General features: G+C 43.8%; 2 protein-coding genes across 2 annotated transcripts in view; both read right to left on the bottom strand.

Annotated features, from left to right (window-relative positions):
* Positions 1 to 11,059: 11,059 nt before the first annotated feature.
* Positions 11,060 to 51,105, bottom strand: LOC308300163 (uncharacterized protein). Its single transcript, XM_080743967.1, has 9 exons — positions 50,683 to 51,105; positions 41,314 to 41,650; positions 37,609 to 37,688; positions 29,206 to 29,767; positions 27,674 to 27,711; positions 25,306 to 25,380; positions 23,407 to 24,805; positions 19,309 to 19,487; positions 11,060 to 14,364 (listed from the first exon to the last, which is right to left on the bottom strand). The coding sequence occupies exons 1-9, from the start codon at positions 50,885 to 50,887 to the stop codon at positions 13,445 to 13,447; spliced, it is 3,795 nt and encodes a 1,264-aa protein (XP_080600093.1). The 5' UTR covers positions 50,888 to 51,105; the 3' UTR covers positions 11,060 to 13,444.
* A 7,126-nt stretch (positions 51,106 to 58,231) lies between these two features.
* LOC308300449 (matrix metalloproteinase-15-like) overlaps positions 58,232 to 61,902 on the bottom strand; it is an 8,506-nt gene continuing 4,835 nt past the window's right edge. Inside the window, exons 5-8 of the mRNA XM_080744290.1 lie at positions 61,659 to 61,823; positions 60,521 to 60,663; positions 60,196 to 60,320; positions 58,232 to 59,852 (exon numbers count right to left, since the gene is read on the bottom strand). Of these exons, the coding sequence (XP_080600416.1) occupies positions 59,681 to 59,852; positions 60,196 to 60,320; positions 60,521 to 60,663; positions 61,659 to 61,823 (605 nt within the window). The 3' untranslated portion in view covers positions 58,232 to 59,680. The remainder of the gene's footprint in view (positions 59,853 to 60,195; positions 60,321 to 60,520; positions 60,664 to 61,658; positions 61,824 to 61,902) is intronic.

Raw genomic sequence — 61,902 nt, 5'->3', positions numbered from 1 at the left:
CCTGGATAGAAAGACTTGTCATTGATAGGTGCATATGTGCACTACTGCCCGATGCCCGGAAGTATGCGGCTCAAGTGAGTCCCTCTTCACTAGACGCCCTAGTGGCCCTCCTGGAGAACTACCAGGTCAGTGCAGAGATGTTGAAGACTCCCCGGGTTGAGCCGCCCAAGCCAGCCACCGAGGAGAGAGCCAACAGAGACCGCCGCCGCCGAGGGTCCCAGCCACCTTCCCCCCAGCAGACGAGGGCTACTCCCCCACCAGAGAGGGCCGGCCGAGCCATGCGAAGGTGCTACGTATGTGGACAGGAGGATTACATCTCCTGAGCCTGCCCCGACCGGGACCGAGATGTGTCGATGCCCTCTGCTGCCAGCTCCGAGGCCTCTCGCCCTGCTCTGCACACTGGAGGCCCCACGCACCGCCAGACGGCCCTTCCGGTGAGAGTTGACGGCACTGACACACACACCTTGCTTGACTCCGGCAGTGTAGTGACCTTGGTCCGGGCCGACCTAGCTGGGCCCCTCACCGAGACTACAATACCAGTCACCTGCGTCCACGGGGATGAACGACGCTACCCAGTCGCCCACATTAAGGTACAGACCCCTCGCGGCGAGGCGATGGTTGCGGCCGGAGTCGTCCCCGATCTCCCAGTGTGCCTCCTCATCGACCGGTACTGGAGTTCCGTCCTCCGTCTAATACTGCGTGGGAAGCGCCGCAGACGACCTCCCACCCAGGCTCTTCTGCCCGCCTGCCCAGCCTTCCGACCCACCACAGAGGGACCTCTGACCGACAGCTCCACCGGTGAGGAAGCCGCTGGCAATGAACCGACCCCTCCCCTAGATCTGGATCCCTTTGCCGAGTTCCCAGTCATCGACGCCGCAACAGCAACCCCAAGGGGGGAATTTGCCACTGCTCAGTGGGCCGACCCAAATCTAGAGGCTGCCCGCCGAGATGTCTCCGCCATAGATGGTCAGCTGTGCTCTGGGGTGAGTGAACTTCCCTCTCCACACTTTGTCGTAAGGAACGGGCTGCTGTATAGAGGTGCTAGAGCTAAGGGGGGATCTGATTTTGCAATTGCTGGTGCCAAAAACGTATGTTTCACAAGTCATGTACTTAGCCCACTCCCATCAGTTGGGAGCTCACCTCGGCGTGCAGAAAACCTATGACAGATTAACTGCTAGATTTTATTGGCCCGGGCTGAAGCGTGCCATAGAAGATTTCTGCCGGAGCTGCCCAGAGTGCCAGAAGACGGCGCCCCGGCCGTTCCTCCGCAACCCCTTGGTCCCGCTACCCATTATCGGGACCCCATTCTCTCGTGTGGCCATGGACATTGTGGGTCCACTTCCAAAGTCAGCCCGAGGTCATCGTTATATCCTGGTAATAATGGACTATGCTACTCGTTACCCTGAAGCTATTCCCTTGCGTACTGCTAATGCTAAGAACGTTGCACGTGAGCTGTTTTTGCTGTTTAGCCGAGTTGGCATAGCAGATGAAGTTTTGACGGACCAAGGAACTTGTTTCATGTCAAGGGTGATGACCGCATTGTACCGCTGGTTGAAAAAGAAGCAAATAAGAACTTCTGTTTATCACCCCCAGACTGACGGCCTTGTTGAGAGGTTCAACAAGACCCTAAAGCAAATGCTGAAGAAGCTGGTCGATGTGGACGGGAAGGACTGGGACCAGTTGCTTCCTTACGTTCTTTTCTCCATCCGGGAGGTGCCCCAGGCCTCCACAGGCTACTCCCCCTTCAAGCTCCTCAATGGTAGGAATAGAGCCCTGCACGGGCCTGAAATGTGGGGCCCGGCTCGGCCCGGGCCCGTGGAATTAAGGCCCGGCCCCAGGCCCGTTAGTGAGTTTCAGAAACGAGCCCGGCCCAGCCCGTAAGCCAGTCACCTTATTATTTAATTAATTATTTTCCTGCGTGGCTTTCACTGCTGCGCGCAGCAGCTACACTCTCAAGGGGAGTGCATACTGTCACAGACCACCGAAATTTGCGTCTGAAAGGTCCTGTTCAACTACAAAATGACATCTCTTGCAACTTCTGAAAAGGATTACTCCTAATTTGAGTTCGGAAAGCTGCACGCACGTTAGAAAGTTGGAACTTTCCCTCGAAAACGCTGTGGTCGGAGACAGTATGTACAGCCCTCTACTCTAGCTGTGCTCGTCTTACGCTCTGATTAAAAAAAAGAAGTCAACATCACAACACAAGTAAGAAATCTTCCTCCACCCACCGTTTGTTATGTCAGGGGTCCTCAACCTTTTCTGGCCGCGACCCCCAAAATAATCACATTTTGACTCGCGACCCCCGGTCCTTTGTGCATCTTTCAATTGTGGTCTTTTTTAAAACTTAAGAACACAAAACAATGTTGTCTTTGGAATGGTTTCTGACTGCATAGTAGTAGCCAGTAGCCTGCCCTATGCAGAAACCATTTCAAAGACAAACAAACATATAAAATGGACACATACATAGGCCTACAGATATACAAAATGAGTCATAGCACTGTTCACACAATGCTTTACCCCCTCCAACTGTATAGCATGTTTTTTCAATACTGTTTTTATAGTATTACTATTTTGACTTGCTTTGTCAATGTAAACGTATGTTTTCTTGAATTGGTAGGCCTATAACTATAATTTACTATAATTGACAAGAAAGTGTTGAGAAAACACATTAAACACAGGTCTATGTCAGCTATACAGGAGATGTTTAGGAATGTGAGGAATTTAACAGATATGTCGTCTGCCCATACTTATGAGTGGATGCAAATGCGAGTCTTTGTTCACCGTCGGCCGACAATTAGCGACAATTAGCACCCTTAATTCGGTTTCGGTGTGCGGGCTATTAGCACCCTCAGCCTTCGTTTCGATGTGTGGGGAGGGGAGGAGCGTTTCTATATGCAAGGAAAATAGACATTTTTATAAATCTTATCCAGCCAGGCCCTGTCTGGTCAGCACTCTGCCCCGTGAGAGCCATCTCACCTCTGTGTGGAAAAGCAACACACATCCATTCCACACTCACACTGTCGATTTTCCGCTATGAAAATGTTTCTATAAAAATGTTTTCCAGGCGTTTTTCTTTTTTTTTTTTTTTTTTTTTTACCGATTTTTTTTTTTTTTACCAAGAATTCTGGCGACCCCCCGAAAATTTTTGGCGACCCACAGGTTGAGAACCACTGTGTTATGTTACTGTATATCCTCACGGCAGAAAATTAGACATTGATTGATTGATATATTGTCGGCTTGCCGTGGTTACAAGCCATCTCGTAAAATACGGAGTATCATCCAGTTAGCCTACTAAATAGTAAAGACGCATTCCGTAATGAACGGATACGGGAGGTCGGGGAATCATTACAGGGCGGTTTATTTGAGAAATGACTGTAAAATGGGTGAATCTACAGTAGTGCGCCTAATCTTCTAGTCTCGCTACTCTCGCTGTGTGAGTCGCAGACACAGAGTTTGTGTGAGTGTGTGACAGAAGAAAAGCCGTAAAGCCCTCGGCTCGTCGCGGCCATTGGCTAATGTACTCATGTCACGACCAATCAGAGCCGTGTTGCTATAGATACGGATAGAACCCATAGCCTAGAAGACTATAGGCTATGCGAGGCAGCACCGCACTCAATCACACTCTCCATTCTAGCTATGCGCACAGCCGCACACAGAGACGTCATGTGTGAAATTCGGGTCCCGTCGGGCTTGCAGGGCTCTAGGTAGGAACCCCAGAGGCTTTTTGGACCTGGCCAAGGAGGCCTGGGAAAGTCAACCCTCCTCCCTTCGCAACGTGATCGAGTATGTCGACCAGCTGCAGGAGAGAGCCGTCTGGCCTATGGTGAGGGAGCACATGCAGCAGGCCCAAGCCACCCAGGCACGTACCTACAACAAGGGAGCCTGCATCCGGGAGTTCCAGGTTGGCGACAAGGTCCTGGTCCTCGTACCGAGCAACGAGTGTAAGTTTCTGGCCAAGTGGCAAGGCCCGTACGAGGTTGTGGAGAAGGTTGGGGCCGTCAACTATCGGGTGAGCCAGCCAGGCCGGCGGAAGGGCCTCCAGCTGTAATGTATCATGTTAATGTATTGAAGAAGTGGTTTCCTGCTGATGCACTTCCCAACCCAGCCCTACTGACTCAAGTCTCTCCTCAGACGCCGCCCGTAGTAACTGGCCCAGACCTTTCTCCCGCCCAGCTGCAGGATGTCAAGGAGCTCCTGGGACAGAGCCTGGATGTGTTCTCCAACCTCCCGGGGCGTACGCACGTCGTTGAACATGATATTGAAACCCAGCAGGGGAAGGTTGTGAGGCAGCGACCGTATCGGATACCAGAGGCTCGGAGAGAGGCGATTCGAGAAGAAGTGAAGAAGATGCTGGAACTTGGGGTAATTGAGGAGTCCCCACAGCCCCTGGTCTAGCCCCATCTTGATAGTCCCGCAGCCAGATGGGACCCTCCGCTTCTGCAAAGACTTCCGGAAACTGAATGAGGTATCAACGTTCGACGCCTACCCCATGCCCCGGGTCGACGAATTGATCGAGCGGCTGGGTCCTGCGAGGTTCGTCAGCACCCTTGATTTGACGAAGGGGTATTGGCAAGTCCCCCTGACCGAGAGGGCGAAGCCCAAGACTGCATTCACCACCCCAGACGGTCTCTTCCAGTACCGGGTCCTGCCTTTTGGGGTCCACGGCGCCCCAGCGACATTCCAGCGACTGATGGACTGAGTGCTCCGGCCCCACCGCTCCTTTGCGGCTGCATACCTTGACAACATCATCATTCACAGCAGCACCTGGGAGAAACACCTGGAATATCTGCAGGCTGTCCTGGAGGCGCTGCGACGAGGGCGGGGCTGACGGCGAATGCCAAGAAGTGCCGGATGGGGTGGACCGAGACAGATTACCTGGGGTACACCATAGGAAGAGGTTGTGTAAAACCCCAGGCTCAGAAAGTGGGGAAAATCCATAACTGGCCCCGACCCGTGACGAAGAAGCAAGTCAAGTCCTTCCTGGGCCTCATTTCATACTATCAAAAATTCATCAAGAACTTTGCGATGATAGCGGCCCCCCTCTACGATCTGACGTCCCAGAAGCTCCCCCACCATGTGCGCTGGACAGAAGACGCAGAGGCGGCCTTCCAGGCTTTGAAGCAGGCCCTGTGTGAAGAACCTGTCCTGGTGGCACCTGACTTCGCAAAACCATTCACCCTCCATACCGACGCCTCCGGCACCGGGATCGGGGCGGTCCTGGCCCAGGTGATAGACGGCGACAAGCATCCAGTGACCTTCATCAGTAGGAAACTGCTGAAGCACGAAAGAAATTACTCAACGGTTGAAAGGGAGTGCCTGGCTGTGAAATGGGCCATTCACTACCTCCAATATTATTTATGGGGCCGGCAATTTACTCTCATCACAGACCATGCACCACTGAAGTGGATGTCCACCAACAAAGATCGCAATGATAGGGTCACCCGTTGGTTCATTGAATTACAAGACTACAACTTCAAAGTAGAACACCGACCAGGGAAAGACATACGACATGCTGATGCCATGTCCCGCCTCTATGAGGACGAGAAACTAGAAGCCCCTGGCAAGGAGCTTAGGGGGGATATGTGGAGTCTCGCATAATTGCCCCCGAACAGGTAAGAGGTTTTACAGAGCCAGCCAGCATCATGACATCAGAGCCCTAAGGCAGCACCGCCCCCTTGGCCAGGTCCTTGATGGAAGGTACCTCCCTAATTACCTGCTCACTCAGATTGAAGTAAGGCACCTGTGAGCCACAGCTGCTCTGAGTTGAGTAATCAAAATGTTTGCTTAAATAGGCCTGGGCTCTATTAATCAGTGTGTGGCTGTCTCTCCTTGTTGAAGGACCTCTTCCACATCGGGCGGTAAGCTTTTCTCCACTGTTTCCCTGTCGGACCTTGTTATTTGTTTTAATGTGTTTTCTAATAGCTGTTTTTCTCTGTCTCCTTTAGGTTACCTGTGCGTGATTTACAATCTGTGAAAACTTTTGTTGTTTGGGAAGAAATTTAAGTTGTGTTTGGGGAAAGACCCTGAATAAATTCTGACTTTTGTTTGAACTGCAAACTGCTGTTTCTGTGTTGGCTTGGCTCAGACTTCACAATACATATGTATGTGTGTATATATATATATATATATATATATATATATATATATATATATATATATATATATATATATATATATATATATATATATATATTAGGGTGGATCTTAAATGACCTTTTTTAGATTTTCTTGAGTCTCACCCCCCAATTATGTTCCAATGTACAAAAAACTGCTTTGGTCAAAATTTGGTTGAATTTCAAGCATATTTAGAGGTAGCTCAATCAAGCCAAAGATTGTACATTTTATTGGTCAAAATCGAATTGCACTGCAGGCACATTTAAGTTATACATTACACATTATTCTTATACTAATCACAGAAATTATATTTTTTTAAGCTTACAAATCTAAACACAAATCTGATTACATGTTTGTCATATGTCGAACCAGAATTAATATATTGTAGGAAATAGCAAAGCAAAGAATGACAAATTGCTATTTTTCATTTAACGTGCACAATGACATGTCTTTATTGCTTCAATCATACTCACAACACACAACAAGCACACAGCCTCACTTCCTTGTTTACCCCCAAAACCCCTGAAAGTCACTGCAGTATTTAATAGTAATTCAGTAGTTACTGATCAATTAAAGTTTGTTTACGGCTATCGGGATACTTGTGCCGATGGTTCTGCACAATTTGCAGCAAGTATTGGAGTTGGGACTCATCTTTAGTAATGAGACCACAATATTCTTGTATTAGGGCAACCCCACGCTCTGCATGATCATTGACAACATTCATCGCCTTCACTACAGCCAGAGCTTCTTGGTAGTCCACCCTGGGCTCCCACTCATCGGGATCAACGTCAAGGAAGTCATCTGGGAGATCCATCATTTTGAAAAGCACCTTGGATTTGGGAGACACAAAATCTTCAATGTTCTTCCTTGCAATTGTTCCAAGGTCAACAGTAATTCTCTTCATATGCCCCTGTTCACCATAAGTGATTGGAAAACCTTTGAGAAGCAGCTTTAGACACCTCAGCATTTATTGATGAACCGGATACCTTGAGCAGCGATGTATCTGGTTCAGAGCTCCAGTAGCTACCCATCATGCCCGTTGGATGGCAAAGGTTATTTATTGTTTGAAGATCTGGATGTTTCATGGCCAATTCAAACTGACCCTCAGGGAAGAAAAAGCATGCATGGATTTGTGCATGTTTACAGTTTGCATTTATGTGAAGGCATGGATGATGGCACCTGTTGCTGTCAGCGCTCCACTAAATGACTTGGCAGCTGTTAAAATCGTTGCTGGAATATTCATCAATAAATGCTGAGGTGTCTAAAGCTGCTTCTCAAAAGTGTTCCAATCACTTATGGTATTTGGCTCCAGAGATCGTCAGACTTGCAATGTTTGACAGTCAATTGAGCGCGCAAATGAAGAGGCTGATGGTGAGAGCCATGAAAGATGGAAATGAAGATGATGAACAGGGGCATATGAAGAGAATTACTGTTGACCTTGGAACAATTGCAAGGAAGAACATTGAAGATTTTGTGTTTCCCAAATCCAAGGTGCTTTTCAAAATGATGGATCTCCCAGATGACTTCCTTGACGTTGATCCCGATGAATGGGAGCCCAGGGTGGACTACCAAGAAGCTCTGGCTGTAGTGAAGGCGATGAATGTTGTCAATGATCATGCAGAGCGTGGGGTTGCCCTAATACAAGAATATTGTGGTCTCATTACTAAAGATGAGTCCCAACTCCAATACTTGCTGCAAATTGTGCAGAACCATCGGCACAAGTATCCCGATAGCCATAAACAAACTTTAATTGATCAGTAACTACTGAATTACTATTAAATACTGCAGTGACTTTCAGGGGTTTTGGGGGTAAACAAGGAAGTGGGACTGTGTGCTTGTTGTGTGTTGTGAGTGTGATTGAAGAGTGTGCAATAAAGACATGTCATTGTGCACGTTAAATGAAAAATAGCAAATTGTCATTCTTTGCTTTGCTATTTCCTACAATACATTAATTCTGGATTGACATATGACAAACATGTAATCAGATTTGTGTTTAGATTTGTAAGCTTAAAAAAATATAATTTCTGTGCTTAGTATAAGAATAATGTATAATGTATAACTTATATGTGCCTGCAGTGCAATTCGATTTTGACCAATAAAATGTACAATCTTTGACTTGATTGAGCTACCTCTAAATATGCTTCAAATTCAACCAAATTTGAACCAAAGCAGTTTTTTGTACATTGGAACATAATTCGGGGGTGAGACTCAAGAAAATCAAAAAAAGGTAATTTAACTCACTTAGCGCCGAGCGACTTTCGGGGCGACTAACTAATGATGGCGTTTAGTGCCGAGCGACTCGGAGCGACTTTTATATAAAAGCATTGTTTAAGCTTTTAATTTGGGTTGATAGACGGAGCGGAACGGTTAGCTTACCTTCGACTAGCATACAGATGAAAACCGTGAAAAAAAAGGATACGATTATGACGTCACCTTTAAGCCATAGCTTCCTGTTTACGTAGGCCTCTGTTAGCCGCTAGGCTCAATGCAAACCATCCGACCCTCACGTGGCTTCACTAGGTCGGATTTTGATTCGGAAACTTTCTGTGTGGCATCTATATACGTTCCGATGCCCATACCAATGGTGGTTTGAGACGATCAAGCACGAATTGAGCAGTATTGAGCTCAAATGGCGGCCCGCGGCCTGTCCATTGAATGTCAATGGAGAGCATGTCATTGTACCATCCTGTTATGTCATGAACCTTGTTTTTTATTCTGACTTAACATGGGACCATGGAAAGTCTATGAGCTATGGCTCACTCTAGTGGTCATCTTGTGGCATCTGCAGGCACGTGTACCTGTTTATGTAATGTGATTTTGGGGATTCAATATAGCTATTTCCTGGCGTTATAAGCGCAGATTCATATTGAAATCTGGCTCGCTCGGCGCTAAGTGAGTTAAGATCCACCCTAATATATATATATATATATGAATGTGTAGAATGACTATTTTCGGGCCGTTGCAACTGAATTACAATGGTGGATAGTGTCTCCCACCAAGTGTTCCACCAAGACACAGCGACCGATGGGTGTGAAGAGGCGCGGTACAATGGGTGGGACTTGACAAAGGGTCAGTTGTTGATGAGGGTCAGATTGTTTCTTCTCAGTTAGTGTGAGGAACTTGGAAAAATGTATCAATGGCATAAAAATAGTTGCATTTGGGAATGTTAACTAGGCCTCCTCGTGCATTGTACTAAGTTGTTTAAATGAGGTCTGGAGGCATCTAGGCTCTTACAATTCAAGCCCACTGAAAGGATCACTATTTCTACCATAGGGTGGGCTTCTGACATCTCCAAAAGTTTTGTTGCGTGATAAAAGCCAGCCCCAGGGTAGCTATCAATCTGTATATGTGTATGATGTGATGCTGGAATTCTCACCAGATTAGAGTCCCCCAGGAAGACTACTCGCTTTTTAATTTCCAGCTTCCAGTCTACAATGTTATTTCTCCGCCTGTCTTACTGGTGTGCAAGAAAATGGGGAAGGTGATGCAGTGGGGGAACTGGAGGCTCCCGTACGGGGCTCTGAGACCGGCAGTGCAAAGTTATTTTTGATAAGGTTCAGAGGACGTTCTTATATCATGGATCATGCCTTTTTATAGCCTACTCAACATCACCGTCGCCTGCCGTGTACCAGACCTGACGGGTGCCACATATTGTCGTTGCCCTCTACTCTATTCCAACCTTTTGTGTGTTTATTTTATTTATTTATTTTCGCAGTTTTATAGATGAGGTTTCCACCCGACAGACGATATACTACAGCAACATAATTAAAGATCCTTACAGTCCCTTCATGTCCTGGGTGACTGCTGACCTGTGCTGCCTCCTCCAGGTAAAAACAGAGACGCCCTTCTGTTTATCATCCACAGATGACCTAGTGGAGTGCTTCAACCAAACCCTGAAGCGAAGATAGACGAGATTGTGAAAGGTTGCTGCCATAATGTAGCCTACTCTTCTCCATCCGAAAAGTGCTCTATGGTCACTGTAGACAGCTGTGTTTTTAAACTGTTTTGGTTATCTAGTGTTGCCGTACTTGGGGTATTACCGCAAGACGACTGGAATGTGAACGTAATCTCATATGCGTATGTGTTTAGCTGGCTGCCGTCCACACACAAATGCTTCCCATGCCTGACTCATTGATTGTGAATAAACGGTTGTTTGAATTTAAATCAGAAGTGATTCTTTACAAAGCAAAGAAGTCAACATGGTGTCAGAAGTGGGATACGAAACCAAGCCTCCATTCAGAGGCCAGAATGGAGATCCTGGTAACAGGTCTACCAGCTTGCCCCGAACTGGGGGGACCCAGATGATTTTGGGGATCCCCAGATGACAGTGAAGTCAAAATGTAAGGACTTTTGAAGACCTTTTTAATACCTAAAAAAAAATACCATTACTGCATCAAAAGCAAACAACTATACTAACTATAAACAACTATAATAACTATAATAACTGGTCAAACATTGGCCAAATGTACACACCATATATCTAGGTGTGCCCGGAATCTTTTGGCTATGAAAAGTGGGCCCTGGCAGAAGAAAAAAAGTTTGTGAAACGTGGCCTCGTGTTGTGAGTGGTCCAAATACAGAGCCAAATCAGGTCCAGTTTACTAAGCCTAGTAAAGAAAGGATTTAGTCTATAACATGACAACACTTTTGTCATTTTGTTTGTCAAAACAGGGTATTTTGGAAGGCAAGGGCCAACCGTCTCACTATCTTTTTGTATACATGATTGATTGGGGAAATCATATATAAAAATATTCTGTGACTACTTGAAAAGGTAAGGATAGCCAGCATTGGTTAGTGGTTTGGTTAAATATTCTTGGCAGTGAATGAATTAATATGGAATAAATGTTTACAATTCCCCCCCCCCCTATTTTGCCAAAAGAAATAGTAATAGGTGTAGAAAGGAACATTTCTGACATCTCAATTATAGAAGGATTTACACGCAACATTGTGTAAGCATTTGTCTCATCAATTTTATTTTCTTACGAGGGAACATAGGGCTGACCCCATCCAAAAGAGCAGGGCATTGTTTTTCTTATTTTTATTCTGCTGAAGGAAATCCATGACATGACAAAATAAATGTAAACAATCAATGGCTTTGTCTTTGACAATCGCTTAGCCTTTTAAATCCAGTTCATTTAAACACATTTAAGTCAACTGTCAGAACTTAAACTAACAACCCCAAAAAAAGAGAAAATAGACCTATTGCTTATTAATGAGTAGCCTACAAAATGTATAAAAATAAACAATAAGCTATACTATGAACATAATATAAATAATTTTGCAGCTTACAGGCAAACGCCATTGCTCTACCATAGAAAATAAAAATGACTTTCTCCCACATGTACATAATATCCAGGTATGTGTATAAAAACAGTTACATGTTCTTCCACACCTTCAAATGAAGCGTAAAAATGAAATAAAAATAACACATGTTAAACTGACATTTGCGTTTAACACATTTTGTTATCCATTGCAAAACACATTTTCTAATAAAAATGGTAAACTTACAATTTTGAATTGAACTTTCAATGTAATAAAATAACATATTGCATCACATTAATGCAAGTGAGGTAAACTTACACTTTATAATTTAACTTTCAATGTAATAAAATATAACATTAATGCACAGAAAAGAAAAATGTTCGAAGACAATAAAAAGGCCCAAATTTCAAGATCTCACCTAGGGCCCTACGGACCAGCTCTGTCTGGTCTCATGTTCATGATACAGATGTGCCATTTGTTATGTAAATGCTATTCCGATCTTTTTTGTCGAAAAGCGACACTTGTTTTCAGTAACAAAAGAGAAGATTTAGCAAAGCTAAGATAAGGTTCTTTTAACAGTGAAAAGAACCTTGGGGAAACAAGTATATCCAGAAAAAAAAAATCAGGAAATGTCGATGAAAGCCTGATGTTTTGGAAAGGCACATCTGTACACAATTCTGATACACTGCAAGTCTAGGTACAGGTCCCTTGGAAACCACGCAGCATCAGACTGAAAGCACGTGTGAATGTGTTCTAAATAAAGGGTGGGGGGCTGAATTGGTAGAGGAATCAGAAGGTCCACGGTTCGCTTGTGGCTCGCCCAGTCAGTGTGTCGAATTGTCCCTGCTCCCCAGGTACTGTTTTGATTAATTGATTTGGCGTCTTACTTCGGGTGACCAGACGTCCCATTTTCAAGCTGCGTGTCCCGGTGTCCCGACAAATATCTCTAAAACACTAATATGTCCCGGTTTTCAACATTCACTACAAAATTGTCCCGGTTTTCGCCAGAATTAAAATAATAGTAGCTGTTTTCAGTGGTTGCATAGACATCTATCATGTTCTTTTCATGTAAACATGCTCACCTAAACAATCAGAAAACATGAACTAATTCATTGCATGTCTGAATTCAACACTGAGACTGCTTGTCAGTCACTCACTGCCTGTATGCAACCCTGCGGTGTATGTGCGCGTGCACAAACGTTAGAGAATGGGCGTGCGCGGTAACGTGCGCATTGCTTTGAGGGTCCCGGTTTTAGGCAACAGTGGTTCGCGTCCCGGTTTGAGCGGCTGAAAATATGGTCACCCTAGTCTTACTGCTCCTAATAGTAAGGGTAAATGCAGAGAAGAATTGCGCCGGGACAATACCCCAATAACGAGGTAGCTAAATTATTTATTATTAATACGGCTGGAACTCGATAAAAAAAAAGTAAAAAGAAGAAGAATTAGAGGCTTTGAAATTAATCAAAATTAATCGCATGTTTAATCACAAACATTTGACCTAAGAAGCTTATTTTTCTTTCTCGATTAAAACACATTTCGGTATACGAGTGAATCAATGAGTGATAGCAACAAAGACAAGCCACCCCATGTGGCATGATCAATAAGGCATCCTATAATGATAATACTGCGTTCTGTTCATTATGTAAAACCTTTGTTACCCGAGAGCCTTCAGCCCAAGCCCTCGTCACTATCCAGCTCTCTTGCCCTTAGATCCATCTCCAACTGTCCTGCTTTGGTGTACTGCCACCAAAAGCACTAGATTTATAAATAAGTGTATGACTGGTCATTGTCATGTTGAAATAAGAATGACCATATTTTGTTCTGTATAAGCTACAGTATCAGGTGCCAATCCAGGTGGTGTCTACAATAAAAAGCATTTGTTAACATTTAATCAATAGGTTATCTCTCCTACAGTATATGTTTCTTTCTAAAGATATTCATGTTGACTAGGGACCAAAACCAAAACCTGTTGACCAAAACCATTGCCACAAATAGGGTTTCTCCCGTGTATAGATGCCTCTGTCTCTACAGAACCTTCTGACCCAAGCCTTTGCAACAAACTGTACAACTATCTATTGTACCGTTTCTTTCTCTTTAATCCTGTATGAGTGGTCATATGTCCTGCCAGATGACATTTACGGAAAAAACCTTTGTTACAAACTGTACAACTAAAGGGAGTCGACGTATGAGTCCTCATATGTGTGTTCAGATCATTCTTTACACCAAAGACTTTATCACAAACCGTACAACCAAAAGCTGCTGTGTGACTGAGCATATGATTTTTCAGATGTGCAGCTTCAGTAAAGCTTTTGCCACAAACTGTACAACTAAATGGTTTGCTGCCTGGGTGAATCGTGATCATGTGTTTGATCATATTATGCTTTCGAGTAAACCATTTACCACAAACCGTACAACTTGACCTTCCGCTGACCCTCGTCTTGGATGGAGGTTCTTTCGATGCTTTCGTGTCCTGAGACCCGTTGTTGCTCACATCCGATTTTTGGCTCCTGCGTGATCTCAAAGCCGGCCGTGCTTCACTGGTTTCCTCCCATTCACTCGCACTGTGGTCAGAGTCGGATTCGGAAGGACGTGAAGTCGCTCCGCCGACCTCTGCGTCGGCTCGTGTTTTCACATGTCCGGTAGAGGTACTGGCTCTGGTCTCCTCCCACTCGTCGCTGTCGTCACTGTCCGATTCGGAACAGCGTAAAAGGAGGGGCTGTGACTCACCGGTTGGTTGTGACGCTCCAGCATCTTGTGTTTCCATGTGTTCACTAGCGGGACTGGATAGAGGCTCTGTCCAACTGTGTTCGTTATAATCTTCGCTCTTCGATGCTGGTAATGTCAATGCTGAGCAACCCGCCTCCTCTGGCCCTTTAACTAGCTCCTTTTGCTCCTCTTTACTCTGTGGAGGAGGCTCTGGTTCCTCCTGGACCGGAATGGGTCTCTTACCCTGATGTTCAGTGGAAACCACCCCTTTCCTCAGGAAGTCTAGGCAAAAAAAGATTAAATGAGCCATTAAATGTGAACCATTAAATGTTTGAACCACATTTTTTAAACGCAGATACCTAGCCTTTTTTTGGGGGGGGGGGGGGGGGGCTTTCATGCCTTTATTGATAGGACAGTAGACTGACAGGAAATGGTGGGAGTGACATGTGGCAAAGGTCGTCTGGATCAGGAATCGACCAGGCATCCATGCCTATGTGACAATGCCTAAGTGGTATGCGCCCGGACCAGTAGGCCAGCGGGCGCCCAGATACATTAGCCTTAATAATCCACTCATGAGGATTGATAATGATGCATCTCATAAGCGGGAACAGATCTGATGCCAAAGAAGGAGATCTCCTTCTTATCTCTTTTTGGTAGTTCAGTGCCAGGTATCTTAGGTGTTTTTACCTGTTTTTGGAGGACGATTGTGCGTGTGCACAGTGCTGTGTGTTTTCTCTGTTTGCTTGCGGTCATTTCTATAACCTTTGTGTGTGTCAGCATGCAGTGGTTGCGTTTCCTTGATAAAAGTACACAGCGTGTCGTGTGCAAAAATTCATGCGGGCGGGGCCATTTTCCCCTCTCCAGAGCTAGGAGCGGAGATATGGCCGATTCTTCTTCGTTGGTTGCATGGAACCGGATGGGGAACGGATGTTTTGTTTCCAGGTTATTTCGTCTCCTAGCAACTATTAGCAATGCTAGCTGGATACAATGATAGGTAAGATCGATCTTAATACGCTGATTAAATAAAACGCTAAGAGGGAGATCTCCATCTTTGGCAGAACTTATTAACCATAATTCATAAACCCCTAGCAGGAAATGTGTTGGGTCGCAATACAATGTTTGGGAAACAGTGCCTTAAACTTGCAATTACCCATGAACTAAAAGGTATCATCATGCATGAGGGAGGGGACTTGGTTTTGGTTTCCTTTTCCAACACCTGGCAAAACACAATTGCATAGTACTTATATAATAGTCATGTATGCAGATGATGTTTTTTTTAGATAGTACAAAAGTGAATGTAATGCAATCTAAGGCTTTTTACATGAATCTATTTGAATTTAAGGACCCAAATACACTCTGAATATATGGGCATAATATGTATTAGTTTTTACCAGTAAAGTTTCAGCCCTATGCATTTTTGTTTCACCGAATCAAGCACATGTGCCACTATGTTGCCACCTTCACAACTTATGCTTTACCTTGTGTACATATCTGCTGGTCTTATGCTAAGTGTAGATACCTTGATCCTTTACATGTATTATGTTTTATGTTCCACTTTTGCTTTATAATGTTTGATATTTGTTTTCTCCTTCTCCCTTTCTGGAAAACAACCAGTTCAGTTTTTCCAAAAAACTAATTGTAAACCAAACCAGTGATATACTGGTTTGGTATACCAGTGGTATCCACACACACACACACACACACACACACACACACACACACACACACACACACACACACACACACACACACACACACACACACACACACACACACACACACACACTAGAAGTTTGGTTGTGTACATTTAGTGAGTAAGGAGGATGGTGTTGGTTTGAGCAATTCAATTAGTATGAATGATGCATGTGGACAATTGAGTATACATGCATATGGGCAGTTGTTGATGGAAATGAGATGGCATTTGTTGTTAGATGTCATGGTTTATTGTCATGTTGTAATATAGGACAGTATTTGTTTTAACATATATATACAAATGAGAAAGGAAATATTACTCAGAATGGCAGTATGTCAGTATGTAGTATGAACATTAACAGTGAAGCAGTAATTAGGAGCATCTGTGTGTTGTTTCCATAGACTGTAAACAATATGGACGGTGGGAACCCATTGGTTTCTATGATGCAAAAATGACTTTTCTTTGCCCTTGTATGGGTGTCGCCATCATGGTACCCATTACTACCCAAGGAATGCTATTGGCTGCCAACGGTCAGGTGCAACCACAGAGATACATGGGACATTGTCTTGAGCTTGCCGAGAATAAAGCACACAAAGAAGAATCATCACAAGCCCCTCCATACCCTTCTTTAACATCAATTATAACATAAATTGGATGATATTTTTCACAAAACGCATATCATGGTGATTGAAACGAGGCTCTAAACTAGTGACAGGAACCATAAATGATTTATGACAATGTTGATTAAGGTAAGGAAATCAAATGAAATGAATGAAATCCTATGGAACATGTTGCTTTTGGTACCAGCACAGCGCAACTAGCGGCCAATCATAGGAACTTTTAGTTCCGTGTTTGCTTCATTTTAAATCCGGACAACTGGCCCCCTGGTTGTTTCAGGGGGGAAATGGCAAAAATCTGTTGAAGAATGAAGGTAATTTGTCAGTATGCATCCAGATAGTAGGAGAAAATGTAAAGTGTGTGAGGTAAGCAAAATATTGGGCTACAGCAACAAAAAATAATGATAATCTGCGAAGTGTCTCTAGAGTAGAGTAACATTGTTATATAAGAAGAAAGCTATTTGAATGATTGTCTTTTGCTAATTAAAGGTCTTCGCTATAAACAATGTTGTCAGTAATGCGTCATTACGCATTACTGACAACATTGTTTATAGCTAAGTAATTATCCCCAATGAAAACCTTTACGGCGCTGTCTCTCTTTCCCCTGGAGAGTTGGCCAGGAGCAAACACAGGTTGAGGCAAGTAGATGCCAACTCGTTCATTCTCTTGGCCCTGACCCTTATTAGTCCATGGGCCATACGAGATGTCGCTATCGGAAAGGTGGCAAAGGTTACGTAGCATTTTTGAGAAGCTCTATATCTGTAGATCATATTTTGGTATGATCCTGAGTCACAGCTAAATTGGTATTCTCAGCTGCTATCAGTGTCCCATTAACTTTACTATACACAGACATGCAAACAGCCCCAAGGTGGAAAAAGGTGACACATTTTTATGGGGATAAAATGTGCGCCGCGCACAGCGCGGCGCGTAATTTTGGACCTTTTTTACTGAATTTGCACGTTTCTAACTCGGTTAAACAGTGACTTACTCATACATATCATACATACCGGTATGCAGCAAAATTGGACTTGTTACCTACGACCAATTGTTCTAGATATAATAAAGAAAATTAAATCTACAATAATATAGCCTACAGATATACCGGTAGTTATAGGAATATCTTAATATTTAGGGACTTGTCTTTAATAAACAGGCATAGACAGTGACAATGTGCACTGTGAGCTTGTAGATCGGCTATTTTAACTACTTCTTAAATAGGCCTATTTGTTTTCTAAGCTCATTTCTTATATAATTTTGTATTATTTATTCATGAAATTAAAAAAGTAATTTACTTTTTTTTTTTTTTTAAATCATGAAATGTTTAGCTTTTTTGGGGAGGGAATGTTTTTTGAAAATGTTTTGAAATAATTAAAAACGAAATGTAGGAAACCAAAAATGAAGGGACCCATAAAAATGTGTCCACGACCCACACATGGGTCCCGACCCAGTGTTTGGGAAACAGTTGTAAATCACAGTCACAAATGATTCATTTAGTGGATTCTCCTGGCTGACTTTTTGCAATCTAGCTAGCCATCATCGTCAAATAAAAGGTCGATCCTTTTCACTTGTAACTCGAGCTCAGTTAGTCCGTTCTTAAGTTGAGAGACCAGTCTTTTTGTGACTTGTCTCAGCCTCCTCCTTCTGTAGGAAGAAGTCACGGCAACTCTAGCGTTAGCATGTGGCTAAGCTAGCGAATCATCGTAAAATCAACAAGGCTATAACCGATAATATCACATCACGCATCGATGCAGAATAGCGCACGACCGCGATGCAAGCGAATCAAACAGCCAACAGTCCACAGTCACACCACAACTACGGCAACTGTCTTTGCAAGCTTTGAGCGCTCAGCTCTGCCTCTGTCAGGGCTCGCAGTCAGTGCAATGAGTGCAGTCAGTGTTGTTGACAGCTGCCAGCTGACGACGCTGCCAGCTGACGACGACGTCACAAAGAGAAGGGACTCAGGGAGCGCTTGATTTGTTAAAAAACAAAACAACCCACTTCCCCTTCCACCTTCAACACCATTGTCCTGACAAAATGGACGGCGCCGAGAATAAGAAATAAACGCTCCTCTTCTCACTGCTGCTCTGACGACACCGACACCCCCCCACCCCCCTAAACATTTTTTTAACGAATCTGCACGATTCACACAAATGACCAATTTGGATTCAAAGCGGCGATTTTCGCCGAAAAGCTACACGTTTGCATGCCTGTATACAGGGGAACAAATGCAAAAAAAAATATCTGCTTTAACCCTGTAAGACCCGAATTAATTTCTACTTGCAAAAAAAAGAGGAAAATGGTGTTGGGAGTACTTTGGAGAAGAAATGACCCCTTATATGCTGCTTAAAGCAATTCTTTGCCATTTCTTTTCCTGTATAGTAAAGTTAACTTAATGGGACCCTAACGTTAGTGGCTGATAACACCAATTTAGCTGTGACTCAGGAAGGGCTATCATACCAAAATATTATCTACAGATATAGAGCTTCTCAAAAATGCTAAGTAACCCCATGGACTATATTGAAAGCCCTGCTACAGAACTCATTCACTCACACACCCCCACACACACACCCCCCCACACACACACACACACACACACACACACACACACACACACACACACACACACACACACACACACACACACACACACACACACACACACACACACACACACACACACACACACACACACACAGTCTAAACTGTAAGATGGCATGACAAGCCATTAAACCAGAGGCGGGACAAGAGCGAAAACTTGATTAAACTGCGATAAAACAATAATCTGTCATATTCTGTCAATGGCCTTGAGGGCTTATAAAATACTCTTGTCATATCTTGTCAATGGCACTGAATGAGTTACAATACATTCTACAACAAATGTTAGGTAGCTTTATGTCCATGTGGTCTCAGGCCTACCTGTGTTCAGAGTAGCAATCGCCGCGGCTGCCTCCCTTGACACCTTTTCCTGGGTTCTCTCCTCGTCACTGTCACTCTTGCCCAGGTCGTCAAAGCCAAAGTATTCTGTTTTGCTGCTGCTGCTGCCGCCGCCCTCGGCCACTCCGCCCTCCAAGCCCTCCTTGTCCTGGACGGCCAAGCTGTAACTCAAAGAAATAGATTTTGAAATTACCTAAGACCAAGTCCAGATTACCTGATCTTGAATATTAAAGGAAAAGTAACAGAACAGGGCTCTACTTTGTGTCAAAAGAAATGTGACATAATTGTGAAAATATTTGCCAATGCAACTATACCCTGAAAGAGTTAATATTGGGAGCTGTAGGAAGAAGGTGGTCCCAACTCCCAAAGCACCGCCCAACCTCCTCGGAAAGTGACAAGTCGAAACAGCGTGTCAGCGAGGGAATGTTGGTCACGTGACCCAATGGAAGTCAATGGAGAATTGGCTGTCGATATGTATACAATCCCACGTTGTGTTATTTTTTGTAATTGACCTGACTGATTTAGCTGTATTCATGGTGAAACAGAGCTTGCACGAGTCGCACACTTTCTACAGTCGCGAGGGGCGGGTCTTGACTTTGCTCCTGGCTTTATGGACAGTGACTGCTGTCCTCTGTTCATGCCGTGAATGAAGGCTTCATGTGCGGGACGAACACGCCTTGAGACTCAGTGAATTGTTATGGAGCTTTTCTTTTCCGTTCCTGGTTAACCGATAACCGATTCATATCGATCCGATTCATATCGATCATTTCGGACATCCCTACCACTTAGGCTAGGGCTCCACCAAAAAGACGGCGTCGTGCCGGCGTCGGCCGGCGTCAAAAAACCGGGGCGAATTGGAGCGTCCGATGTCGACAGTGGAGCACCCTTCATTAATTCAAACGGGAGCGTTCCCAGGGTTGACGCGACGCTCTACGCGCCCAGTGGAGCCGGGGGGTTAAAGGAGTAGTTCACTGCCAAAATGACTTTTTTTCTATTGATTACTCACACCATGGAGACTTGAGTTCAATAAAAAAGAAATGTATTTGTCGCATTCTTAAGACAATAATTCAGGCGAAGTCCATGAAGCCTACAGTATAAGGGTTGTCAACAGGGGAAGGGTGAATGGATTCATGATGATTGTGATTGTTATTTATTTTTTGTCAACAATTAGAAGTTAGTAATCACTTTTTGGCAATTTTGTATATTTCTGGGATGATTGCAAAAGAGACAAGGTTTAAATAAAAATACGTCATTAGGATTATTTCAAAAGAGATTGTTTCACATTAAATAATATCAGACAAACCAAACACAAAAAAATATTGGTAATAGTTGATCTCCCACATGAAAACCCATCATCTGGGATACAATCCCTTTTATGCCCATAAATGGAGATTCCTAACATAATCCCTTTTATGCCCATATATGGAGATCCCTGCACTGAAATCTGACATCACTGTGATGTCACCTGTGATGTCACAGTGATGTGTCAGGGGAACCACAGTGTCAGGCGTTACCCGTCCAGAGTGGTTCCCCTGACATCATAGTGCCATCAGAGCATGATGTCAGAGCGACAAACCCATAGACCGTAAAAACGTGTACACGTCCAGACACGGACATGCTGTGACGGTTCTCATAGTGAACTTGCTCCCTACGGTAGCAATGAAAGGGCCAGGGGGAGGTGGAACAGAGGAAAAGAGGGGGAGAAAAATTAGCAGGAGTCACCTCAAATGATGCATTTACAGATTTAGACTTTGAAAACTTTGAGTGGATGTTTGACTCGTGTTTTTCGTGATTCTGAATCCAATGCAAGCATTTGTTTTGCACAAAAAAACATTCCTTTCTGAAAAACTGACCCACAACAAAAGTGATGAAAAGTGATGACTCATATTACTAAACTATAGTTTTGTGGGATCCGTTTTTAGCCCAAGGATTTTTTTTCCCGTGCAAAACAAATGCTTGCATTGGATTCCGAATCACGAAAAAACCCTAGTTTGACCTCTCGCATGCTACTTAAATAAAGCATTTTCTTTTTTTATTCATTATTTTACTGTATAGTAAAGTCAATGAGACCCCAACTTCGATTGGCTCCCACATAGTTTCCCAAAGGAGTTGGGTGACTGGCTGGTGTTGTGTAGACCAGGGGTTCTCAAACCTTTGTATGCCACAAATGTTATGGTGGACATTTTTTGGAAACGCATACAGGCCTTATATGCAAATAAATATATTTTTGAAAATGAAAATAAAGCAGTGATTCCTGCAGATCTGTAATCTTATCAATGAAATGAATAACTGCCCCAAGTCCCCCCACTCCCAACGCCCCATGCAAGACAGTTACAGCTACTTTGCCTCCTGTTCTGCTGAGAGAACAGGGGTCGAATGCAGGCTAAAGCTAAGAGCCAAACAGGTTTGGCCACTGTTTGTTTTTCCTTCATCTCAGCTATGCAGCTGTAGCTACAGGTCTACACAACTACTGTTGTGTGTCTGTGAGAGCAGCACCTCAGTCGATGTCGCAATCCATAAATTAAACACAGTTTGTTGACTAAAATGGGAACTTATAATCAATGACAGGACTGAACAGAACCAAACCAAACACGGTTTACATAAAACATTGGAAACTGTAGCAATGTAGAGAACTTTAGTGGGATCGGACCCTGAACTTCTGGTTAACTCTTACTGGCAATACCCTACACCAGTGTTTCTGAACCACTGTGCCTGGGGACCTTTGGTGTGCTCCTAAGAAGGCTCAAGTGTGCTGATTGAAATTGCTTGAAAACAAGGGGGTACAAATGAAACCCTTAAGGGTCCATTTGGGGTCCAACGTTTTTATTTTTACTGTGATTTTATAATTGTTGACTGAATATTGTATTGTATTGATATTTTTTCCTGTCCTGGGTCCAGAGGAAATTAGAATACATTAGAAAACAAATGTTGGTTACTGACGTTTTCATTTGTCTAATGTTGTTAAATATGATAAACACAGTTGTGTATAATGTTGTTGGTTGTGAGCCTGTAGATATATATTTTCAAAGTATAAATCTGGTATTCTGGTTTAAGCCATAAATACATCATTTGAGGTGAATCCTGCTCCAGTAATACTTTCCTTCCCACTAGAGGAGTCTAGAGGAGAGTACGTGGGTTTTCATGTGGGAGCTCAGGGTTTGATTCCAGCTTGTTGTGCCAACTCTCAAGAACTTTACAAGACTATTTCCAATATGTTTTGTGTATGGTTTGTCTAATATTGTTTCATGAGATAAACATAGTTGTTTATGAAGAAACAATCTCTTTGAAATAATCCTAATGACTTATTTTTATTTAAACCGTGTCTCTTCTGCAATCATCTTAGAGATATACAAAATTGCCAAACAGTGATTACTAACTTCTCATTGTTGACTGGAAGACTTTATTGTATTGGTCTTTTTCACTTGTATAATGTTGTACACAGTTGTGTATAAAGTAACAATTGCTTTTAAATTCATCCTAAGAACTACGTATTGTTGTCTATGTTTAAATTAACCCTTATGCTGCATTCACACTGCAGATATATAGTTGAACGTTTTGCTTGCTTGGTCAATGTTATCTCAATGGAAACCAGCTTTAAAGATACAGGACACACAAAGAACGAAGGTTTGGAAGCTTTAAAGCTGGTTTCCATTGAGATAACATTGACCAAGCAAGCAAAACGTTCAACTATATATCTGCAGTGTGAATGAGGCATTACCCTAGATTCCACCAGTGATTAAAAAAAGGCAGCCCCTAACTTTACAATACAACGTTTTCTTTTTTTTTTCAATTGCCAACAAGTCATTGCAGCTTCTATCTGTTGACTGAAAGCTTGTTTCTGGTCAAATTACTTAATGTCATTGTTGAAACTTAAGTTCTACCCAGTTAAGCAGCCCTGTCTCATATACCTGTGTCTGGGCATTAGTTGCTCTCTGCTGCCACCTCGTGGTGGGTGCATAGAAAAAGGTGTTACCACAAAATGAGGTGGTACCACCGACCCAGCAATTTCAAGGTACCACGACTATACCACCATATTACAGATGACATGACAGATCAGAAAGAGGCATGTGTGCTGCTTACCGGGTGCGTTTGACCAGTGGAGCATACAACGTCTTCTTCTCGCTCGCCCGTCTGGCCAGGTTGCCCAACTTCTTCATGATCGTCTCTCTGGTCAGGTCTTCCATCCTGCACTCCATGAAGTCCGAGATGGTGACGTGAGATACGTTCATTTGGTATGGCGCCAGCAATGTGCAGTCCTGTGGGCTCTCCCTCGTCTTGACAACGGGTGCTGCTGCTTTTGCCTCTGCAGTTATCCTCGGCCTCCCCCTCCCCCTTTTTGCGACAGGGGGTTGCCCGATGAGTGCTGCTGCTGCTGCTGCTGCTGCTGCTTTTGCCTTTGCCGATTTCCACGGCCTCCCCCTCGCCCTTTTTGCCACAGAGGGTTGCCTGCTGCCACCTGCTGTGCCAGGGGTCATCACCTCAGCCGGAGATTCTTCTGGAAGCCGCTGCTTGGCGCTTGTCAGGCCTTCCGAGTACAGTCCACCCTGGGTGGAAGAGGACTGAGAGTCCTCCTGGCCTTCCGAGGACAGTTCACCGTGGGAGGCTTTCCGGGGCCCGTGGTACTCCTTGTCGTTGGAGGGCCTGCGGGTAAACGGTGCGGAAGGGACGTCCACGGGAGGCTCAGCGGGAGATTCCGCAGGAGGCTGCTGCTCCGCGCTTCTCAGCCTTTCAAAGTAGAAGTCACCCTGGGTGAAGGGTGAGGAAAACCGGGAGTCCTTGCTACCTCCAGGTTCGGCAGAAGAGTCTTTACAGAGGATGCCAGAGTCTATACCCAGAACGGAGGATGGCTGCTGGTTCCTCACCTCATTGGGAGATTTTGCCGGAAGCTTCCGATCTAAACTCATCAGCCCTAATGAGTAGAGGAGTTCGCCCTTGGTGGCAGAGGACTGCGAGTTCTGGTTACCTCTAGGATCGGCATTAGAGTCTTTACCCAGGATGCTGAAGTCTATCATGAGAGCAGGGGGCACCTGCGGGGTCATCACCTCAGCGGGAGATTCTACAGGAAGCTTCATTTCAGTGCTTGTCAGCCCTTCTGAGTAGAGTTCACCCTGTTCGGAAGAGGGCTGGGAGTCCTTGCTACCTCCAGGCTTGGTTTTAGAGTATTTCTCCAGGAGGCTGAAGTCTACAATGAGAGCAGGCGACGGATGCGGAGTCATCACCTCAGCCGGAGATTCTGCTGGAAGCCGCTGCTTGCCGCTTGTCAGGCCTTCCGCCGAGTACAATCCACCCTGGGTGGAAGAGGACTGAGAGTCCTTGCTACCTCCAGGCTCGACGTTAGAGTGTTCAGCTAGGATGCCAGAGTCCATAGTAAGATCGGAGGACAACTGCGGGGACATGACCTCTGCGGCAGATTCCAATGGCATCTGCCAGTCTGACGGCTGACTGTCCTCTACATCTTTCTGTAAGGCTGTTTCTTCATCTGTGGGTGGTAAAGAAAAACACAAGTCAATCAAATACAGGCGTAAGGGGTTGACACACAGTGGAGGGAAATAAAACCTTTGGGCATGTGGAGTTTGCTTTATAGTGGCTCAAACGTACAAGTGCACGTTTGAGTGAGGAGTCTGAGGACGCAACAGTCTTAGTTAAACAACACAAGATATCTGTCTAATAAACAACATGCAGCGTTCCGTCGCCATCTCCCCTTCTATCTCTTTCCCTCTCTGCCCCACACACACACACACACACACACACACACACACACACACACACACACACACACACACACACACACACACACACACACACACACACACACACACACACACACACACACACACACACACACACACACACACACGCAGTCCAAACTCATTAAGCATTCTTTCCCAGTAGAAAAAAAAATGTTGCGACTAATAGAAGACCAAGTAAAAAGCTAACTCAGGTCAGTTTCACTAAGAACATTGCAACACTCTTCCATACCTGAGTCAGAGAATCCAAGGAATTCCTCTTCATTGCTGTCCTCTTCAAACATTTGGAGGAGATGTTGTTGCACTTCTACATAGTGGAGGGAATAAAACATCATACAACGTATAAATAACAATACTAGGACCTTGGGGGTGGGGTTTGGGATTGGCTATACATAACCTGTGACCCCAAATGTTGCACATACACATCCATGCACACACCCGCGCGCGCGTACCCACACACACACACACACACACACACACACACACACACACACACACACACACACACACACACACACACACACACACACACACACACACACACACACACACACAGAGAATTTACTTGCGCCAGCAGAGCGTACAAGTACTGCTTTCGGTGCAGTCTGTTTCCGGACCACAAGTACAAAGGTAACATGCCATTAGGTCGAACACCCTTTGGATCGACCACCAAACTCTAACCCAAACCCTAATCCTAACCTCAGTAAAACTATGCCTAACTCTAACCCTAATCCTAACCTCAGTAACCATGACGCGGGCGATTATCTAACCTGCCGACGCTGTTCGACCCAACGGGAGTTCGACCTATGGGGCAGTCCCCAAGTACAAAGTCATGGCCTTTAGCCAATGAGGGAGCATTATCCATGACTTCACCAGCAACAAGTGCGACCTGAGGTCACGAGAGGTCACCACCAACCAACAAGTGCTGTCACATACCCAGCGCTGTTCGAAGTACTTGCGCACCACGAGTGTACACAGTGGAAGTTGGCACCTTGACAGAGTGCAGTCTAGTTCAAATGTGGCATTAGATCGGAAATCTTCGGGCTATACCTTTTTTTTGACTGGGATACCAGCCCAGTCCTACATCCATGGTTCAAAATGTGCGCGTTTTGTGACTTTTCAATGATTGGCTGTGATGGGACATGAAGGAAAGCCAATGAGCCATTTTTTTCCCCATGGCTGGGAGGGAAAGCATCACATATCCCACAATCCAGAAGATGCTGGTATAATGCTGCTACAAGTGCTAAATCAATCAAATATATATCTCATGGAATGTAAGGTCTCACTGAACAAGCGTCGGAAAGGGTTCATGCATTAAATTACAACAATCAGGTATTACAAGTTTGTGTTAAATTACAACAATCAGGTATTACAAGTTTGTGTAATGTTTTCACCCTCCTCCTGACAAAGAGCGGAAAACGAAATCCCTTTCGGACATCCTGATTCCTGACGGGCTAAAATACCCACAGCAATTTATTAAATTCATTATAACAGCAATTCAGACCGATTTCAAATCCTCTGCTCCGCAACGGCCCCCTCTCTCCAAATTCCAATAAGACATAGCAGTGGTGCCTCAGATAGAAAACCCATACATTTCCCCCATAGAGATGTGTGCATACGTCGTCTCTGTCAACAAAGTAAATAACAGACTGCTGACAGTAGCCACTGTCCATCCATCCATCCCTCCATCTATCCATCTACTACTTATCTACTACTACGTTTCAACAGAGAGCTCCAGACTTCCCTTTCCTGAGCAACATTAGCCATTTCTTGCTGGGGGATACCGAGGCGTTCCCAGGCCAGTGTGGAGATGTACTCTCCCATCTGGTCCTTGGTCTGCCCCGGGGTCTCCTGGGATCCCGAGGCGTTCCCAGGCCAGTGTGGAGATGTAATCATCCATCTTCTGGTCCTTGGTCTGCCACGGGGTCTCCTCCCAGTGGGATGTGCAGCGAGGACCTCCCCTTGGAGATGCTCAGGAGGCATCCGTACTAGATGCCCTAAACCACCTGCTGGTTCCTTTCCAAGTCTACTCCGAGTTTCTCTAGGACCCCCACACTTATAGAAAAACGTAATAAGTGTGAAAATAATTGCTTTTATTAAAAGAAAAGTGCGACCCCAAGTGGCCAAAGTCGGTATTACTGGTCAAGTCTGACCCTTTTTCAACCTGTCCAAACAGTGCATGGCAGCTTAATTCACAGCACCCCAATTCACAGCCTCATAGCAGCATGTCTTATGTGGTAAACCTTCAAAAAAAAATAACGCACATCCTCCGTTGTACGCTGATGACCTATAGCTGCCAAAGCGGTAATACTAGGAACAAAGAAAGTAGCTCACACTCACTTTTGGTCGCTCCAATATTTATTGACAACAAGCAGCCAGATACATTAACCCTTTCGACCACGTTTCGAAAATGTTATCTAATTGGCTGCTTGTTGTCAATAAATATTGGAGCGACCAAAGGTGAGTGTGAGCTACTTTCTTTGTAAACCTCCCGGTTAACAGTGGTTGACCAAAGTTTCCAAACAAAATGTTATTTTAGGCACATTCTGACCGTGAGTTGTGACACGTCCAAGAACAATTCCATATATTCACAGCCTTACCTGCGTCGTTGCTGCTCTTGGCCTGGCCGGACCTGAACCTGGGAGAGGAGAGACAGGTGGGGGGTTAGTGACTTGGCCTCAGCTAGAGCCGTCATGGTTGTGTCATTTTACTGATTGCAATTAACAATTGCGATTAGGCGACTGTGTATAATTGTGACAGGCCTAGCTAGCTGCTAGCCTCAGCAGGGAGGGTATGAGCCACAGCAGTCTGGTGGCAACAGACACAGCAACAGACACAGGATATTTAGCATATGTGACCGAGGCTGGAGAAAAGGTCCTTAGTCAGCATTGGTCTTTTTTCAGCTTTTTGCAGATAATGAAAGTACAGAATATAAGCTTTCAAATGACGTGTCATTCATTGAAATCTGAATATATTTGAAGAAGATATGCTTATTTGAGTGTAGTTAACACTACTGGCAGTCAGGTAAGGGGTGTGAACAATGGAGTGTTAACTCCACCCCTCACCCACCCTAACCTATTGGTGGTTATCTGTTGCTGAAACCTGAGAACAACAACCACACATTAGCCAACAGAAACTGCAGATGTAAATGTTGGCTTTGACATGTTAATGTGTGTCTCCACCCCCCAGAAGGGTGTAAGGAAACACAAAAACACAGCTCAAACTAATTTAAGCTGTTTAATGATTCTAAAATGGATATCTGTTGCAATGAGAAGGTTCTCAAACATAAACTCTTAGGCATAGGCTACACTGAGCCAGATTTTTCATATATCCCGTTTTTTCAGATATCCACATGAATTCACATCCAGTGAATCGGATATTTTTCAATGTCTTCACTTATTTATCCGGTTTAAAAAATATCCAGCTTCGCAGCCAAAATATCCAGCTTCGTGTGGCTGCAAGCCCCAAACGCATAAAAAACTGTCTAGCTTCAGAAATATCCAGCTCTGTGTAGCCATGGCCTTAGATAATGTGGAAAAAAGGATGAACACCAAAAATCATAAATCAAACCTATTTTGTTAATTTGCTGGACTTCACTATTACCTACATATGGACCTTTTCTCCAGCCTCAGTAGAACTTTTCACAATTTCCCACAACTTCACCACATAACATCACATAAAAAAACTGCATATTTCGTCCCAAAATCAAGGATTATATCCCGCATAATCAAAGATTTTGCCCGCGTTTTTCGCAAGGGTTTACACTACAGAAAAAAATCACACCCGGTGTGAAGTGTGCAGTGCTTTTGACGAGTTAATTTCATAATACTATTTGAATTAGACGAGGAACAATGTTAAATCCCTGTCCATTAATTTCAAGGTTGTTCAACAGCTCAAAAAAGGCCAGGGTCTCTGTGATCAAGTTTGAGGTGTAATTCAAAGAAAAAGAACAGAAATTGATACCGTTATAAAGGAAATTACTTTAAAAAGACTTTGTAACCAAAAGCAAGACTATCCAAAACGTGACAAAGCAGAGAGAGAGAGAGAGAGAGAGAGAGAGAGAGAGACAGAGAGAGAGAGAGACAGAGAGACAGACAGACAGACAGACAGACAGAGACTGTGTTCTGTTTACCGGCTGTGTTTGAACGATGGAGTGTGGTAAAACTTCTTCCTCTTCCAGCCTGCCTCTCTGGCCAGCGCCATGCTGCGCTCCATGATTTCCTGGATGGTGACGTGGCACAGGGACAGCAGGGACGGGTGCAGCACCGTGTGGTCCCTCACCCTCACCCTCCTCCTGACAGGGCCCACCTTCATCCCCCGCCACCCGCTTGCAGCCAGTGCTGCTAAGGTGGCCGGCCTTGCCACCGTGTTGCTGCCGTTGGCAAAGGGATCACTCGCGGCGGCCGAGGGACTGTCGGCCTTTCTGGCGGACTCTCCAGGGGGCTGACCGTCGTCTGAGGAGGCTTTCTTGGGCCGGCGGTACCTCTTGCGGCTGGAGGTGCCGAGGGTGGACGACGCGGAAGCGATCTTGTCCTGCTGCTCTTTGCGTCTCAGCCTTTCTGAGTAAAATCCTCCCCAGGTGGAAGAGGAGGACATGGACGCCTTGCTACTTGCATCAGGGGCTGCCGTCTTTGACATGTCCGTGACTTTCTTCTTTGATTTCAAGTTTCTCCTTCTGTCTGATGTCTTCTTATCTGTGGGTGGATATGAAAAACACACAATGATATGACTTAAGTTTAAACTTAACTTTGTGGCACGTACATGAATTCAGGCACGGTTACACTTACAGATGTGCCTTACAGATGTGTCCCCCCCACCCCCCCCCCCCCCCACACACACACACACACTGGGCGTTTTTTCCAGAGACCAAGTCTGACTGCATGGCTTGTTGAACAGCACCCACTAGTGACCAATAGTGGACTCTCGTTTATCTTTGGCAGGGAGGCAGGGAGGGTTATGTAAGCACTCTCGTCATTCTGTCCCTGGCAATTAACAAGCTAGCAGCTGTCTGAAAAAAGCATAGCATGTGTCAAGTTGATGAACGCCAATCCTTGACATCCGGTTGGTGGATTAAAAATATGAGCATTTTTCCCCGGTCGGCCGACTTCAAAATATGTTTTTTTCTTTCTTTTGTTTCTTTTTTTAATGCTTGCTGGTATCGGTATTGGTATCGGTTGATAAGCAGATTTTGGTATCGGATATCGTATCGGCAAAGAAAAAATTGTATCGTAACAACCATATTTTTTGGTGGTTGTTTTCCAAACTCAGCTCCTGAGGCCTTTTCAGTCATTTAAACGTGCCTCCCTCTGAGAAAAAACTGTGGGGCCTGCTACTTCCCTTGAGTTTCTTGGCATTACGTTACAGTCTGGTTTAACAACAACTGCTGGTATTTCCAAACACAAATTGCTTTCTCAGCTGGGGCCCTTGAATTGTGCAATGTGCATTACCCCAGGGGTGTGCGATTATTTCCAGAATAATTGATCTCGCAGATTTGCATGACGGAATCAATTTAGATGAAGGATGACACTCTGATTTACGATTCTGGTTGCTGCTCCAAGTGACTGGAACACATTTCTTTCTTTTATAATGATTTGGTTGAAACTACTTGGTTGTGTGACTACTTTTATTAGAGGACTGTCATTGTGGACCCCCCCCCCCCCCATGTCATGAAAGCAGGGAATTATAGCTACAATTGGATTGAGTGAATAGTTTTGTAACTACAGTGTATAGAAGTTAAGTAAACACTCTTCAGTAGGGAAAACACCGTTTGAAGTGCTGCTAGACTATCTATCCCATCTTGCATAGCGGGGGTTGCATTTCCTTTGTTTACAAGGCTCCCCTTCTTTTCTCTAAGCTCTCTGAGAGAGACCATGCAAATGAATGGACAGTGTGACGCCCATATGCGGTTTTCCCAGGGACCCTGAGCGCAGCGGTGGGGGCCGATGGGCAAGGAGGGTCGCGAGCTCCCTTCATCACATCCGATAAAGGAAATCGTTAAATGGAAAACATTAAATTAACTTCTGAAAAGGCTTCTAGGCCTACACTAGCCTACTAGTAAAACAAGTGGAGGCAGTAACAGGTGGCGTGGGACTCATGGTGAGCCCCCGAGCACGAAAGGCCCTCCGCAGGGTGCATCCACACACCAGCAGGATCCTTAGTGCCGATTTCGAGGGAAACCCAGTAACAACGGCCATGAGTGTGTACTCTCCCACCAACATAGCACCGATTGAGGAAAGTGGAAAGGTTCTACGATGACCTAAGAACAGCGTTCCACCATGTGCCTGCTCACAACTTCCTAATAATCCTGGGGGACTTCAATGAGAGACTTGGACCGGAAGACGCACCCTTCACGTACCACAACAATACCAACCGTAACGGAGAACATCTAGCTGCCCTCCTCACGGAACATGACCTACTGGCCGCCAACACCCTGTTCCATAAGAGGATGGGCAAGAGATGGACGTTCCAGGACCGAGCCACCAGTATGCGGCGTCAGCTGGACTATATACTGGTTAAGGAGGAAGTGGAGGAAGTCCATCTTGAATTACATTCGACTCTGTAGGCTTTGATCACTGTGTGGTCGCTACAAGGCTGCGCCTGAGCTTGAGGGTCCCTAAGAGCGCCCCAAGGACCCGGCCCGACTGGGAGGCCTTTGCGGGAAGCCCTGAACTCCAGGCCAACTACACAGCGGAGGTGAGAGCCCGCCTACATCTGCTGGCCGAGGAGGGGGAGCCAACAACCTATGAGCGGTTCATCTCTGCTAACGAAGAGGCGACCAGGAAATGGGTGCCGACAAAGGGGAGACTCAGAGCCTTCCCTGGATCTAAACACCCAGAAGTTGTCCGAGCGCGTGCGCAGGTGGCAGAGGCTCGCAGAAGCTATGAGAGAGAGGGGACCGCAGAGAGTCGGCTGAACAGTGCCAAACAACAGCTGTTCAGCACGTATGACAGGATCAAAGGGGAGGAGATGTTGGAGAAAGTGAAGAGGGTGGAGGCAGAACATGGCGAACAAAGATACAAGGAGTCATGGAAGGTCATAAACGAGATGAGTGGGCGCAAGAGGGCGAGATAGGGACAGCTGGCAGGCTGCAGCCCAGAAGAGAGAGTGACCACCTGGGTCACCTACTTCCGGGATCTCCTGGGCACCCACTCAACAGTGGACAGATCTGAGGAAGAGATACCTGCAGTCCTCACAAATCTTGAAATTGACGATGGCCCCTTTACAGCTTCTGAGTTTGCCACAGTGAAGTCCACCCTGAAGCAAGAAAAAAGTGCTGGTCCGGATGGTATCACCACAGAGGTCCCTAAAAACTGCGATCTCGACAACATCATACTGGAGATTTGCAACCAGGCTCTGATAGATAACATCAAGCCCGACATATGGTCCCTAGCTAGCATCATCCCGGTTCCCAAATCAGGAGATCTGTCTAAGCCAGACAATTATCGTGGCATTAGCCTGACCTGTGTCATAGCGAAGATGTTCAACCGCATGATACTAAACCGGATTAGGGAAGCCATTGACCCACACCTGAGGGACAACCAAAATGGCTTCAGAAAGGGAAGGACCACCGTAGGCCAGATTCTGGCCTTAAGGAGAATCATTGAGGAGGTGAAGACACTTGACAGCAGTGCTGTGTTTCATTGACTTCAAAAAGGCATTTGATTCAATAGAGAGGCATAATGCTGAAAATCCTCAAGGCTTACGGAGTCCCCCTGAATCTACTTCGGGCAATGGAGGCCATGTACAAGGGCACAAGAGCCAAGGTGGTAACCCCCGATAGCATCAGCGAGGAGTTCGAAATCCTAGCAGGGGTGCAGCAGGGAGACACTCTTGCCCCCTTCCTCTTTATCATAGCTCTGGACTACGCGCTCAGGAAAGCCATCAATGGGCGGGAGCAGGAGCTTGGCTTCACAATTACACCAAGGAAGTCTAGTAGAAACCCTGCAGTAGCCCTGGCAGACCTAGACTACGCAGATGACATCTGCCTGGTGTCTGACCGTGTGGAGCAGGCGCAGGAACTCCTGAACAGAGTGGAGGTGGAATGTGCCAAGGTTGGCCTCAGAATGAATGCAAAGAAAACTGAGGTAATCACCTATAACATCCACATGGACCATCCGCCGATTACAACATCAGATGGCAATGCTCTGCGAGAGGTCATTGACTTCAAATACTTGGGTTCCTGGATGAACTCCACAGAACAGGACCTTAAGGTCAGGAAGGCACTAGCGTGGAGGGCCCTGAACGGCATGTCAAGAGTGTGGTGCTCGAATCTCCCCCGACACATAAAGCTGAGCCTATTCCACACCACTGTGGAGTCTGTCCTCCAGTATGGCTGCGAAAGCTGGACCCTGACACCCACCCTGCAGAAGTCCCTGGATGGGTGCTACACCAGAATGCTACGAGCTGTTCTGAATGTGGACCAGAACATCCACATTACCAACAAGGACCTGTACAGGCAACTGCCAAGGCTCATCAAGAAGGTAGAAGCTAGGAGGATGAAGCTGGCCGGCCACTGCCAAAGAAATCTGGAGCTCCCGGCCAGCAGGCTGGTCCTGTGGGAACCAATGCGCGGGCATCGATCGCGAGGACGTTCCACGTTAACGTATGTGGTTGTAAACAATAACACAGACAATATAAATCCTTATTAGTCTAGTAGTGGGAAGAAGGGGTTATCATCATGGCCCCAAATAACTTTTAAACATCTTGCAATTGGCGACGAGTCTCTTTTACGAAATCGGCAAGATTGCCTCATCATTTTATATCAGGGGCGGGTTCCTCATAGGCATTTTTGCAAAATGGAAAGCCGAGTAGCATACAAAGCTATTCCTAAAATACATGATATACGTTTACTTTTCCAAATATGCTTCATAATGTGTACATATTACGCTATTAACACCTGGGGAGCCAAACTCGTTCAGGGACGAGACAAGGCCACTAGGTGTCACTGTGCCAAAAGGAGTTATCTCGTCGACAGACGAGGCAGCATAGGGTTAACTGTACAAGCTGCTGGCTGCCCTCTGAATGACCCGAGTCCATTACGTAACCCCGCAGCTCAGGCAGTGAGAGAGAGAGGCAGAAAATGGCGGAGGCAGCTTACATTGCTTCACATTCTACTTTGAAACATAAGAAGGGCTTTATCTCTGAATCAGATGAATAGAGCACCAGGGAAGGAGAGATCTGATTGTTTTCACGGCGACACTTTACCGCGATGGTCGGCCCCGTTTTGGATTATAGTTTCGCAAGCTTTTGTAAACAAAGGGATTATCTTCCTCAATCGTCAGCGGACACCCACGTGCACACGCACGAAGCTTCCGAGGCACTTCAAAATAAAGCGTAAGTGAATGGTGGCGCCAGCAACAGCTAGAAATGTTATAAACCTTAGCAGCCCATGTGTTAATCAAGTGAATCAATAATATTAGTTTACTGTCATGAAACTGTACCTTTTCCTATGGCATACTTCTAATAAATCTGTCAAGCTCGCTACTCTCCTACCCTCCATCAGCCCCCACCGTTGCGCTCAGGGTCCCTGGGAAAACCGTGGTCGTAATTCTGCGCAAATCGCAGACTTTACCGCGATTTTGCCATTTTTGGATGGAAACTGACAATGTTGTTAGCAATGCTAGCAGTTGCTAGCTCTAGCCTTATAACTTAGCTACATGTTTATACATTTATTTCATATTTAAGCTCCGACATTTCATATTTACATGTCGATTTAAGCTCTGACATTTGTCAGACATACTATATAGTATGTGGAATAGTCTGACTGGGCTATTAACTCCTTTTGGATAAAAATAAACATTTTCTGGAATTTGATAGATATGCTTTTGTTTTAAACATGTATGAATTTTGCTTGTATTGATACATGCTGCTTGAGATGCTGTGTCATGGACTCTGACCCAGCCTATGTGATTAACTCAATGACTGTCTGCGTAATGTTGATTGTGAGTCTGAAGTGTTATTGATTCCCAGGCTGGAATCTTGGATTTAATCAATATGTCTATTCTGCCCTACAAAGGCAGAGTGCAGTAACTACGTTTTCGGACACACCGACTTATTTGTGTCGCCCAAAGGTCAAATTAGCCTTCATGATATTGGGGGAGGAACAATTAGCTCAAGAACAGATATACAATCAGTGTAACATTTTTTAGAGAAATTTGAAAACGTAGTTACTGCACTCTGCCTTTGTAGGGCAGTATTGTTGTCTGTCATAGCATGTCACTATCACTACCTAGGCCTGGAAGTCTCACCTTTGGTTGATCACTGATCAATCGATCCTTTGGTTTAGACTTCTTATGATCTAGTGTTACTATCAATTCCTATGCCTTTGATGAGTTAAGAGGTCTCTTTTGACATTGTCTCACTCTGTCTTCTTGTTTCCTGCATGAGCAGCTGTCTGTAAAAGGTGTCACATTTAGGCTTTGCCGCCTCTATTTGGCCTACTGCATAAAAACTGACTGTGAATGTTGTTAGGGACAGTAGTCTCCTGTCACACCATGAGCTGAAACATGCTCTTGGGCTCTTGTACTGGGATATCCTTTATGCTGTACATGGACTTGTTCTCTATGCCTCCTAAATAAAGCTTGGACATCTACCTTCATCTTCATTCTGGACTCGATATTTCTTCTATATTTCTTAGTAAAGTTGAAAGCAAAACCTTACTTATCAGAGTTTGGGTTAGGGTTAGACAGCCCCAGTAATAAAAGTAATCACATCTATCTCCTTAGCGTTTTACATGGACACAGCTCCCTCTTGCAGCTTCGGGGGAGTGTAAAAAGTGAAATGGTTTGCAGGTAAAAGGTCCATATGGGGTTTCAACCATATATCAAACAGTAGTGTAATAGTCGTAGAACGGGGTACCCCCCCCCCCCCCCCCAAAAGAAAAAAAGAAAAGAAAAAAATTACACCACGGATACAGACATATCCAATATTGGAATCATTGCAAACCGACCACTAGGGGGCGAGCCCAACTACTTTTTTGAAAAAAACAAATAGCTGTCCTCGCACGACGAACCACTCGAAAGACAGAGGCTTCCGCGCCAACCTTGGGTCCAGCTCGTCGTCCCATACACATCCACTATGGCTTTTTTTCTTTTCTTCTTTCTTCTTCTTGCGAAATTGGTGACCCATAGGCTAGCGAACAGCGCCATCTAGCGTCAAAACACAATACTCGTGGCAGAGAATGAGTTAATAATAACAGATATTACTTAAATCAATATCATATACTTGACCAACAGGCCACAGTTTGTGCGGCTGCAGGGCTGTGTGTCAGACTGGGTGGTGAGTAACATTGGCGCCCCTCAGGGGACAGTTCTTGCTCCCTTCCTCTTCAGCCTCTACACCTCAGATTTTAGGCACAACACAGCTACTTGCCATCTGCAGAAGTATGCAGATGACTCTGCTATTGTGGCGTCTGTTAGTGGAGGTCAGGAGATGGAGTACAGGGAGTTGGTGAAAAGCTTTGTTCTGTGGTGCAAACAGAACCACCTGCTACTCAACATCACCAAAACGAAGGAGATGCTGGTTGATTTTAGGAAGAAGGGGGCTCCCCCCTTGTCTCCTGTTTCCATCGATGGAGAGGATGTGGAGGTGGTTCAGAGCTACAAGTACTTGGGTGTGGAAATGGACAATAAACTGGACTGGACTGGGAACACGGATGTCCTGTACAAGAAGGGCCAGAGCCGGCTTTACTTTCTGAGGAGGCTCAGCTCTTTTGGTGTGTGTAGGACTCTGCTGAACATGTTCTATCAATCAGTGGTGGCCAGCGCAGTGCTGTATGCGGTGGTATGTTGGGGGGGCAGTATCAAGGAGGGCGACAGGAAGAGGCTGAATAGGCTTATCAAGAAAGCGGGTTCTGTCCTCGGTACCACCTTGGATACTGTGGAGGAGGTAGCCAATAACAGGATTAGGACTAAAATCCTGGCCATCATGGACAACCCCTCTCACCCCCTACATGACACTGTGAAAGGGCAGAAAAGCTCCTTTAGCAACAGACTGTTACATCCAACTTGCAAAAACGAATGCTATAGAAGATCTTTTCTGCCCACAGCTATAAGACTGTACAACTCCTCATCTGGTTGGCTTGACCAAGCCAGTTAGGATGGGGGATGTGGGATACAAGTTATTTCAGATCTCTATTAGTAATGTTTTGGTTTGGTTTGTCAGTTAACATTTTAACTTGCTTAGATGCATTTATTTTAGATATTTATTATCATCATGTGTTTTCATTGACGTTTTTATGAGCTGCTGTAACGCTTGAATTTCCCCTCGGGGATCAATAAAGTACCTACCTACCTACCTACCTACCAATATGATTGCATGCATAGATCCCACCCCTCAAGCGGGGGGTCTGGGGTCCTCCCCCATAAACTTTTTAACAGATTTAATTTCCAATCCAGTGTTCTGGTGAATGAGACTGCGAAAACCGTGACCGACCCGTGACCGGTGGATTTGGGGAGTTCGATATCAAATCCAGGAGAAATGACAATCCAGGAGTCCAGCAGGAGATGTGGTTGAAATCCAGGAGACTCCTGCTTACCTCTTTTGCTGCTGGTTTGTCTTTCCCGAGAGTCGCTGGCATCCCGCTTGGCATCCTTCTTGGTCTGGTTGGGCCGGGACCTGAAGAGGAGATGCACATTGCATACCTGTTAAGCCCCAGGGGGGTCCAGGGGAAAAATCCGCCTAAAATGTATGCCCAAATTGGAACAGTTGTGGACACAAAACTACAATGATTGTGGCTACTCTTGACTCACCAAATGTCAGCTAACCCCAGAAAATTCACAAATGCAGTGTAAATAATAACATTTCTCTTACCAAATTGTCCTGCTGTGATCATATACCTAGGAAAAGATGATTGAAAAAGACCTCCGCCTATGGAAATTTTGCATTCTGAATAGTGAATGAGCCTCAAGACCTCATTGAAAACATATATATAGTGAATAGAAAAATTGTTCACCAAGGTGTCATCAATTGTTAGGCAAAATTGTATGAATATATTCCAAACTATGCAAACTCTACAAATGTTTTAGTGAGAGTAGTGCTGTAATATTAGTAATGTTAAAGTATATAGGGTGAAAAATGATAAAAACGAGTAACAATAAATTGTAATAATACTGTAATATGAGTAATGTATGGATGAAAAGTACAATGTCAGCTGATTACTATGCTGTAGGCCCACTGTAACAATAATCAACAATGCAATTGTAGTTTGATTTGGTCTCTATTGATTTATTTACATTTTTGCCCCCGCCACAATGGGGTTCAAGAGGTTAATTTTGAAAGCAAATTTAGAGTTAGTTTTAGTCATATAGTCTTTTGAATAGGTCATGAGTTTTAGTCATATTTTTGTCATCTGAAAAGATTTAGTTTTATTCTAGTTTTAGTTGACTAAATCTACAGTTGATTTTGTCAACACATTTTTATTTATTTTGGCAGGCCTTGATGTCGTGGCAATGATTGATTTTACAATTGGTTGAATGCTGAAAATAGCCTACAAGCTCACAACGTGTCAGACAAGTGACGTGATGTTGAACTTGTAGATCTGCTATTTTCAGAGCGAAACACCCAAGCGCAAGCAGACGTAAAATGATTTGTCTTAGTTCTACTGGATCTCTTCTCCTCTGGTCCCTCTGACATTTTAGTCTAGTTTTTACGAAATTTTCAATATATTTAGTCTTCGTTTTAGTCATCATGGATTAGTTTTTGTTTAGTTTTCATCAGTGTAAAAAAGGTAAGGTATGACGAACATTGTTTGTCATAGTTTTAGTCGATGGAATTCACAATGGAACATTAACAGATAGAACTCAAGACTTTTTGCGACAGTCAGGGAGCAATTTACTATGAAAATGTGCAGCAGTTGTGTCACACTTTGCTGTAACACTTGTCTGTCACACTAATTGTCTGTCAATGTGCGTAATAGGACAATAAGTGTAATAGGACAATAAGTGTAATAGTGTAATAAGTGTTAATATTTGTAATAGTGAAATAAGTGTAATAGGTGTAAGAGTGTAATAGTGTAATAGCGCAAGAAGTGTAATATTGAAATAGTGTAATGGGCAATAAGTGTAATAGTGTAATAAGTGTAATAGTGTAATAGGTGTGATAGTCTAATAGTGTAATAAGTGTAATAGTCTCTTTCTCTCTGTGTGTGTGTGTGTGTGTGTGTGTGTGTGTGTGTGTGTGTGTGTGTGCGTGCGTGCGTGCGTGCGTGCGTGCGTGCGTGCGTGTGTGCGTGCGTGCGCACGCGTGTGCGTTTCCAGATTAACTGCCTAATGTTGTATATGTTTCTGCAGTGACCAAACACTTGTGGTAACACTGTATGTTTTGTCTTCCCTCGTGCGGCAGAGTTTGGAAAGCTGTGTGTGGGTGTTCAGCAGCCCGGCTTCCTTTGAGATAACATGGAGATAAAACTACTCAAACAATCTAATAGGACTCTCTGAGGAGACAAGGCTCTTCTATCTAAAACGGAATGTGAAATCACCTGTGGCCAAATGGTCTCTTCCTACAGGGAGACACTCTGTGCCGCGCTATGAGCTTGTATATCTGCAGTGTTTGAAAAATCATGAAAATGTGTGCAAATCTTTGAATATGTATTATTTTAAAGCAAACGTTTTTAACTCAAATATTTTCCCTGGAACAAAATATTTTGAGATGGGGTTCCCCAGTCAAATACATATAATTTTAGGGGTCCTTGACATTAAAAGATAAAGCACCACAGATAAAAAAAAAAAAACTTAAGTTTTTCGGAAAACCTTTAGGATTTAGAAGACAGGTATTTTTCAGGTCATAAATAACCAAAGGATTTTACAGTGTAGATTCATTGGTTCAAGAAATACAAATGAGTAGCAAATGGCTGAAAGACTGAGAACCACTGAACTAAAAAGAATTCTCAGAACAGCAACCATAACTGCAGTGCCAAGCGGCACTGTTTCGCACAGCGACACCACAAACACGGCAGCGCTCTGGAAAAGGGTCTATACTGTAAAATCTTCAGTATTGGGTCCATTTGGTTCCATTTGTACCCTCTCAGAGTTAAAGACCTGAAAACTGCACGGTGCTCGTCTTATAACGCTTTCAAACAGCCGAGTTGAAAATATTTCAATTCTCATCAAGCAAAATAGCCGATCTGCAAACTCACAATGCGTCGCAACATAACACATTGTGAGCTTGTAGGTTGTCTATTTCTAGTAGAGCCCTGTGCATTCCAAGGGATAGAAGGGCAGGGATACAACGGCAGATTCAAACGGCTGCTCCGCCTCCCTATTTGATTTTTGATCCGTCTGTCTTTGAACCTTTGATTCTGTGAAGAAGAAAGAATTCATGATTCACCAAGAGCCTGGATGGTTTGTTTCCAGGTTTAAAATAATGAATGTAAACATTTTAGGAAATCTCTATGGGAAAAATGAATGGATTTTGATTTGTGGCACCACAAAATGGTCGCCACTTGTATTCCCTATAACACACAATTAAAGAGAGGTCAATGGTTTGTGACCAAAAGGCACAGTTAAGTCTACAGAAAATAGTTAAAAATGATTTTTTTTCTATCGATTACTCACCCAATGGAAACTTGAATTCGTAGATATATTTTTTGTTTTTGTTGCATTCCTATGTCAATAATTTGAGGAGACTCTTTGTGTCTCCATAGGGAACAAAGCTGGCTGGTCATCAAATTATTGGCTTAGGAATGCAACACAAATATTCATGAATTCAAGTGTCAATGCATGGGTGAGTAATCGAGGGGGAAAAAATCGAACCCAGTTTGAAGTGAGCAGTGCATTTGAGCAGTTAATTTCACTAAGCTATTGTGTGTGTGTGTGTGTGTGTGTGTGTGTGTGTGTGTGTGTGTGTGTGTGTGTGTGTGTGTGTGTGTGAGAGAGAGAGAGCTACTCCTTGGCTGTGTGTGTGTGTGTGTGTGTTGTGTGTTGAATTGAATTGAATGGAATTGTGTGTGGGGGGAGGGGGGTATAGTGTGTGTGTGTGTGTGTGTGTGTGTGTGTGTGTGTGTGTGTGTGTGTGTGTGTGTGTGTGTGTGTGTGCGCGTGCGTGCGTGCGTGCGTGTGTTGGGTGTGTTGAATTGAATGGAATTGTGTGTGTGTGTGTGTGTGTGTGTGTGTGTGGGGGGGGGGGGGGGTTGGGGTATAGTGTGTAGTGTGACCACCGCTCAAAAAGATGTGGTGAACTATCCCTTTAAGTCTACAAAACATGACAGAGCAGAGAGAGAGAGAGTCTGTGCTGCCGTTTTTACCTGTCAAACAGCTTCTTCTTCTTCACCGCCGCCGGGGGGTCGGAACTCTCCCTGAAGTCCTTGATGGTGACGTGGCATGGGGACAGGCAGGGCGGGAGCAGCGCCGTGCAGTCCCGCGTCCTCTCCTTCGTCTGGACAACCGGCGCTGCTACTGCTGCCGTGGTGGCCGAGGGACTTTTGGCTTCTGCGGCCGCCACTCCAGCGGCCCCGCCGTCGCCTGCTGCCGGGTTGGTCTTGGACGAGGCATCCTCTGCGTTGGTCAGGCCTTCTGAGAGGGGTTCACCCTGCCGTGTCTTCACCGAGTTCCAGTAGTCAGAGGCGGTTGTCTTTGAAATTACTTTTGAAAGATAACAAAACCATAATGTTCATTAACCTGCAAAGTTCCTCAGGTTCCCAAATCATATTCAAGTTGAACAGCTTAATATGTGCCTTCACTGATATTTTCACACTACGAAAAACATAAATGGTGATAAACGATGCCAAATACGAATAGTTGTCCGTCTTTCTGTCTCTCTCCCTCCCCCTCTCTAGTCACACACACAACCTGCATGTGTAGGCTACGTCATAACTTTACGCTGTGGCGTGTGCTTAAAAAGAACAGATCTATCCTGTACCATTGCTATCTGTTCTTTTTGCGCATGATGCGACAACTTTGTACTCTGCCGTTAAACAGATCAAATCAGATTCTGTATGAATATGGTTATTTTGTGTGGCATTTTTGGAGCCTTTATAGACCGATTTCTCAGAGCGGCAACCATAACTGCGGTGTCAAGCAGCACCTACGTACTGTATGTTTGCGGCTGTGCGACGACCGTAGACTACACGGCAGCGCTCCGGAAAAAAGGTTTATAGACACAGGAAATGTTGTTGGCACTCTTTTCACACCTTGTAACCTCATACACATACCTGCTGCTATTTTAATGCAATGTGTTTGTAAACAGTTTCCACCCTGTTTTCAGGATTCAAATTCAAAAAGAGCAAAAGTAGCAGATCTACAAGCTCAAAACATCTCTCTTAGCGCTGCGTTTTGAGCTGCATTTCGAGCTTGTGGATCTGTTACTCTTGATGCTTTTGTGTGACGTTGTTAGTATCAAGTAGGCCAGTAGGGCATTAATTTATGGAGAAAAAAACACTTAAAGTTAGAATATGGATTTAAGCGGTTTCTGCTCGTCAGCGATGACATAGATTTACATTTTTATTTGACACATTATCCTTGCTCGCCCTCTCTCTGCCCCCACTCCCCTTTGCCCTTTTGTTCCTGAAAACAGCTAAATGATGAACCTAATCTCTAACTTATCGTCTTGATTGCACACAGTGGAGGTCAAGGAACATCAAGGTCTCTGGAGACGACTGGGAGCCTTGAGATTTGTCCATGCTTGGCTACAATCTTCTCTCTGACCTCCTGACAATTCTCTCCTTTTTTATTTTGGATTAGTGATTACTAAAGATTAAAGTCAACTTTAACTCACCACAGGAGAGTTCCAGCTGAATAGCCTGCTTGCAATTCAAGTATTTCATGCAAATCTAAAGGGGTGTCAATAATATTGTCCAGGCCATTTATTAACACATTTTGTGTAGAATGAGCTAGGATTCTGTATTTATTCCAGTTTTTTGTATAAGTATGTATGTTGATGCCAAAATATGTTTTTATTTGCCACGTTATTTGTCAAGTTTCTGGAATAAATTGTGTTTTTTTAAACAAATGCAAGGGTGCCAATACTTTTGTCCACAACTGTAGCCTCTCAGACCCAAAACATAGAATATTTTGTTATTGTTGGATAAGATTTTCTCCATAATTCCATCAATGCTGTATTGATGTGGTAGAGAGATAACAGGCCAACGTTGATCTAAGTTACAATTATTCTATATTCTCTAATTGTAAATTCAATAATTTAACTCTGGATAGTGTAAAATGAAACCAAATGTGCCCGTAAAGGTCCATTTGGTTTCATCATACAATTTCATCAGTTACAGGTCTTTAAGGGGGACAGACGTTGTCTGTGTGTTCTGTATTTTATATCTGTATACAGGGGAGGAATTTCAGGGAGGCCATGAAGGCCATGGCTGTCGTTGCCCCTCAGTTTGGCCTTGTGCCCCTCAAACCAATGGCATGACCTGAGGCCACAGTGGCCTTAATGCCCCAGCTGACTGTACCACTTTCTCGTCAATATGTAGACTGTAGACACCAGTGTCTCTTTCTTGTCAATATGTAGACAGTAGACCCGGTGTCTCCACTACAAGGAACTGGGTAGAGTGGTGTGAAAGTGATACTTAACGGGGTACCAAAACGGCTCCACTGAAGAGTGGAGCCGGACTAGGCGAAGCGGTGCCTTAAAAGTGACGTATATGCGCTGCTGATACTGATTGGTCGGAGAATCTGGCTCACTGGCTGAGCTGTGTGTCTTCATAACTTGAGACAGATTTGAGTTTGCAGTTACGGCTGCAAATCAAATATAAAAGCAACGCCTGTTTGTTTTAGAGGCTATATCTGTTTATAAAGAGGTTGATTATAGGCAGAATTGTGCTCCCCAGCCCTAACCTCGCCCACCAGGCTTTCTACCTCAGTCCTGCAGTTGAGATTCCACGAAGCACCAAGAACATAACCAACACAAACAGCGGACATACATCTATCGTCGCAAGTCGAAATAAACAACGGCCAATGCGTCGGCCATCCGTTATTGTGGGCTCGCCTGGAAGGCGAGCACACGTATGTTATCTTCATTATTTATATACTATACTATACTATACTAGTCAGTATCTCCTCAAAACTTTGGCGCGATTCATCTCCTAAACGCTTACACCTTTCAACACCATTCAAATTTTTATGTGTTCAGCTTACTGAGGACACGTGTGCTTGTATTTTTCTTTTTGAAATGTTTTGTAGTATAATTATAAAAAAATAAAAATGTTTAACTTTAAGCACCCAATGCATTTCCAATGGGTTTAGTGAGTGGGGAGAGAGTGTAGACAGAGGAAAGGGACCCATGTTTATGTTAAGGCGCTGTGGCTGTAATGTTCACACTTCAGATATGCTATTTATATCAATGCGTTCACACAGGTCTGCTCTCTGATTTGATCCAAATATCTAAGCTGTGTGATGTATATATTCTGAGTTAAAACTATAAGTGTCTATAAATGTCCCTCTCCACTCTACTGATTGACACAGCTGTGATTAAAGGCTTGTCTGTCATTGGCTGTTCTGTGGTGCTGCAAAGTAACCAAGTACATTTACTCAAGTATATACAAGTACTTGTACCTACAGTACAATTTTTAGGTACTTTTACTCTAATTTCCATTTTTGTTACTTATACTCTACTATAAATACAGCATTTGACAGCTTCAGTTACTTGTTATTTTGCAGATTTTATTATTATTAATAATAATTATTATTAACACGCACACACACACACACACACACACACACACACACACACACACACACACACACACACACACACACACACACACACACACACACACACACACACACACACACCTGTTACTGTGGAGACGTTTGCTTGTATTTGTCTTTGACACATGTTTTGTAGTGTTTTAGAAATTTAACTTAAAAAGAATAAGGTTCCCGGGCGATGGGATTTACAGTATATATCCTAGAACCCGCAGGGACACTCTGTGTGGTTGTTGTTGGTTGTCAGGGAGATATCACAACCAATGCATTTCCAAATCAGACGATCAACCGAAGTGGACCCACCTGGCAAAACCACACCCCAAACACTTTAAAAGCCATGAATTGCAGCCTGTCTGCATTTGGATCCTAGTATATCCTATATGCATTTGGATCAGCATGTCCCGTACTGTATACCAACTTTTACTTTACACTTTTGTTACTTATACTCCACTGCAATTGCATTTGGCAGCTTTAGTTACTTGTTACTTTGCAGATTTTATTATTAATACAAAACATACGGTAGATGAATCACTTAATACTTTGTCTAATTGTAAGAAGCTGATCTACAATGTGACATTGCGACATGTTGTGATCTTGTAGATCTGCTGTTTTTAAAAAGCTTGTCAATATTAGGACCATCTGCGTACTATTACTTTGATGTGGTTTGCTGGTTTGCAAAGTGTGGTTCAGGGACCCCTGAGGACACACACACACACACAGGTCCCCCCTCTTTCTTCCCAGGCTTTAAACAGCCATAACTTCAGTTCCCAACATGCTACTGGTCTCGAACTTTTGTTGTTTGTTTACCCGTCCACATTATATTTTAATTTTTATTTTGATTTAATTGTCCATACCGTTAAAGGACCAGGTCACCTCTGGGACAACCAGATCTTATTTTATTGTTGTGTGGGACACGATCAACACAATCCTGAGTAATTTCTGGTGTTCAATCTGTGTTTTTAGATATATTAGCATTTCAGCATGCTACAACTGGTCATATGAAGCTTTGTAGCATGATATTGCATCATCTCATGCATCATATGACCAGTTGTAGCATACCGAAATACTAAAATATCTAAAAACACAGATTGAACACAAAAAATATTGTGCCACACAACAATAAAATAAGATCTGGTTGTCCCAAAGGTGACCTGGTCCTTTAAGTTCATGTAATAACACTGCTTGTCTACATTGTATTTGCATTACCATTTTACGTCAGTAAAATGAAAGAGAGCATTGCCTGGGAACTTGACACTTTTACTATTAGTTTTGGGTTGGAAGCGAGCCCACACTGTTTCGAAGGAACAGTATTTCTAGTTTTATATGGATCTTCTCAGTGAGATGTCTCCTGTTTGTATTTGTAACTGCATGTGTTGAATGGGGAAAAGAATCTACAGTAGCCTACATGTACTGTAGCTGCGGTAGTAGCATGTATGCTAGCGCAACTAGCCTCTACATTCTAGCATACTTCTTTGTGTAGTTTGGCCAATAAAGTTATTATTTGACTATGTTCACCCCGACGTTAGTTGTCGCTATAGTTGTAATTGTAAAGACTCGATGAAGAACTGTGTGAGTGTGTGGCATCTAAAACATTGTCCACCACATCTCTAAAAATAAAGTTAGCTTCTCCGTTGTCTTTACATAGAAAGGGGCGTTGATTTCTTTCGGGAACTGAGGGGCGGAGGGGAGGAGAGGGGGGGGGGGGTACTGTAGTGGAAAACCTACATATAAAATGCGGTGCGGTGCCGTGTCGTGCCGTGTCGGGCTAAATACTGGTATGGAAAACCGGCTTATGTAGACAGACAGTAGACACCGGTGTCGCTTTCTTTTCATGTAGACACCAGTGTCTTTTGTTGAGATTCTGAAATCTCAGTCCCCATCTTTAAACCAATCCAGTGACTTTGATTGGTGCAGGGCTGAGCATGGATCAGATTGTGAATACCATCATTTATCTATTTCACTGCAGATTAGGTTATTATTCCTAACCCTTTATTTCAACTAATTGCTTCAATGGACTAAAATCTTGTTTTATTTGATGGCCTTCCTGCCGTGGCATTCGGCCTTTGTGCCCTAATTTTTTTTTACAAAAGTGGAATTGCCCCTAAAATGAATAAAGTCCAGGCCTGTCTGTATATGTCAAAAATTGTTGATGTGTGTGTGTGTGTGTGTGTGTGTGTGTGTGTGTGTGTGTGTGTGTGTGTGTGTGTGTGTGTGTGTGTGTGTGTGTGTGTGTGTGTGTGTGTGCGTGCGTGCGTGCGTCTGTGCGTGTGTGTGCATTCCAAATGAGGGTAAACATCAATACTCTTTTCGAGAATAAATAAAAAGGTTTCAATGTCCATGGGGTGGACTAAGGTGACACTTCCACCCCTGGACTCTTATTGGGCAAACCTATGATTGGCTATCTGCCTAGTCAGACACTGGGGGGGGGGGGGCAAACTTTCTTGTTTATCAACTAAACCTGAATGCCTGTCCATACTGTCTCCGACCACAGAACTTTTCGTCTGAGAGGGCCGGTTCAACTACAAAATAACGTCACTCGCAACTTCTGAAAAGCATTACCCCGAATTAGAGTTCGGAAAGCTGCACGTCGGAAAGTCTGAACTCTATGGGCACAACTAGGCTAATGTTTTGGTTCCCACCTTTCCCAGGCTGTTTACCGAAAGTGTCCTTCCCCATTTCTTGAGCCGAATACCAGTGGTGTAAAGTAACATGTACTCCTTTTTTTCTTCTGTATCTGACTAGGCAGATTGGCTATCTGCCTAGTCAGACACTGGGGGGGGGAGGGGGGGGACCAAACTTTCTTGTTTATCAACTAAACCTGAATGCCTGTCCATACTGTCTCCGACCACAGAACTTTTCGTCTGAGAGGGCCGGTTCAACTACAAAATAACGTCACTCGCAACTTCTGAAAAGCATTACCCCGAATTAGAGTTCGGAAAGCTGCACGTCGGAAAGTCTGAACTCTCAGACGAAAAGATAGGTGATCGGAGACAGTATGTACAGCTTTTGAGATTGGAGACAGTATGTACAGCCTTTGAGAGTATGGAATGTAAACACATGCCATGTTACATTTGAATGGAGCCACTCTGTTAGTGCTTTGATTAACAGGTTAATTAATTTAGCAAATATATTTTAAGGCATAGTAGGTAACTTTGCCACGGTAACGAAGTAATAATGACATAGTTTTTGAGAGGTTCTAACCATTCCTACATCTAACTTTGTCTATTTGTCCCGTGTCTGTCTGTATTGGTGAATCATGGTGATTCAATGTTTGGGGCGACGCAATGTTTGGGGCGACGCAATGTTAGTGACGTCACGGTCACGCGCACATCACTTACAGTTAAGACAATGGTCTATTGATATGCATATTTTGCTGGCCTGGTATAGAGGGAAATGATTGGTTACGTCAATTTACGTATTGTTTGTTATGTAAACAGCTCATGTTTTTTTTTGTTTTTTTTTATGTTTGCCCCACAACAGGGTCACTGAATAGGGGGTGCATGTGATTTAACAGAGTCAACGATCAAAGAATAATGTTTTGTTTAATCCAATGTCAGATTCTGTATGAATGTGTTGGCATTTTTAAGCCTTTATGACACCGGAAATGCTGTTGTCACTCTTTTTTTGACACCGTAATATGTGTAACCTCCTACACATACTGTAACTGCTGCCTTTTTTTTATGCTGTGTGTTTGTATACCGTCTCTTACGGGTGGAAATTGTTTTCAGGATTCAAATTAAAAAAGCGCTAAAGTAGCGGATCTAAAAGCTCAAATGCATGTTTCTTTTATTACTAATTCCACCATTTCGTCGTGAGAGTTAAATTCATACTCAGAACAATGCCATGTAGGCCTACTGTACATGCTGTACCATACTCTCTCAGTTGTACCTGTGTGTGTGTGTGTGTGTGTGTGTGTGTGTGTGTGTGTGTGTGTGTGTGTGTGTGTGTGTGTGTGTGTGTGTGTGTGTGTGACTACACCCTAATTCCTCAGGCTATTCTTGCAGAAACCCGTTTTCCCACTCCCAGTGCCCAGTCTTCCTGGTGTCCACTCTTCGCCTCCACCAAAGTGCCCACCCTTCCTGGTGCCCACATTCTGGGCACCTTGGAATATGGGCACAACTAGGCTAATGTTTTGGTTCCCACCTTTCCCAGGCTGTTTACCGAAAGTGTCCTTCCCCATTCCTTGAGCCGTATACCAGTGGTGTAAAGTAACATGTACTCCTTTTTTTCTTCTGTATTTCCAATACTTTTACTTCTACTCCACTACATCTCAGAGGAAAATATTGTACTTTTACTCCACTACAATTATTTGAAAACTTGAGCTACTAGTTACTTGTAGACTTTGATTATTATTACAAACCTCATTAACCACTTCAGCCCTATGTATTTCTGCCATTTGAAAATAGCAGGTCTCCAAGCTCACAATAAGAAGCATTGCGACGCATTGTATGCTTGTAGATAGGCTTTTAAGTATATTGTGATGGCGATACTTTTGTACTTTTTAACTCAAGTACATTTTGAATATGAGACTTCTACTTGCAATGGAGTGTTTCTTTCTTCATTGCAGTATTGATACTTTTACTTACCGCAAGTAAAACATGTGAGTGCTTTTCCCCCCATCACTGTTGCCGAATTCCTTGACCCAACCCCCCACCAGTAGGTCTAATTAAAGCGTTGTCTGGACTTGCCACTGTCAAGTCATCATGACTTCTACGTGGCTCTTCAAACAGAGCACCTTACTAACCTATGCTCCAGTGGTGAAAAGCAGGGACGGATTAACCCCCGCGAGGGCCCCTGGCCTATAATTTTTTAGGGGCCCCCACCCTCCACCTTAACCCCCCTCCCTCCCGACACACACTACCCAGCTTGGATTTTAAGCCATGATGATCATCTGTGGGCCAAAAAAACACCTGTAGACAACAGAGGAGTGGCCTCACATTTGATTTTTAATTAATGTATACATTTAATTTGAGTAAATTGTCAATGACCATGCAGTCCAGTTCTCCCAAGGGCCCCTGAGAGCCAAGGGCCCCTGGCAACGGCCCCACCGGCCCAATGGTTAATACAGCCCTGGTGAAAAGTGAAAAGTAACTAAGTACTTAAGTACTGTACTTAAGCACACTTTGGAGGTATGTGTACTTTACTTGAGTACCTCCAATTTCCAATACTTATATTCCACTACATCTCAGAGGGAAATATTGTGCTTTTTTACTCCACTAAAATCATTTAAAAACTTTGGTTACTAGTTACTTACTGTAGAGTGCAGACTGTTGATTAGTATTACAAAACATACATGAATCACTTCAACCCTATACATTTTTGGCCATTTGAAAATAGCAGATCTACAAGCTCACAATGCCTCGTGAAGTGACACATTCAGAGCTTGTAGATCTGCTACTTTGAAAATATATATTTTTTATATACATTTGAAAACTTTTGAAATGGGACATTCTGCACAATGACTACGTTTACTTAGTTTTGGTAAATTAAGTACATGTTTATACTTTGGTACTTTTACTTTGTAACTTTTATACCAATACTTTTGTACTTGTCTTTTACTCAATTACATTTGTATACCAACATTTGTACTTTTACCCAAGTAGGTCTACATTTTCACACCACGCTTAAAGTAAACTTTGTATTCCACTGTATACAACACTGTAGCCTACTTAACAAAGTAAGACCCATTCCCACTGGGCCAGATAACAGATCAAAAAATCTTTCTCTGTCACAGATATATTTTTTATTTGTATCTTAGCATCCACTTGAATGGAGAAAGATTTTTTTTTTTTTATCTGGAGAAAGGTTGTATCTGTTATCTGGCCCAGTGGGAATGGGCCTTTATTTCTACCTCGCAGTATTGCTACTTTTACTTGAGAACAACATTTGAGTAGGCTACTTTTCCCCACCACTGGTGTATTATAACTTAACTCTGTGTTAAAGTGCGTGTGTGTACCAACCTGCTCTCTGCAGTGTAACGCGTGGCTTTAACAGCGTGTCCAGTATCCTTCGCTGCTGCTCTATCTGCAGCTTGGAACACTCGTCTCTCTCCTCGTACTCAGCCAGGGTTCTCTCCACCATGACAAGTATCTGCGCTGCAGCCGCAGAGAGCACGTCGTTGATGGAACACACCAGAGTCTGTATGGCAGCCATAGTATCAGCCATGTAGCGGGGGGAAACGTATTAATAAAGACCAAAAATACAGGTAAATGGTCTTAACTCCTAACTGCCACAACACGGAACCACAAGAAAACCATGAGGAAGGAGGAAGTTAAAGATTGTGTCACATAAACACTTCTCACTAGCCTCGTAGGCTAAACTAGACTCCTCCTAACTTCTTCACACCACCCACGGCCACGGCACCCACGCACTCCGCTCGCACCCTTGACTGAACGCTCTCTGACACTAAACAACCAGTGTTGCCAACTCCACAGTAACGGAAGTAGCCAGTGGCTCTCCCAAAAGAAGCTAGAAGTAGCTAGATAGTTTCTAATGCCCGCGCGCGTAGCGCGCGTGCATGAGAAACCTGTGTGCGCGCGCGCGAAATTTCGGTTTTTTGCGGTTTTGGAGGGTTTTTTAATGTTTTTTAATGGGTTTTAATGGTTTTTTAATGCGTTTTTGAATGGGTTTTTTATGGGTTTGTATAGGTTTTTCATGTGCAGGTTATCAGCTAACATCCCAACCCCCAACTGATTGATTGATTGATTGATTGATTGAAGAATTTATTAGAAGTTTGCATAGGAAAAAGTACAGTTTCATGAGTACAAATCACAGGTTCAAGGTCAACTAAAAGGAGATCCTAGTAAGCTTTTTGGCCTATTTACACTGGAACCACTTTGTGTATCTCATATAACATTGAAAGACAGACAGATAGAACAGTATTTTGCATAGGGAATTAACAAAAGGGGAGAAAATAAAAAGCAGTCATACAAAATAAAACAAGGGAAAAATAAGCAATAGTAATAAAGTGAAATATGGGATATTTACAAGGATCACACTTTGTCTGGTCTCTACCCTTCGAGCTTTTCGACATGGGTGTCCCTACCAGGGGTAGGCCTACAATAGGCCTACTCCTGCCGACTTAGCTCTATGGGTCATGGAGACGCGCAAACCACCCCACCACAATAAGGTGGTGATCCGTTGGGGGGGAGTTTTTATTTATTTATTTTTTTTATATTTATATTTTTTTTAGTTTTTTTTTAGTTTTTTTTAGTTTTTTTTTTTTTTTTGGGGTATTTTTTTTAGTTTTTGTTGAAGGGGGAGGGGTGTCACACATAGACAGGTTCATATAGTGATAAGTAACACCATTCCACCAAGTCTGCAGCTACCGACTGGGCTAAAGAAAATTAAGTGAAAATCAGAAATGGCACCAGAAAAGAAACAAGGAAGGCAACTGTCTACATACAACATCATGTTAGAAAGGACAGTTAGCATGGCACCCAGGCCATTAATAAACTCAACTTTATCGGTGACACCCAGGAGCTAAAGAACAAATAAACATTCACTGCTGCCTTGATATTATCTGCAGCAAAAACCCAGTTAACTTCCAGTATCGAAACATCCAAATGTGTTATAACCAAGTAGGAGTAGCCTACTCTTTTATTTCTTTTAGCATCTTACATAGGTTCACATATCATCCAGGTCAATGTCATCTTCACTATCATCCAGCAGGTCCACTATATCAGCATCCAGGTCAACTACAAAATTATCCATGTCCACAGCAGCCTCAGATGCTGCTGATGCTGCTGAGGCTGAGGCTGCGCGAGGAGCTGACTTAAAAGAGTAAACAGCTGATGTGCCAAACTGCCGCAAAACAGTGTCAGGCAGCTTGTGCTGATAGCAGTGCTCTCCAGACAGCTTCAGACCATATCTAACATATAAGATGGAGTTTAAGGTATGCAAGGACATCCGGTTCCTGAGTTTTGTTTTGACCACACTCATCTGGCTGAAAACCCTTTCAATTTCAGCATTGGAGTGTGGCAAGGACAAAACAGACACGGCAGCCATGGCAAGCTCCTTAAACTGGTTGATGCCAGCCGCATCTCTGAACTGCCACACTTCACTCCAAAACCCTACGGTGTCCTGCACTTCATTCCACTTGGATAGGTGGATTGTGCGCCATTGCTGCATCATTTTGTCAATGTCATTGGGAGAGTACCCCAGGAGCTTGGCAATTTTTTCTATTTCTCCAAAGCTCTTCATGGGCTGTAGAGACCCCCCCACACTGAACACAGACATTCCCTGGAGTGTTTTGATGTTATCTGGCAACCTCTCACGTAGCTCTTTTGTCAGGGAGATGACGAAGGCTACACACCTAGATCTTATATTTTTCTCCACTTCCTCTGGCAAGTGGAGCTCAGCTGCCTTTGCTTCAAAGAGGTACCCAAGATACGGTTTTGGGCTGATGAACCCATCTATGGGCTCTTTGAGAACATCAACCCTGGCCAGGGGATTTAGAACCCTGCTGCTGACAGATTTGATCAAGGAAATCAAGCAATCAAGCAGCTTGACTGGGTCTGCTTTTTCACCCTCAAATTACTTAATGGCCAGCTGTACATCACCAAGTACTGACTTCAGAAAAGTCAAGTACAGTACATTCTGAGGATCGTTTGGTTGGGTTGTTGTACATATTGTACAAAACCTCAGCCATGTAGCAGTGCTCACTTGATTTTGTCACATTAAAGTGCAACTTGAGCTCCTCCCACTGGTCCAAAATGCGACAGACAGCCGGTTCAATGGACAGCCAGCGCGTGGCACACACCTTTGTGATCTGGAGTGGTTTCTTGCCACAATTAATTGTTTCAAATATGGCCTTGTATGCCTCCTTGCGCTTGGGAGACACTGAAAACCAATTGTAGGTCTCCCGCACGAGGTACTCAATAGAGCGTGGAACTGTGTCCGTGCTGGCATGACTGACAGCCAGCTGCAGGGAGTGACACACACACCTGATGAGGACTAGTTCCTTTAAGCCACACTCCTCCTTCAGCACCTTGTGCACCCCATTATTTATGCCTGTCATCACAGATGCATTATCTGTTCCTATGCCTAGGAGTTTCTCCTTTTTCAATTCACATTTGTGAAGGAAGCCCAACAGAGCTCGGGCTATGGCCCTGGCATCCCCAGCCTCTAACTCCACAAGCCCAAGAAACGTAGACACAATGGTGTTTTTGATCTCACTGAAGTAGCGAATAACCACACCAAGGTATTTTGACACGCTAATGTCAGTAGACTCATCAAGTAACAGGCTGAATCGTTGGCCACCCACATCAGCAACCAAGCGCTTCAGAAAATATGGAGCCAGAACACCATTGATAATTTCTGTGCACTTGGTTCTTTGCATGCTTCTCCTATGTGATCACATGCTAACATGGAGCAGTGTTCAGCAATAGTCATTGCAATAGTTGCCTCTGCCTTTTTAGCCTCTTCTATTTTTTTATTTATGACAGGCAAAGTGCTTTGTGTAGCACTGTTGTAAGGCTTTGCATGTTGGATGTGTTTCTGTGAAGTCACATGCTTTTTAATGTCACACAACTTTGCATAAAAGTCAGATTTGCAATACATGCAATATGCACGTGAATCATTGCCCTGGAATGGCTTCAACCATCCCTTGAATTCAGGACAGGTTTCCCACTCCTTTCTGTACTTTTGCGTGTACTGTTTTGCTTTCGACATGACGAGAGGAATTGTTGTGTTCTCAGTCTGAGTGTCTGACAGTCTGATCGCAGCGCTGTCTGCAGTCTGCCACTCTGCCTGCCTCTCTTCCTCAATGCACTGTGCACACAGAAAGAATGTGACGACACGTCACAGACAATGATCATGTGACCCCGTTCTGGTAAGTGCCATTGGTTGCAACTGTGTGTGTGTGTGTGTGTGTGTGTGTGTGTGTGTGTGTGTGTGTGTGTGTGTGTGTGTGTGTGTGTGTGTGTGTGTGTGTGTGTGTGTGTGTGTGTGTGTGTACTAGCAGTAGGGGGAGGAGCGAGTCGAGGCTCCGCTCCGAGCGAGCGAGCCGAGCGCGCATTTATTGTCAGTGTGTGTGTGTGTGTGTGTGTGTGTGTGTGTGTGTGTGTGTGTGTGTGTGTGTGTGTGTGTGTGTGTCACTGAAGAGAAGAGCAGGCAGGCAGCCTCTCTGTGAGAAAAAATATATATATTTCTTTGTCTCCAGTCAACACACGTTGTCTCCAAACTACCAGAGAAAGTCTCCAGATTAGTCGCTAGAAGCTTTTCACTAATTAAGTCTCTAGGGGGGGTCTGGAAAGTAGCTAGATATAGCGACAAATCCGCTAAGTTGGCAACACTGTAAACAACAAAGACAAAACTAGGAAAGCAAGACAGACACGTTTCGACTTCTGTGAGACCGCCCCTTCCGGAGACCAGAAGTAGGTCTTTTAGCCCAGCCCAGTGGTTCTCAACCTGTGTGGTCAGGATCGAGTCAGGACCCCCAGGGGGTCCCCAGCCAGACTCCACACACACAGTCAGTTTAATGACTAGAAAGATGATGCAATTCACACGTGAGACGCGAGTCACACTTGCAAATGAATTCTGTCTTACAATTTGAATTTTCCCCATTCTAGTCAATGGGGGAAATTAATTGATTGATTGATTGATTGAAGACTTTATTAGAAGTTTGCATAGGAAAAGGTACAGTTTCATGACGGTACAGTTCACTGGTACAAGGTCTACTAAAAGGAGATCCATGAAAAGACTAAGCTTATTTCCACTGGAAACCATTGAAGTATCTCATATAACATTGAATGACAGACAATTCAATTAGGCTACTATAATTAATTAGGCTACTAATTAATGGCCATATGGAGATCTCTGTGTCAGTCCTGAAGCCCTAGGGCTTAATTAGTACATCAGTGATCTCCATAAAAGCTTTAATGCCCATATGAGATCATCAGATCCCTGACATATAGGCTTACTGATACAAGCAGAACATTTGCATCCCTATATGGGCGGGGTGGTATTGATTGGCCTGAATGGACGAGCAAAGTATTGTTGTTGGGAGTTGGGGGTTTCTTGTTTTGTTTTTCATTCAGTGTTTTTCCTAAGGCACCGTCCAAACATTTGCGACAGCTATCGTGTCCGTATCGTTTGAGAATGAGGGGCGGAGGGCGGGTCCAATTAATTCATTCTCAACGAAGCTCACATGGTTTTTTGTCTCTTGCAAATCGCTTGGCCAAAAGACAACCTTCGGTTGAGCAAGAGACACGGCAACGACATGAAACCACGTGACTTACATAGACAATGAATTGGACTCCCCTCCTCCCTCATTCTCAAACGATCCCCTCATTCTCAAACGATACGGAGAAGATGTCTCACGCATATATGTGATTGCGGCCTGAAACGATACGTAGAAGATGTCTCACGCATATGTAATTGCGGCCTGAGAAAGCCAGATCAGTGGCGGCCACTGAGAGCACTGTAAGCCACTGAGTTAGTGGACAGTGGATATCCTTCACAATAAACCACACAAACATCCAAATTACTTTTTTTTAGACAGAGAGACAATCAGGCGAATGATAACTTTATATCAACATTTCTCTAGCGAGATCTAGCAGCAATGGGGTGACGTATCTTCTTGAATTGAGCATCTTTGATGCATCTCTCTTCATAGTAAATAGAAACCTATGCCTCCTCTCTTTGGGGCGCTCACACCGAAAACTATTCCCTCATTGACATTTTTGGCGTGAGAGAACTTGTCCGTGTCGGACCCCAGGCCATTGATGAGTGATAGAGAGTGATAGAATTGTGTATTAGCCTATTGCACCGTCCACCGGTTTGAAAAGATTTGTGCAAGGCAGGGATCGACCCACCATAGCCTCGGCTAAAAGAAGTAAACATTTGTCAGTATTTTTGGGGGAAACATAAAGCTCACATTGCATGTTGTGAAAAGGGGGGAGGGGTAGAAAACAATGCCCTGGAATGCAGCTTTTCAACTGACCAACTCACTCCCCCTGCTCGTTATAATATGCTGTTATTATTTCCGCCAGGAGAGGGCGCCAGCGAATCTGTTTTAAAGGGCTGCCAATGGAAACACAGTCGGTCCTCTGGAGCTCAGTTGAAGTCGAGCTCAGTTAGTCTGTTCTTGAGAGACTATACAGTGATTCTCAACGTGGGGTCCGGGGACCACGAGGGGTCCTTGATGGGGTTCCAGTCGGTCCTTCACTTAATTATCTTATACATCCATGTCAATACAACTACAGAACATAAATGGATGTCTATTTTGACCATAGTTTCGCAGTCATAGGCCTCTCTAGGCCTACATAGCCTACTAGAGATAACAGTGAATTCTGGAACAAATGGCAGACCATATCAAATCATGTTCAACAATGAAAGCGCAGATAGATTGTTTTCCCACAGATAACAATCTTATCAAATGGGGGTCCTTTCCTTGCAGCCTAACACATATAGAGTGGTTTGCACCAAGACTAAACTAAGCTTTATTTAATCCGTCTTGGTCCAAACCGCCCATAACCTCTCTTGGTTTTGTTTGAATGAATAAGATGTGTATTGTAAAGCTTTGTAAATGCATGTATTGTACATTTCTCAATGGAAGATGGAACCAACCACTGCAGGTACGTGTGTTAGTTACTGTACATAGTCTACTCTACCATTTAGATTAACGTCGCTGCCTTTATATGTTATAATTTAGCAGAAATATCACAAAACAGCTCAAAAGATGTACCTGTGACCATCAAACATAAACATTATTCTTCGCAATGCAGAAGTATTTAATGACTGAGGCAGTGGCTCAGGGGTAGAGTGGCCGCTTGGGAAGGTTTCCAGTTCGATCCCGGGCTCCCCCAGAGTGTCGAAGTGTCCTTGAGCAATACTCTGAACCCCTAGAGCAGGTTGGTGCCTTGCATGGTTTCCTCCACCGACCACCGTCGGTGTATGAATGTGTGTGTGAATGGGTGAATGTAATGCACAATATCTGTACAAACACCTTGTATAAAGATGCTACAGTATATATGCACTATATAATGCACCATTTACCTTTTTCTTTTAATCAAATTAAACCTTTCAAAACTGGGTCACAAAGTGCTTTACAAAGGAAACAACAAAAGAAAACAACACACACAACAAAAAGAAAGAACAACGCAGATAGATTATAATCAAAAGCAAATTTATATAGGCCTACTGTAAGTGGGTTTTGAGGAGAGGTTTAAAATGGGGGACAGACTCTGCGAGCCTGATGTCCAGGGGCAGGGCATTCCAAAGAGTAGGGTCTCTGAAAGCAAAGGCCAAGCGTCCTTTTGTATTTAACTGGCCTTTTGGAATGTCCAGACCAGGATGGCTTTGTTTGTTTGAGGAAACTCACCAGTCTACATGCTGACACGTAGGACAGCATTAGGTCCATACAGGCAGGGGCAAGACCTAGCCTGTTTTTGAGCGGTGGTCACAACAACGCTCCTATACGTGGCCGTGTGTGTGGGTCTGTCTGTCTGTCTGTCTGTCTGTCTGTCTGTCTGTCTGTCTGTCTGTCTGTCTGTCTGTCTGTCTGTCTGTATGCGCTGTTGTTCAGGCCAGGCCAGACACCCACACACACACACACACACACACACACACACACACACACACACACACACACACACACACACACACACAATATATTTGTTTTGCTGTTGCGCAGCCTCCACGACCACCGCTCAGTTCACACGGGTGTGATTTTTATTATTATTAGAGTATAGAAAACAATAACATAAACAAGGCACCCCAATTAAAAAAATGACAATTTAAAAACAACAAGATTGGTGAGCATGTGAATATTATCCTTATTCACTTCATAGGACCAGGGACATGCAGAGAATGTTAGAAAGGCAGGGGCTGAAATCTCCAAAAGGGCCTTTTGGTAAAAATATAGAAGATAGCAGACCTCCAAGCTCGTTGGCTAATTTCGGTGCTTGATACCACACTGAACTAAGCATAATCAAGTCAATACTGGAGATGTGGCGTACGGCATGGATTTCTACACAGAGAGGGCAATTCTTTCAACATAAGATGCTGCGTTCAAGTTCAGGAGAGTTTGGACATGGCAATTCTATTGAATGTTGCCTTCAGGTATTGCATTGAGGAGGGCATTTTCTTTCACAGACGGATAAAAGGGCAGAGGCTCAAGCCCCCTTTGATGTCAATGTGTGCACGTCTGCACGTGCCTGCATAGGACATTACAGAAGGTGTTCATTCTCCACTTAATAAAACAATGACATGACATGTAGCATATAGACATTATGATGGATGGATTACCTATCCAACAGATTACTATTCCACACAGAAGGTGGTAAGGTATTATTGTTTGTTTGTTTTCAGAAAGTGTTCCACACCCTTGTGGTCTTGACAATCATTTAAAAGCAGAGCATTTATTTTTTCCAAATGCCAAGAAAATGACTTGCTATTAGCGGCACCTGTATGCATTGAATGCATTGTTGTGATGTGTTGTAAGCTTGTAGTACTACAGTACTATTTTCACAGAGTGTTTGTCCCCAGAATATGGGTCACTAGGGTTCAAGTTATGAAAGCAAAATTAATAACATGCTAAACCATCATAGTTGGTGCTTTGTATGTTTATATGGATACAACAGTTTGTACTTCTGTACAGTCAAATGTTGAGTTTTTCCCTTTTTATATACTGTTACTTATTATACTACATGCATTAACCACTCTATCCCTTTATGCATTCTTATGATATTTGAAAATATCAGATCTACAAGCTCACAACACGTCACGAAAGCAACGGTCGCGTTGTAAGCCTGTAGATCTGCTATTTCCATAGCATGTTTGCAGTAAACTTTGGAAACTTGAGAAATGGGACAATTTCAGTAATGAAGTATATTCTATTCGTAATACTATTCTACAATGTGGTACTTTCACTCAAGTGCAAAAATGTTAGTACTTCTTCCATCGCTGGTAGCAGAACACTGAGTTGCAGTTTCTTCACTGAAGTGAAAACAAACATCATTTCTCACAGATTGCCCTCCTCCCATACTCATTGAGCCCCCTGCGCTGATGTCTAAAATAACATCCTATATTGGACCATGATCCATTTTCAGGATAGTGATCGTAGACTGCACAGTTGTTGTCGTCATTATAAGGTAATTCGATATCAGGATATCCACTGCCCCAGTACCTGCATAATAAACAACAATGTATTTAAACCACCTCCACTCAGCTACTCACATACAGTGGCTTTGATAGAATTACAATAGAAAAACATTTCCACCTTAATAAACTAATGGCATGAGTCATTTTTTAAGGTTTTCAGGAAAAATGAAAAACTGATCCAAAACAAAACTACAGTATATGATATTTTTTTTAATCATTTCACCCAAAATGTTAATGTAGAAATAACAGTGACTAGTGACATGCGGAGCTGACTTAGGCAAAAATGACATTTTGTAAAAAAAAAAAAAAAAAAAAAAAAGGACTAAGACCATTAGATTATTGAGGTGACGACTTGTAAAATGTCTTACTGTGCTGTCAGGTTTGTTCCATCCACCCACGTCCATCTGCCCTCAGTCCTTCTCAGACCAATCCATGAATCGCAACCAAACCCAGCTTTCAATGACAATTTCAATCCCAGATTTCTGATGAATTCCTGATAATTTGTAAATGATTGAATTGAATCATTATTAATGTTATCCAATACACTTACTTCCTCACTATAATCATGGAATTAGATCACATGCAACCATGTGGACGATGGACACACACACACACACACACACACACACACACACACACACACACACACACACACACACACACACACACACACACACACACACACACACAAACCTGTTCTTCTTCACTGTCAATGACCACCAGATCAGCTCCTTGACTCCGACAATAATCTCTACTATCCTCCCATCTTCTCTCTACAGTAGATGTGTAGTAACATCTGCATCCAAACCACGTCCATCCACTGGGACACGACTCATCTAAACATATCAAACAGGAGATTTACTTTTACTTAAAGGAGTAGTTCACCCCCAAAATGACTTTTTTTCTATTGATTAGTCACGCCATGGAGACTTGAGTTCAATAATATTTTTTTGTTTTTGTCACATTCCTTAGACAAAAATGTGATAACAATAAATTTACCCTCATTGATTCCGGATGGGCATCCGGAATCAAAAAAGTCATTTTGGGGGTGAACTACTCCTTTAACCCATTTAGGACAGGAACCCCTTTTGTGTTTTTACCCTAGCCTTGCATTGCCAGACACTCATCCCCCCAGTGTGATATAGTCTGGAAACGCGAGGCTAGTGGTCCCCAAACCTTTCAGGTCGAGACCCAAAAGAGAAATTAGACGTTTGCCCGGGACCCAAATTAGTGAAAACAGAAGATCTAAAAGATGTATATCGGCTATTTTCAACACTTCTTAAATATTTGTTTTCTAATTTATGAAATTTCTTGGATTTTTCTTTAATTCATTAACTCTTTCCATGCCACAGAGGTAGAATCATTGCATGCTTATTTTATTCATGAAAATCTTAAAATCTTAAAGTAGGAAACTAAAGATTAAGGGACTTATAAAAGACGCCTATAGGGTGAAAAGCGACATCCGGGCGAGGGTGTGCAGGACGGAATTAATTTGCAATTGTGATTCGAGTTACGGTTGGTTGTTTAATTTTGACAAAATGTGGACAAAATATTTTCCCAAATATGATCTGACATCATAGATGTCTTATGTTATAGACCACATGAGACTCAACAATATGTCCATATATGGGAATTCCAAGCTATGGGCTTAATATTGATGACATCAGGGATCTCCATATATGGGAATACAAGGGACAAGACGGAATGTGATCAACATTCCGTACACAACAATATGATGTCATAGGTCAGCTATATAGACATTGAGGCGTTACCCGGCCGGGTCTTGCTGTTAATTAAATATTAAAATATTTTCTTGCCCATTTCCACTCACTGTAGATCTGTTGAATCCCCTGGATGTCGTCTGCTGACAGCTGGAAGTCCTCTGTCTCCATCCAGTGGTAGGAGGGGTACATGACAGAGGATTTGTTGCTGGAGTGATCCAGACCCATGATGTGCCCCAGCTGATGGACCGCTACCAGAAACACATTGAAGGAACCTGGATGGATGGATGGATGGATAGATGGGTGGATGGGTGGAAGGAAGGAAAAAGAGCTGTTTGAGGAGAAAACTGGAAC

Source organism: Nannobrachium achirus, assembly GCF_963921795.1.
Source record: "Nannobrachium achirus genome assembly, chromosome: 16".
In the NCBI taxonomy this organism is placed as follows: Eukaryota; Metazoa; Chordata; class Actinopteri; order Myctophiformes; family Myctophidae; genus Nannobrachium; species Nannobrachium achirus.
The sequence above is the reverse complement of the archived record's forward strand: the minus strand, read 5'-3'. Positions and strand labels throughout refer to the sequence as shown.

Excerpts from the sequence above, each read along its gene's own strand:
- LOC308300163 (XM_080743967.1), bottom strand. The coding sequence starts at position 50,887 with ATGGCTGATACTATGGCTGCCATACAGACTCTGGTGTGTTCCATCAAC. Across the intron at positions 27,712-29,205 it reads CCATCGTTCAAACACAGCCG|GTTCAGGTCCGGCCAGGCCA; the intron begins GTAAACAGAACA and ends CTCCTCTCCCAG. Across the intron at positions 24,806-25,305 it reads CCTTGGATTCTCTGACTCAG|ATGAAGAAACAGCCTTACAG; the intron begins GTATGGAAGAGT and ends TACCACCCACAG.